Source organism: Pan paniscus, chromosome 21 (assembly GCF_029289425.2).
Source record: "Pan paniscus chromosome 21, NHGRI_mPanPan1-v2.0_pri, whole genome shotgun sequence".
In the NCBI taxonomy this organism is placed as follows: Eukaryota; Metazoa; Chordata; class Mammalia; order Primates; family Hominidae; genus Pan; species Pan paniscus.
This window is the reverse complement of record NC_073270.2, coordinates 22,977,293-23,049,381: the sequence shown is the minus strand read 5'-3', so window position 1 is coordinate 23,049,381 and position 72,089 is coordinate 22,977,293.

Sequence of the window (72,089 nt, the reverse complement as noted above, 5' to 3'; positions counted from 1 at the left end):
CTATGACAAGCAGTAATGTGTATATTCCAATCAAACTTCAACTTCATGCCCTCTGTGTATTGTCATTTAGAAGTCTATGTTATTTTTATATCAGACATAGTATTCCATTTTTCTTTTAATTACTGTAACAGTTAACAATATATTAAAATGCCATTACATGATTAGAAAAGACTGGGTGAAATGTCAGCCATAAAAAATAATACCATGAATGGAGAAAAATCATCTAAACCACTAAACAGTAGTTTAATGGTTGCAATTACTGATAACTTTTATCTTATCTATGTTTTTGCATTTGCTAATTTTACTCAAATTATCAGAATAAAGTAATGTTTATTAAGTTTATGATAAAGTGGCATTTCAGATCAGTGAGTGACAGAATTATTCAATAAATGGTACGGGAGAATTGAGTAGGAAAAAAATTTCTATCTACCCTATGTACATTAATACATTCTGAAATAACATCTATCTGTAAATAAGCAAACAAAATAAAACAAGTCTCAATGTAATTATGTTATAATAAAAAATAGAATTAAAACCACTTGGCAAGAAAGAATTTCTTAAGCCATGTAAAAAACATAGAAAATATTTTTCCCATAAACTTTTAAACAACTAAACGGTAAGAGTCAACAAAGTTTAAAGAAAAGTAATAGAATAGAAAAATATATATTAACAACATATGTCAATGTATGGAGTTACTATCCAGAATATATAAAGAATCTCTACAAATAATACAAAAATGGCCAAAGTAAATCCTGCTATAATTAGGGCAATGTAAATTAAAACTATTAACGATCTCTTTTGTATCCTTCATACTCATAACATTTCATATAAAGACAATAAATAATGTTGGTTGGAAGAAGTGATAGTTGACAGTCTTTTCTGACCAAAATTTAGCAACATCTATCAAAATTTAATATTGTACATGAGCTTTGGCTCATCATTTTACTTCTAGGTGTATCTGTTAGAGATACTGCAACATTTGCACAAAGAATATACAGGAATATTTGTTGTAATTTGTAATAATGAAAGACTGAAATCAGCCTAATGTCCATACACATGACAATGTCAAATAAATTAGGATAGTCCATGCTGTGAACTATTAGCTACTAATTAAAATTAATGAGTTACGGTTATATAGAAAGCCATGGAGAACTATCTAAGACATATCATTAAGTTAAAAAAAAAAGAATGTTGCAAAGTAGTCCATTTGGTATGGCCTTATTTTCAATATAGCAGAGTGCAGAGGTTAATAGAGTGTGCTCTGGATCCAGACTGCCTGGTATTCTGCGCTCAGTGCACCTCACCACCTTGAGCAGGTCATTTATTTTTCCTGGCCTTAACTTTCTCATTGGTAAGAGTGCCATAATAACAGCTCCTATCACATTATCAAACGAGCTAACCATGTTAAGTGCTTAGAAAAATCTCAGGAATATAACAAGTGTTAGCTACCAATTTAATTAAAAATAAAGCATTGTGAACCAAGATAAGATGATTCATTTATATATAAAACACGTTTTCATAAATACAAAGAAGAAAGTATGGGAGATTTTCATAAACTGTGAGATTTGGTAACTTCTGAGCAAGAAAGTGGGATGAGAAAGCTGGAAGTTGATTCTGACTTTGAATTGTTAGAAGTCCTGCCAGTGAGGCTCTTTCTATACATTATTTGTACAAATAAAAATGCAATTGATGTATAAATAAAAATAAAAAATTAAAGAATTGGTATTTACATATATAGTTATTACTTCTCTGAAATAATTTTATAACTGCATATGTCATGGATTTACTTTTACTTTATTTCATAATCTACTGAAACTGATTGATTTCTATCCTTACATAGCTGGCTTAAAGATCAATTTCTTTCCACACATTCAACTTTCAATTAACTTTTATTGAACTACTGCTATGTTCCAGACCCACAAGTAGGTAATGGCATTTAAAATGTTAATGTAATCAAGTCAGTTTCATAGTAAAGGAAACAGACATAGATAATCAACTGCTGGGCAGTGTTACTCGGTGTATGAGAAGATATGTACAAAGGGAACTTGAAGAATACCGAGAGAGGTTAATTCTGCCAAGGAGACAATACTCCAAGCAGGGTTCCTGGAGCTCTTGATCACCATCCCTTCCCTAGCACCAGACACTCTGTAAATGAAGAGACTGGGGAGGAAGTAGAGTCCTGTAGAAGAAGGAAAGTGCTGTGCAGGCAGGAACAGGTTGAGCACAGGATGACAGGGATGGATGAAGCCTCAACACATGGGCCAGTGGACACACCCTTGCATTTCCAGTGCTCAAGGAGTAAAGAAATAGCCCTATCCATACCATTGACATGAATGCATAAAGGAAATTCAGTCCAGCCCTTCCAAAAAATGTATAATAAAAGTAAGTCCCTGGTACTCACTTGATGTCAAACGACATTTGTAAATCAGGTTATTCTTAAATTGATTGTCTGCATGCTTAACAAAATTAAACATTTGAGCCAAGAGAAAGTCTTTGAGGTCAGATACAGGCTTTTTTCATCTAACTGGCTTTCACATGACTCTTGGTATCTTCTGATGAGACTACCTTCATTTGACCCAGCAATGAGATAGTGGCAGCTATGGTGGCAGCTATTATTGTCTAAAAGGGAAATGGCATCCCCAGCCTACAGCTTCTTTAGGAAGTGCTGTGTGAAAAAAATAACATGCACATGATTTCTTTCTGTAGCTAAAGAGAGGCTAATAGCTAAGAAGAACATAGTTTTAAGAAAACACATTTGGTTTGCTTGGTTTATTTATTTTTTCTAGATGTCAATTAAAATTAGTTATCAGCCACTTAAATTTTTCCCTTTCCAAGATAAATGTACAATGATTGAGTGTCAAAGGAGGCTAAATCCTCTGCGTTTAGCCTCTGCAGCAGCATATGAAGCTACAAATATCCTGCATTATAATTGCACCAATACAGACAGTTTCATGTCAGTTAAGGCTCAGAAATAGCCATTAGACTGGTTAAAATGTAATTTCAAATTATAATAAAATAAAACAATATTTTGACTTTGTAAAACACAGGTCTTCTGACTTTCATTGCCAAAATGCTGATTTGATCAAGAGTAAAACAGCCCTTAATTATATCTGAATTTTGTACTTTTAATTTAGGGAATAGCAATCTACAGTTCCAGTTTTCAAAATAAAATGAAACATAAGACAACTTCAGAGTTGTGAAGGTTTGAGAAATGAAACACAACTTTTATCTTCAGAATTAAAATTAATAGCATGTTTAGTTTTAATATTTAAATGTTATAAATCAAGTTAATATGGAAATAATGTTATGACAATTGAACTGATAATAACAAAATAGATACTTTCTTAACATGTTTTTTTCATGTGTTAAGTACTTGAATGAGTAGCAACTCAAGTAAAATTGACTATGGATTTACTTTGTTACTATAGGTCTAGATGTATTTCTTTCTTCAAAAAGAAATGGGATTTTTGTTATTTCCTCTTAGGTAAAGTCATTTAATAGTCAAAATGTATGAAACACTTTAGCATCAATTAAGTAATTTCAAATGATAACCCATTTATTTTCTTAAAAGGCAAAATGGTTATAAAGTAGAAACTCATTTATTTAAGCACAAACACATTTCTCACAAAAATACATGCCCGTTCCCAAGTCGAGGTATTTCCTTTGAAACTCCCCAGCTGCTGATTTTCAATCAATCATTCTATTTAAATAAATTTGTCAATTGAAATGAAAACAGCTACCAATGCCTTTATATGGCATTCCTTGTTTGGATAATAATGAACATATTACATACACCTTGGAAAAGTGCTTTCTAATTAAAAAAGAAAAGGAAAGTAGAATCCCACACATTCAGAAGGCACAGGGTGTCTCTTGAAATATTGAGACTTGGAAACATTTCCCAAATTTCACTTTCACTAACTTACTCAGGAGGGGAAAAAAAGAAGTGCACCGCTCTTTACAATGTCTGGCCGTCCCAAGGAAGACCTCACCCAGAGAGACTGGACGCATATGGACGCCATTTGTAACCAGTGGAGAAATGCGCAGGTCAGCCTAACCTTTGGTGTCTGCCTATCCATCTGTTTTCACATTAGTTGCAAATTATAGAATCCTCCAGACCCACATGACCATAAATCAGTACTATGAGCATGTACACTTTTCCCATCTGTCATAAAACAATGAATTAAATTCATGCCTGTCAAAATAGGCTGCAGCAAAATGGCCTTCTTCTGCAGCCGAAGGAATACAAAGCTTCACCTCATCGCTATAATTTATGGTCTCTGTGGGGCTTTGGGGTGATTAGGACTTGGCCCACCAACACGCAGAAAAACAGTAGGAACTCCAATAACTCCAAATGGAAATCTTGGGTCAAATTTATCAAACAAATCAGAGAGAAATCTATTTCTGTTTGGAAAAGGAGGAGATATATTGCATGTTTAGTGTTCGTGCACAGCTTTGGAACTTTTGGCTATTCGGTATTTGTGAGTTTTGGAATTTCTCGCTTAAATAGTATCACCAAAGGACATGTAATGTATTAGACATGAACCGTTTTTAGCCAAATAAAATATACAATGGCAGGCAAAGAGGTTTTTCAATGTTAACATCAACATATTTGTGCAAATGATGTAACTGAAAATTTTCTAGGTAGACCTAAAAAAAGCATAGCTTTAGTACTGGAAAAATACACTTGGAGAAAAGGAAATATGTTAGCAACAGGAACCAAAAAGGTAATAAAAAGGAGGGGGCAGCCAAAGCGATAAGGTGTATAGACTCTGACTAGTCCATGCCAAGGGGTTTGTATCAGTCCCACCACACAGTTAATGTTTCTTTAAAACTTCCCTTCCATAAAACTGCCTTAAAGTCAAATACAGCTTGGCATGTCAAAGCAAAGAGATGGAAAAAAAACAGAGAACAGAGCAAGGCAGGCAAAAATACTGATGTTCACTATACAAAAATTATTGGTCACAGTAAGATCTGATGAAAAATAAATTGAGATAATTTGGTTGTGGGGGAGGGGAAAGGGGTTGAAACTTATCTGGAGATTTTGGCACTTGTCCCTCCTTGTAATCCACAGTGTGCTTGAACTGGTGTTTATCACGGAGGCATGCAGGCATTCATTCAATCAGAAAGTCGTATTTCACCAAACACCCTTGCTGTATTAGAAATGTTCAGCAGGGTTAGAGCCAGTGAAATGAGAAGATGATGTGGCAACACTGTATGTCATAGATCTGGTTAATATCTAGCCGTGAATGATTGCGTCTTTAAGAAAAATTCCCTGGGTGTTCAATATCACTTCCAGGGGACTAGAACCCGCATCCAACATCATTCAGGTAGTCTGCAAAATATTTTTGATACCAGGAGTAATGTCGTTCAGCTTTCACTTCTGATACTCGGGCTGTGTCATCCCACGGGTTCCCAGCAACGTGAACTGTGCAAGAATGGGGTACGTCTGCAGCACCCAGCATTCAGCAGTAGTTGATGATTGAAATAACTGTGTTCTCATGCACTCCCTCTGCATTTTGGGGAGCTACAGAAGAATATTGTGTTGAATGCTGGCAGCAAGGTGCAGCAGAGGGATCGTGAGTTTTGGAAGCTGTGATTTACTTAACAAAAAAAGATCAGCAAAGTTAAAAATACTTATTTTATATAGATATTGTTAATAGTAGACTTAATGTGCTTGACAGAATTGCAAGATGGTAGGTTCCCAAAAAATAAAAATCTTCCTTCTTTTATCTTTCTTTTCTTTTCTGTTTATTTATTTTATTTTATTTATTTATTTTTTTGGAGTCTCACGTGAGACTCTATCGCCCAGGCTGGAGTGCAGTGTGGCACGATCTCGGCTCACTGCAAGCTCTGCCTCCTGGGTTCAAGTGATTCTCCCACCTCAGCCTCCCAAGCAGCTGGGACTACAGGTGTGCATGAAGACACCCAGCTAATTTTTGTATTTTAGTAGAGAGGGGGTTTCACCTTGTTGCCTAGGCTGATCTCGAACCCCTGACCTCAAGTGATCCACCCACCTCAGCCTCCCAAAGTGCTGGGATTACAGGCGTGAGCCACCACGTCTGGCCTCCTTCTTTTCTTTGCTACCTTCTTTGTCTTTTTCCTTCCTTTCTTTTGCTCTTTCCCCTTTTCTTTTCTCTATTTTCTTTCCTCTGTGTTATTCCCTTTATTTTTTTCTTTCTTCTATATATAGATGCCAACCATTCACTCCGGCATGCAGTGATTTAACTGCATAAACTGAGTAGTCCTTGCCCCTGAGTAGAACTTGGATGTGGAGCATGTACAGTTTTGGAAGACTGAGATACTGAGCAACACGTTACACACTTTAATAATTAATTGCAGTTGTGATCATTGCTGAGAGTGAAATTTTCCAGTTGCTATAAGAACACTGATTTGAAGGGTGGGGTCTGATCCCATATTGGTTTTCTGTGCCACTAAACCAAAAAGCCCCACCCCAAACCAAACAAAACAATCAAGGTTGTTTCTTCTAAGACACATCATAGACGTTATCATTATAACCACTGGTTTATTACTTCGTACCCAATAAAGTGACTCACTATATGCTTTATTGCAGTCTTGTATTATTTTTTTAATGGGAAAACTGTAGTAGCTCCTATTACATGAAACTGACCACCAATAACTACAGGCTTATTTTATTTGAGAGAGAATTTATTAAATAAGAACATGTGTTTGAAAGAGAAGAAAATGTGCCACTGAGTTTCTCCTCTCCTATTTACTTTCCAAACCAAAGGTTACAGAAGCCACTTGCAATTGATTAAACCTGTTCCCTGGTCATCTAACTCTATTGCCAACAGCACTCATCAAAATCAAGTGGTGACATTTAAAAAATAATTAAAACTTTTAAAGGTAAAGTTGCAGATGGAAATTGTTTCAGGAGAGTTACTGAAAAATGTTACTAAGTAGAGAAAAATTGTTTCATTCTATTTACTTTAACTTTGGTATACTATTTTACACATTTCTAAGAATGGATACGCACACATGTGAACATACCCCTGCCAAAAATTAGATCACGGCTATTCTATAAAAATATATCAACGGGTTCCAAGGATCTGAGGAAAATTTTCTAGTGTATGTAGACAAAATTTGTGTTTTATTCACAGTAAGTCTGTTTTCCTTTTTAATTGCCATCTTTGTGTATATGTATTGATAAAACATGTTTCTCGAATTAAAAAATACATTTTCATTTTTACATTCTTTTTGTTCTCTATATTCATGTGTGGATTACTTTAACATGACAATTGCAAATGTGGCTGAATTACTGGTAGATCCTTGAAACCTTGACAAGGAAGGAGGAGAACTGTATTTACGATGAAAGGCTTCGTGAAATGTGGAGTCCCGGCACTTCTGCTTCACCTTTGGCAAAAGGAACGACCCTGAAGGGTATTGTAGATTGTCAGCTTCAGATTTCTAAGCAGAATTCTCTCAGGAGGCCTCCTTCACCCAGAGACCCCAAAACAACATAGGAACTGCAAGCAGGAGAGACACATAGAGACCTTCCCAAAGCAAAACCACACTTCTCTTTAGGTTCCACTGCAAATACCCAAGATGACTTCAACACGTCTGCAGTTACAGACTGACAAGGCCACAAAGTCTTAGTGAGCCATGATTGGAAATTATTTACTTTCCCCCTTTCGTATCCATAATATTTTAAATATGAGGTTTGGCCATTAAATTGTGGCAAGTTAGAGAAAACACTATGCAGCAGCATGAAGCGGGAAAACCTGCAGGAAAGCTGTATAAATCCAGGCTGACGTGGGGAGAAATGAGAGCTGAGCGCCATGCCATCCCCTTGGGCGTGGTGAATTGAGGAGTTATCTTGGGCGCGTGACTTGGCAGGGCCTGCAGGGCAGAGACAGATCAGACCCAGAAAGCTTAATAAAAGGGAAAAGCAACCCCCTCAGTTAGTGCTAAGCTCTATACAAACAAAATATAATAAAACAAAATAATCCCAAGGCCTATATGTGCTGTTAATCTGTGAAGAACTCAACTACCCTCTGGACAAATATTTTCTTGCCTTTGCACGTTGCTTAAGGCTACAGTTAAGTGACTTTTGTTGTTGTTAGTATTTGTTCTCTTTAAGGCTGTTCTAAATCCTCAGGTCAATCTGTGAAAATGACCGTGACAATGCAGAGGTGGAGACACAGCCTTATCCCCTCCTGATCCCAACTCCTCAAGGGACTAAGCCGATTCAGATGTTTGTTTCTGGAATTAACTGAGTTGTAATAATAAAAATGTGTGGCCATTATAGGTGAACTTGAAACACCAGACATCTTCTACAGTCACATAAAAAGAAAAATAAACATAAACCTTCCCCCGTAATTTACAAAGAACTGCTCACATTTGATCCCCATAACAACTATGCAATAGATTCTCGTGAAGCTGGTTTTATAAATGATAAAACAGTCTTACCAAAGTGATTTGTCCAGGCCCCTACACACTTATCCTAAGTCACATGTTGTTATTTTCTGTACGGCAAAATAGGAAGGAAGTGAAGCTGTCGGAAAATAACGTTTCTGTTTCTCTAGCGGAGTGTGGCACTCTGTTATGAAGTTACTTATTTCTTTCACTCTGTTGCCGCTCCTTTGCTGTTTTCTCTACATCAGGGAGTACTTCTTAGAATTTTCATTTCAAAATTCTCTGACACTACCCGATTCTTTTGTAAGGCTACGATTTTTGACCTAGCCCTGTGCAATTACAAAGCGCCCTGTCTACCACAGCAGAGCTTCTTAATTTGTGTTGTATTTCTGTCCCCTCTGTTTGAGGTGTGGCTGGTTGAATGTGACCCTCAGGCAGCAATCCTTGGGACAAGCAGTTCAGGCACACAGGGAATTAACTTCCTGGCTGTCCCCGCATGACAAGTGGCCTCCTTCCTGGAGCCAAGCCTCATCCCACCCACCTGCCATCTCCTCCGGCAGGGCAAGGCTGTCCCAGCAAAGCAAGACTCAGGGGCAGCTGTGGTGGTGTTAGGGGCACCCCAAGAGGCCCTCAGAGCTAGGAGTACAGAGGCAGTAAGAACTCCTGTCGAGTGTCACTCCAGATGACAGCCCCAAAACGCCATCCTCCAGCACATCAGAAACGGATGTCTTTTTGGTTAAAGTGTCCTTTACATTCAAACTAGCTATGAGATGCTTGCTCTGACTAGGCATGTACACCCTGCAAAACAAAGCTTCATCATTCTTTCAAAGTCCTTGCTTGACACATGAAAATCTTAGAGTAGACTGGAAATCTATGCTTATTATCATAAGAAATTGCAGTAGCTCACTTGTCCATTAAGAAAAGAAAATGCTTTTGAGACTTTAATATTTCAACTCATGTACATATTTAGATGGGGAACAATGGCTACTTTTTATTATCTACTCGAGTGAATAAATGCCCTTATGTACAATGACTACAAAACAGTGGAATTATTGTGGCGCTAACCAAATTTAAGGTCTAAGATGCCTCTTTCAACAGCTGTGTGAGTGCTGGCAGAGTTGCTGGGAGTTGCATTCTAGGTTGGGAGAAGAAGCTGGATTTTAAACAGAAAGCTTTCTACATAAGCATTTTTGATAATAACCTAAAGATACTACAGAGGAAAGAGAACTATATCACCAAGCCTCCAGTAACTAACTATGACTTCTTTTCTCATTCTAAATAAATATTTGTATCTGATTTTATATTTGCAATCTTCTATTCTCTTACTTAAAGTCTCCCCTCTCCTCCAAATCAGGTAAGATTTAGACCCACGAAACCTGGGTCTGCCTTTTATACGGAATTCCGTGAAACCATAGCACACAAAAAACCTGACAGCTAGAGGTACAGGGGCAAGTTCAAGATTCTTATTAAAAAGGGAGAGCGCAAAAGAAAAAGACCTGAAACATATTTCACGTGGAAGATTTATATAAATCCTGTATTTAATATTTTTCTAAAAGGATCAAATTTTATTTTTCTTATCATAATTACATAATATAAAGAACTTGTCATGAACATCTCACCAAGTGTTATATAAATGTCCCTGAATGTCCTGGATGCTGTATTGTACATATGCAATCATTTTCAGTGTGCTATGATGTGGAAAAGGAGGAACGCTGCTTCCTGTTCTCTGGTGTGGCCCATGGATGCTTTTGCTCGGATTTCTCATTTCTAATTACAGCCATGTGCAGCCCCAGGATCCTGCGGGAGGAGCTCAGAAGCCCAGACAGAGCTGCCCCTGCCCCACGCTTGCGCAGTGCATCCTGGCTAAGTGTCAGGCACGTGGGCTGGACTCACTTGGCCAGATTGGTCAAACAACCAGCCTAAGCGTTTACATTAGACTGGCGGTTGACTTGCTAGTCAAAGCTGTCTGCACTGTCACAGACAGGGTAGTGTGGAAGTGTTTGTGGAAGTGCCAGTTACTTTTCTTAAGATTTAGTGAGGGCTTGATTTTCTGGGACTCCATCCAGTTGTTAAACCACTTGGTTAATCTTTATGATGTTAAATCACGGAGTTAATGATATTAATCATTACCATTAAGGATGCTAACATCTTAATGATGTTAAATCATGAAGTTAATCTTTATCCACATAAACAATTCAGACTCACAGAGTTGCCAGGTCTCTGTTTATTTGGAAGTTTCTCTATTTTGTTTTGGTTAAGGATGCTACTTGTTTGTTTTAATTCACCACCTTGACCCTTTTGAAGAGTACTCTCCAGTTATGTATCATCTGTCGCATGTCTCAGTCTGGGTTTGTCTAATGGTTCCTCATGAGTAGACGTGGTTTATGCATTTTGGGCAGGAACATCACAGAAGCCTTGTGATGTCCCTCATGGGACATCACATCAGAGTTCAAGGGGTCCATTTGTCCCAGGACTGGTGATAAGAACTTGGATAACTTTGTTGAAGTAGGAAAATTAGAAAACAAGCTGTAGATTAAATAATTGTATTGTGTTAACATTCATTTCCTCATTTTGATATTGTACCATGGTTATCTAAGGTAACACCCTTATTGTTAAATATATATACACTGGAGAGAGAGGGAGGAGGGAGAATAAGGAAGGAAATGAGTGAAAATCTTAACATTTGGAAGAATGAGAGGAAGATATGTGGACATTCTTTGTACTATTTTTGCAGCGTTCCTTTGCTCTGAAATTATTTCAACATAAAAAGTTAAGCAGAATGCAAAAACAATGCAGAAACAGTTGACTTGGCACAAACCTCACATCTGAAGGGCGGTTTCCATTTCTATTTGTTTTTGTTTAGGCATTGTTTTGTAATCCAGAGATTTTCTAACAGAGCCATATTTTTGACCCAGTTTTCAATGAGGCAGCCATCAGTCTAGAAGGATTTTTACAATGAAGTTTCTGTACAAAAACTGAGGAATGAAAAATTACAATAGCCTTCTCAGTCTATTTCTGAACATCTGGCTCTGAATCAACTTTCAACTTTGCAAAGATTGACTAAAATATGTCCAAAAACCATGTGCCAAAATACACAACAGAACAGGACTGCTTTAAAGAGCATAACATGGACACTATTAACTCTTCAATTCTCACTTCACTGTCATTATCCCATCCTCTGTCTGCTTTTGGGAGAAAGCTGCTTTCCAAATTTTGAAAGGAAATCTACAGCTAGGCTAGGATAAAATTCCAGAACATCCTGGTGGGATGTCAAAAACAGCAGTGATCCCTAAAGTAATTGACTTAGTTTGTTCACTTTAACATATTAAGAATGTGAAAGCCTTGTTCAAATGTTTGTTGTTTTTAACATTTGGCTCAGTTAAGTTGGCTGAGGGGACATTTTTCTGAGAATCCCAAAGACCGCAGTTTTATTATTATTATTATTATTATTATTATTATTTTAAATCACAGTCCATAACTTTGGACTTTGTAAGTCACAAATTTTCGGTAAATTAGAAAGCCAGACAATACATGCAATTGCTGAATAGAATGTTTAGATAATCCTGCGGTGACTGTTTTTTTCAAAAAATAAATGTACTATGATCGGTGTCATGCTGTGAATATAGCATATAAAGAATGATAGAAACCCAGCCTGCCGGCCTCTGGACATGGTCAGGGGAGCAGTTTGAGGTAGTTAAAGGAGTCAACCAGATTTGGATGTGCCAACCAGCTGTGTCATTTACTAACTCAGTGACTGGGTAAAAGCTCACAGCATGACAGCAATGTAAGGTTGAAGTACTGCAACAAAATCACTTGGCCAAGAAGGTGGGCCCACAAATCTCGCTCACATTCTGCTCACCTGGCTGTACGCTTGGCAAGGCTGTGCCTGCCCAAAGAAAGAAGAGGTCATTTTCTAATGGGTCGTGTGAGAGGAGGGGTGTCTTTGTGATCCCTCCACCCAGAGAACACTGCTTTGTAGTCTGCTCAGGGGACACAAACGTGCTGAGGGCAGCCTGAAGTCCCTTTACCTGCCCTCACTTTTGGAGTGAGGGCAATTAAGTTAGGAGCAGTTCAGAGACTCAGCCTGGAGGATGTTTGTGGCAATGGTGTTTGAGACAGGGAAAAGTTGGAGAACAGCCTAAATGGAGCCAATGAAGGGAAAATGCCTTCCTCTCATGTATGAGAGGAAGAGGACCATTAAGATTGTGTTTCCAAAGAATATTTAATGATATATGAAAATACTCACAATATAACAGTCAGTAGTATTAATAAGAGAAGTAGAAATATGTGTGTACAAAATCATAGGTGATTATACATGTCACAGCCTGACAATAATTGTCTTGAGGTTATAGGAATATGTATGATTTATATTTTATTCATTTCACAGTTTTTATATTTTCCAAATTTTTAAAAGACAATATATATTTTATAAGAATAAAGTTGCAATGAAAAAATTTAAATAAAAAATTAAATAAAAATGTTCATGTTCTTTGACCCAAGTCTTTAATTTCAAACACATTATGTTAAGAAATCAGAAATATTAAGCATATTTCCTGAGAGTGAAACACGACAATCTGAAAATATTGAAAGAAAAGCGGAACACAAACTAGAATATATTTTAATACCTCAGCTATGTAAAAACTGTAAATACATAGATACAGAGCCAGCATTTAGAGACAAAAACCGGAAGGAAAATACAAAATGGTTATTTCTGTAATAAAATCATGGGCAATATTAATTTTGTCCTTTATAACATTTTCTGTATTTTCAAATTGTTGTAAATTAATACATAATAGTTTAATTACTGGGGAGAAAAAGCATTCTGTTCAAAAACAAAATGCCACTTACGATGGTGTGTCTGACTTAGCAAATTATTTCAATCTTTCCCCAAAATGTCTCATTGGGTGCCAGTTTAGAGACATAAATTAGATTATACTTTGAGGACTGCATACTATCACTTTGAGCAAATAGGAAAACATCTGGAATGTTGTAAAACCAAACTAAAGATCATACTTACTCCATAACATTTTCCTTTCTCAAACTTTGTTCTCTCCCTCTCTTTGCATCTTAATTATCCCAAGCATTTTATATTTTTGTACTTTGAGAGGACATCAATGAAGAAGATCGTTGTAGGATTTTTTATTTGTTTGGTTGTTTGCCTGCTCTCTTTAGTCTGTAGGAGGGAGGATGACTTAAGAACTTGCTAGCGTTTTGTATTTATGTTGCTGCTATGGACTTACCTGAAAGGGCATAAGCTCCTGTCTCGCCTGCAAGTAATTGAAGGACTGTCCAGGGAAGAAGTGTGGAGGTAGACTGGGGGCTTTAATGGTCAAAGACTAGTGAGAACAACACCCTGGGATAATGACCCTGGAGAGAAGGGATGTTCCATGTATGCAGAAGATCAGATCTGACTCCATCCCTGTAGCCTGAGTGGTGAACCCCCATCCCCCTAGGGGCACATGGACAATGGAGGTGCAGCATCCTCAGCAGCATGGGTCACCACAGGCGAAAATAGAGGACCTGGCCACCCTCCAAGGAACTGTGGGGGTCTGAGCTAGGTGCTCTGGGACTGGGGGACAGGATGGAGGAGGAGGTCTCCACCAAATTTACAGATCCTGGGTTTCTTACCTAGGCTGGTGAGTGGGAGCTCAAGCTGTATTTAATTTGACATTTTTTGAAAAATAGCAAACTGTGGCATTTTTATACTCTGAGTGTCATGGAAAAATTTATGCCCGTCTTAATAAATAAAAAAGCATTAATAAAATAAAATGATTTCTAAGCCAAAATTAATAACCATATTTCAAAAAAACTCAGTTCCTGTAAACCTTGGTCAAAGGGCTAGGCTGAAGTATAAACCCAGGATCATGGAATCTGCAGATAGGCTTTCTCCTGCTAAGTCTAGATGCTGCCAAGGCTATATGCTGGGCATAACTCTGCCTTCTCCCCGGTCTGGGTTGTGCTATATAAAGTGATCTTAGGCAAAGTCTTCCTTCTCCCACCAATTTTTCCGTGCAGACTGAAGTTTTCACAGGGTAAGGGTTTTCTTGCTAAAAATTCCATTAAAACTTCAGAGAACGGTCATTATCTTCTTAAATCCACACTCATTTCCTTGTCACTTGAGGGGTACAGTTTCCAAATGCGCATCTCCAAACTCGTCCTGTCCACTGACCTTCAGACTTCCACAGAACCCCCCAGATCCTTAGCAAAATCCAGGGGCAGGGAAAAGGGCCGCAAATGTGTTTCACCGTGGGGATTTTAGTGAAGTCACCTGGTGTGTGTTATACCCTCAGTGGGGTCTGCGGTATCACCCCACAATCAAACACATCAAAAACTCTGCTGTGAACATATGGACATTCCCAGGGGGCTAAACTATGACTGTCAAGAGCCTCATATTGTTTCAGGTTATATTTTGCTGTCAAAAGAGGTATTTAAATAATTTTCACTTCTTGGACATTTATGGATTCTTGAATTGTGAATAAGGAATCATAGACCTGTATTTAATCTGCCTGCTTGAAACCTCAGCCTGGTTGTCCAAATGATTTTCAAAATGAACATATCTAAAAATAAATCTCCTGAACTTCCTCCATAAAATTCCTTTCCCATCTTACTCATGGTCTCTTTGCTGACCAGGTTGCTAAGGCCAAAACCCTTTATTCTCTCATCTCTAATGTTGACTTCACTGACCAGTCACGTTAGTTCAACATTCAAATCTTTCATTGTCTTCCCTCTCCATGGTCATCCCATAGCTAATGCTGCCATCCTTATTGGCTGGGTTACAGGAGCTTCCTAATTAAAATCTCACCCACTATTGCCCCATCTGACCCCCCAATCCACCTTGAATTGCAGATGGAAGAATCCTTAAACATCATAAATTCATGTCACTACTAGGCTTTCAATCTTTGGTGCTTCCTATTGTTCTGCAAGTCACATCGTAAATCCTAGGCCCCGTTTGATGCCACCCCTCCCACCTGCTCAGCTGCACCTTGTCACACTCTCTTTCTTGCATTACGCTCCAGCCACACTGGCCTCTTTCTCTTGCTCATACCTTCCATGCTCTGTCCCATCATGAAATAGCACTGGCTGTTCCCTCTGGGCAGCTCCTCCGTGTCCTTCCAGGCTCAGCTTCAAGGGCATTTCCTTTGAAAAGTCTTTCCTCTCATTTCAGTGTAACACAGACACCACCCCCTACCTCCACTTCTGTCTGTGACATGACAAAGCTCATTCTGCTGGGACACCAGCCTCACCGTGTGATCCCTGTGGATTTCCGCATGTGTCTGCTGCCGTCTCCTCACTGTGCCACAGCATCATTTCTGTGAGACTTGTTCACCACCACAAACTCGGCCAGGGTCTGGCTTGTAGTAGATGTGCAATAAAAACTCATTAAAAGAATGAATAAATGATTAATTGACTGAATTATGTGGAAATTAGAGCTAGTTCATGTTAAGTATCTCACATGGTTCCTAGGATATTGCAAACATTCTGTAATTGGAAGTTCATGTTATTCTCTTATGCAGTTATTATTATTGCCAGAAGGTAAGGAACCTTGGGTTTGTGGTCTATACAGAGGGCTCCAATAAGTGGGGGTGGGGGTGAGGTCTCCATATGTATGGTTACCCACTTTAAAATTCTAAGCAGGTACTGTTTAGAAGGTACTGGTCTTGCCTCTGCTTGCCTTCCAGTGCACAGCTTCCATCAAGGATTATGATCTATGGGTCTCAGGGCTTCTTTCAAGAACTCTAGGGACTTTTAAGTGGGTAATTAAATCTTGAGAGATTGGGCTTGGGCATTTCATTCAGTTCAAAAAATATTATATTCATTGATATTCACCATACGGACCTCAGAAAAGGAATTCATTGCTTAATGATTAAACTTCGCATATGTTACAGATTAAAGTCAATATATCCCATGACATATTTAGATAACACATTTCCCAATTCTTTCACTACTCAAGCCCACATTTCTTTTTTGAAATCAGATTAGTTATCATCTTGACTACTATATATTACCTATTCATCATTTTTTTCATTCCATCCAGTAGAAAAGAGCAGAAATATCCTGTGTGCTTGAAATCATAACTATTTATTTGTTTTATTTAAGGTAGAAGAGAATGACTTTGAATTTTAAAAGTTTTATCTGAAAGAGAATTAAATGGATCAGCTGTGCTTATATAAACAAACAAACAAACAAAAACTCTTGCATTGGATTAAGCAGGGAAACAATACATTTCTAGAGAAGAATGTTATTATATGTGGTAATTTAAAACACATATCAAAAGTTCTTTCCTCTAATGTAAAGAATATAGGCGTTTTAAAAATGAAAAGGACATGAAAGATATATTTCGCATGCCATTTGATGAAATGTTTGACAGAACATAAAACCCCTGAGATTATTTGGATTTGATGTTCTTGGAAGCCATTCACCATGATTTCTGCTTTTGTGGTTGTTTTAGTATGAAGTAAATTATGAGCATTCACCTACTGTGAAAAGTCATATCTGACCATCTGGCTCTATTTCAATGTGATCTTCAACATTTTTTCTCAGAATTAAAAAAAATCACTTACTAGTGGATTTATTAATGCACTTGAGATTTGTGCAGGGGGCTAACTGGATGGAGCTAACTGTGTTTACTTCAGAAATATCTGAGAAACATATCTTTAATCACAATTATATAGCAAAAGCAACAGTAAATACTTCAAATAAATTTATCCATCATCTTAAAGGTTCTCAAAGTAGCTCCTTCACTTATTAAATGAATCCCATGGATTCAGAATTTATGATAACCATTATGACTTGACCGGGTTAGAGTTTCTTGTACTTGCAGTTTAAAAAATTTTAATAAAAGCATATGGTAAATAAGGCTTCAAGTGATTTTTGAACTTTCATAATATATTTTTATAACTATAATGCTGGTGATAATGATGATATAATTATCACCACCATGATGTCTAGAATACCAGAGCCACCATTTTTATAGAAGAGTGAAGAGAGGTTTAGAGAGACTAATTAACTTGTCTAGGATCACACAGCTAGAAGGAGGCATAATTTTTACTTCAGAGCTTTTATTTTCATCTAGTTTTGAAAAAAAAACATTTTATCCACTAGTTTGTGGTATTACATGCAAATTTTAGAAATAAAACCACATTTTAACATCCACAACTGTTCATCAGTTCAAAATAACTTTCCCAACAATACACCTGGAACAAGTGAGGATTCATATGATCAAGGCCTTTGCAAATGTTGTACTTTTATAAATATTATATCATATACACCTAACTCTCTTTTTTTTTCTACCTATTTTAACAGACAGTGTGGTTTCCTGGATGCTAAAAAGACTACCAAGACACAGATCAACCCCTTTACAATAATCAACATTTGGATAACTACAGAGTCCAACACATCAGAAATCTTGTTCGTTGATTTGATGATCAACTCAACAAAACATGTAGATATATTGCCTTAGAATTTCCAGGGGTGGCTGTTTCATAATTCAAAGCAATGGGTGCTGATGCACTGTGTTCGATGTTGGGCTTTCTTAAACCCTGAGGTCTCATTTTTTCCTTCGAGAGAGCAGCTGCATGATGGAGCATAAGGACTAACCATGCATGCCCTTCCTTAGAGCCAGGCATGGTGGCTGCTAGGTTTCTCAGACATCAGATTTTGTCACTGAGTTCTAAAGATAGCAAAAATATATTCAAAAGTGATGCTTGACTAGGGTCTAAAAACCGCAACACATGATTAATAAATCCTTCCATGGTGAAACTCTTTTGTAATAGAATTTACGGTAAAAATATTTTCATGTGAGTTCCACTTGGAGCTTGGGCCATTTGACTTAGCAGTATTATTATTTGATAGTTTTTTAGTTATTCAACTATGGAAAGCCCAACAGATAATCCTCATAATACTTTAAACGCAAAATAAACTTTGGGCAACCTAGTAGCTTTCGAGATTAGGGAGTTAGAACGAATCAGCAAAGAGGTCTATTTGCTGACTCTCAGATACAGTAAACAATGGCTCGCCAGCTTTGCCAGTTGCTCTGCAGTTCTCCTGGCCTTTCAGCTGGTAGCTCTGTGATAGGAGATTAAGCACCAAGCCAGAGGTGGAAAAAACATTGCTTTACCTTATTCTGCCAGGCGCGGTGGCTCAAGCCTGTAATCCCAGCACTTTGGGAGGCCGAGGCGGGTGGATCACGAGGTCAGGAGATCGAGACCATCCTGGCTAACACGGCGAAACCCCGTCTCTACTAAAAAAAAAAAAAAAAAAATTAGCCAGGCATGGTGGCGGGCACCTGTAGTCCCAGCTACTCGGGAAGCTGAGGCAGGAGAATAGTGTGAACCTGGGAGGCGGAGCTTGCAGTGAGCCGAGATCGCGCTGCTGTACTCCAGCCTGGGTGACTGAGCAAGACTCCGCCTCAAAAAAAAAAAAAAAAAAAAAAAGCATGCTCTACCTTATTCAGTGTGGGTCAGATGGGTCCTTCATGCTTCATCCTTGACCAGGGGCCACCTGAAAAATGCGAGATTTCAGTGATTTGCTATGGAAGACCCCCAAAGCTCCACAGCTGGGGTCTGTCTGCTATCAGCACTCCTAACAGTGAGTTCCTTTCTGATGGGAGATCCAAGTGGCACACCTCCATGCCTGCCTGGGATGGTGAATCCTATGTGTCAACTTGACTGGGCTAAGGAATGCCAAGCTATCTGGTGAAACAGTGTGTCTGAGTATGTCTGTGAGGAGGTTTCTGGAAGTGATTAGCATTTGAATCATTGGACTGAGTAAAGAATATCTGCCCTCACAAGTGTGGGTGGACAGCATCCAATCCATCGAGGGCCTGAACAGAACAAAAAGATGGAGGAAGGTGAACTCTCTCTCTCTCTCTTCTTGAGCCGGGACATCTATCTTCTCCTGCCCTTGGAATCAGAGCTTCTGGTTCTCAGGTCTTCAGGCCTGGACTGAATTATACCACTGACTTTTCCAGTTCTCCAGCATGCTTCTTAGCCTCCATAATTGTGTAAGTCAATTCCCACAATAAATATCCTATTATACATCTATGCGTATCCTATCACTTCTATTTTTCTGGAGAAGGCTAATACACTGCCCTACAGTGTTTTAAATACAATTGTGTTATTATTTACAGAGTTGTGTAATATGATTAAATATGATTTAATGTGATTGTTGAAATATTTAAAGCACTAGAATTCAGTCCTAAGTTTTAATTCTGCCTCTAGTTACAAAGGCCTTGAAAATAAACTGAGTGAGTAGAACTATTCCCTTTACTAACAGAGATGTTGCCATTTAAAGGCCACAGTTATCATGAGTTTCACCCTCATATATCTCCTTGTAGCAGCAAGTAGTCAGGCCACATCCTCTCACTTCCACAGCACCATGACAATTTACTAGTCTTCCAGCTTCTTGATGCCAATCTTGACCCATAGAAACGTATTCCAGTGAAGCAAATCACAAATGGCCCCCAAACTCTTATTTTCTTGGTTCAAACAATCCTGTTTGGTATTCTGCAGCTGATCATTTGGTCTGGCCCCAACATATCTAAAAAATAGACAGTGTGGGGAGGTAACATAGTGGGCCTTTTGATCTTTTGCTCTCCTCCCATAGACTCTGTATGTATTCAATTCACTGAATTGACGGCAGTATCAGAAGGAAAAGATGACTCATCAAATATCTATAAGTCCCAGTCGCATCAGAAACCAGCTCCCCAGTGACACATGAGCACCTCTACAGCATGTGCCTGCTCAAAGCTCTGACAACAGAAAGATCATCAGCTCATCAGACCCCCAAATAGCTTCAAGCTGAAAAGCATTCTCTCCCCACCAAATGCATATCTTGCAATATTTTCCATGACTCCTTTTTTTAAGATGCAAATTGTGATCCCAAGAGTCATGCAAAACCATGAAAAACATTTTCAGAGCAGTCTCCAAAATAGCAGAAGAGACAAAATGGATTTTGTACCCTACCCCCCAGGGAGATAGAACCTAATAAAAAGCCAGAATGTGGGTACCGACTAGCCTAGTGCTGCTGAATGTGGAAAGCCAAATAATGTGAAATCTATATACAGTGTGACCAGCCCCATTGCTGAATCACAAATAATATCAGGAATTAAACCAAATAACATTCCTCAGTCTTATAACCATGGTATGTCCTCATTATCATGGGAAAGCTTTTGAAAAGAGTATATCTCAAAATCGGGCCTTGGCTCACTTATTAATGCAGTAAATAGCTCTCCTTTTTATTTCCCACTGCTAAGGACCACAATGGCTCATTTTTTAGGAAGATGGCATCAGTCTCCATCAGTCATTCAGCAAGTTTATAGAATCCATGGTGTCAGGACACAGGGGTCAGCTTCCAATCTGATATGCCTTGTGTTGAGAAGAAGAAGACTGAACATCGGGAGAACATGAGTTTCAAGGTTTTCTTCTTGTAGCTCTTTGGAGTTTTTGACATGCAGAGGTGAGACCAGGAGTTCTTACCTCTGCAGATGGTAAGAGTATTTCCTTGAGTGACAGATAATTTATTTAAGCCATTTATTTGATGCTTTTCTGTGGTACTGCCATAGCATCTGGTGGCTGGGACCTCCTCTAAGTTCTAATAGTGAGCAAAATCCTGAGTTTACAAGTGGGAAGGCACAGATACTAATGGGGGTGGAAGATGGATTTGTTTCTCACTAGTGCCCCAACCATCCAGCCGTGGCTGGATCATGTCATGTTAAGTAAGGACGCCAGTGTGCTGAACTACAGGTGGGAAGGGGTGGTAGTGGACACAGGTGTCCCTAAGTTTGGTTTTGCTGAAAATTGTTGTTGAACACAGAATATATGTCCCAGTAATTTCTTGCCCTGTAACAAACCACCTCAGAAGTTAGTGACTTCTGATAACCATTTATTTTTCTTATGGTTTTCTGGGTTGGGCGGTTTCTTTCTGATCCACCAGGGTGGCTGGGGCTAGAGGACCAACTTCCAGGGTAATTTCTTCACTCTCATGTCTGATACCCTTCCCTACATTTGGGCTTCTCACAGCGTGGTGGTCTGAGAATTGTTTACCTTTGTTCATAGTTGCCGGCTTGCCCCAGGGTGAACTTTCCAAGAAAGAGTTGCCAGCACCCAGAAGGAGGCTGCAAGACCTCTCAGGACCAGGAGCAGAGGTTGCAAAGCACCAAACCCATTGTCTTCTATTGGTCAAGCCCAGGTTCAAGGAGGGATGGGGAGTAAGACTCCACTCTTCAATGAATGGAGGAGCAAAGACTCTGTGGCCACCTCAAATCTAGCACAGTGTATGTATAAGACAGGGAATCCCACAGAATCTCACTCTGCATGGCAGGGAACCTGACTGCCTCACCCACTGGCATTTGGGTGTAAAGTTGGGAAAGTGGTGTAAACAGGTCTTTTTTCTCTATAGTCTAGAGTTTGGAGCCCAGTGCTGCTATCTTTCACGCATTTACACATCACTTATTTCACATCCTCCAGGTTCTTATTTATGGAATAGGAATAATGACACATAACATTGTAGTTTGTTACTAGAATACAGGAATACTGTGCCAAAAGAACTTTTTAAGCAGTTAAGAGGAAAACATGTAAGGGAAATATCTTGCCCTAGAGAATGCACTAGATAAATATGGGTGTTGGAATGACATGCGCCTGGATTCAAATCTCTTCAATGAGTGAGACCTGGGGCCAACCCTCTCCCAGCCTCAGATCATTCATAAAGATGAAGAAACTGACACCAAAACGTGGGTATAGGGACCAGATGCCACCTAATAAGTAAAGTGGTAGGTGCCAGACAGGGCTAGTTACATGTCAGTTCACGTTTTCTTTCCTGGCAGTCAGGGATTGGGCTTTTTCAAATACTTCAAAATGAATGAGAATCACAGGAAATGTCCATTGACAGTGATGATGGTTCAGTCCTTGGCTCTGCACCAAGAAGAGTGGTAGCACCGTCCAGGTAAGCCTGGCAGGATCTAAGTGAGCACAAGCACCTGTGCAGAAGGCAAACCCCTGACTCCTTGGGAACACCCCCTCCTGCCAATTCTGCTTCCTATGCCCTGTTGCATAGGTGAAAATAAGGGGAGGTTTAAGGAGAGCTCTGGATTACAAGCAATCTGTTGACAAGATAGGCTACTGAGTGGGAGATTATTACTTCTCACTGTGTTAGTACAATGTAAGTTAGCCTTGTTGGATCAGGAAATCACACTTAGTTTTCACTAACGGAGTCTCAGAATCATTTATTCTTACTTTAGAAATACTAATGTAAAGTAAGATTCTCTCAATTTTTTCCAGACACCAGGGTTATTTTCCAAATCTAAGAAGCTATGATAATATGCAGAGCCATTTTTCTTAAGGATCACACTTCCATTTTTCGTTCAGAATGACACTGACATATGTTTGAATCTCAATTGTCTGCTGGTGACAAGAAGTTCACAAACCTTTAAGGATAAGGAAAGAAGGCGCACAGGACAGAGCCAGCCAGGATTGCAAAGGATCCTCTAACTTGCTATTATCCACTTACTAGCCATTATTTTCCTTCTCTTTTTCTTCCTACTAAGGAAGCATGGGCAAAGCATATTGTAAAGAATTGCTTTTGGTTATAAAAATAATAAAAATGAGTTGTCTGTTAACAAAGCTGATGTTTGATTCACCATTGGTAAGGAATGCATCATACAGGATGTTATTTTTGAACCTATTTTTACTAGATATGTTAACATTTTTATACACATATTCTATGCTGTTGTTTGGCACTTCTCAAAAACAATAAATAATGTACAACTACAAGATGAAGGAGTCACATTAGTTGTACATTATTCTGTTCCTGGGATGGAAAAGTCACGATAGATTTACATGAACATTCAAACTGTATCTTCGCCTCACTACCACTACCCTCAACCTAAGCCAACAGACCACAGATAGCCATAGTTATTTCATTCATCATGGGAGGGTTGCTCTCACCAATTAAGAGGAGTAACAATATTTTCCTACACGAACATTCTGTTAGCAGTGGAGATGGCAGGTGGGAGGCCTGGGGGAGATGACATTTGTTCCTCCTGACTTATGTCTTCTTTGGAAAAATTGTGTTACCAATGGCAGTGGAGTCCTAATAGAAAATACAGTCCATCCCATCTACATAGCTTTGAACATTGATTCTGTACACACCCTTGGCTTTACTGCAAATCCCTGTGACTGCCTTCCTGCAGGCTTTCTCTGGATAGAGAAGGAGAATTTGCTCTCTCGGGCAAGTCTGAAGCATAGAGGCTTCCAGACATGGATACCCTCAGAGCAAACTTTAAGCAGTAACAGGATGTTAGGTAGAAGCAGTCCAGCTTCTTTGTCCCTTGGGTGAGAGCAAATCTGAAATGCTTTCTACAGTTTCCCAGGGTGTCCAGAAAGATCAAGCCCCAGTTGCCCACAAAAGAATTCTCTATGGACCTCCACTCCTGCCTTGTCTTTCCCCTCCGCTCCCTCACACCACTTCTTGGATCGCCTCTTGATAAGCTGCTTGTTGCAGGGTCTGTTTCTGGGGGGTTTCCAACCTGACAGAACTCAATTCATCCCTCTTGCTATTTGTTCCTCTTCTTTACTCAACCATCAGAATTTTCTTTTCTAGTTTTCTGGCTGGCATAATAAATCCAGATTCCATTCAATGAGATGGATCACCATATTCACGTGATTTTAGATGATTGTAATGTTGGGATGTAACTTCAGAGAAATCTACTGTCTATTCCAAGGATGCCAAGCAATTTGGGAGAGCATGTCTGTATTCCTTCCACATGTCCCGGCTCTGAGCCAGAGGCTGTGAAGTGCTATTGAGGAAGACACTTTTTCATTTTGTCATTGAGTTTTTATGGGGATTAAACGGATAAAATGTTTCATGTCTTTCACACTTTTATTTCTCGATTCATTGCCTTTAGTTATCACTTTGAGTCAACTTTGAACTCTTTCTAGAAATAATATTTCTTCACAATTTGAAAACTCACACAATAAATAAGAATGCATTCTGACCCCTTGGATTTACCCCCACAGAGTTTCTATCTCCAAACATTTTGAGAATGACTTTCATATTTCTTCCCTTTATAGCTAGCCATGACCAAAAGCACACTCGCAATTCTATGTAAGACACTTTTTCCTTTTTAAGCTTCAGTCATGCAACCCAGTCATACAAACAATCTCCAAGATTTACAATCAATTTGCCCTTTGTGCCCAGTTTCTAGCTGTGTTTTTGCTAACTTAGCCTCCATCAAAATGATGTCCTAATTAAGTCTGAAGAACGGGAATTTTCCTTTACTTTACCAATGACTTCATTCAGTATGGATATATATTGAATGTACTTACAACACACACACACACCCACACATGCATACACACACACACACACACACACAGAGTCTTTTGTAGGTTTTTTCCTTCAATGAGTCTGTATTCCTTTTTTAATTGTCATTTTTGGAACTTCATTTTGAAGATCCATTTGTTCATCATATTCTAAAAACACAACCTAATAGGATACTGCAATGGTCTTAAACCAATTTCTGGTTTGAAACATTCTTGATAATATGCTTGCTTTGACACTGAAGGGAGAAACTGGAGAAAAATAGTGCCAAGAAACCACATGATGAACCCAACCTTCTCCACGCCATCCCCTCACATGCTCAAAAGCTGTACGTTTCTGCTCATGCAAGTCTGTATTCCATGCCTCTCAAAGTTCCCTACCCCCAAATGAGGAACAGAGGCAGTTAAAATGTGGAAAATCAAGAAAATGCAGAACACATCATTAACTCATATACTCAGGAAGCTGTGGCAATCTTTACTTCTCCTCACATAAGACCCACTATAAATGAAATATATATTTTAATTATTTCCAGTTTAGATATTCCCAGTGTGCAATATACAACCTCAATTTCTTGCTGTAGAATAAAGGGGAACTGGGCAATGAGAAAGCAAAAGAAAAAAGTTGTAGTTAATGCAGAACAGTTGCACGTCATCGTCACATCGCCCTGAGCAAAACTCTTCCTTTTCTTTTGTTGAAAAAGCAACTGATTTCCCCACGAGCAGCCTCTGTTTTCAGATTGTGTTTACTCATGAGCTCTGACAGGTTTACCCCAAGCAACTTTGCAAACCAGCTGCTCCCCTCACAATCTCTGTGGTTATAATTCTTTTAAGTTGCAGGGATAACTTAAAATGTACACAGCTCTCCAGGATATGAGGCAGGCAGCAGGAACTGTTGACATATTTTATTTTTTGCATAGCATTTTCAATTACAGAAAATGGCATTGCTATGAACTTTCACTCAGTGGCCCCCTCGCTTGACATTAATCAGGCAACATAAAGCATGCTAAGTCACTTCAGCTCAGCTTCTCCCCAGAAAACCCTGCACACTGGCCGATAACGTCTTTCTTTCATTCCTGATGCAATGAAAACCAAGCCAGAGTTCTTTACATGCACTGAGTATATGGCCTTTCCAGTTATCCTCTGAGAGGGCTTATACCCAGAAGGGAATTTGGAAATTGCAATGGAGTGGGCAATATAGCTTTCACATTTTTTCAGCTTCTTGGCTACTTCTCTCCTTGAAAAAAATAAACGGCTAATTTCTTCAAAAGTTCATATAACCTGCTATTGTTTTTCAAGCTTAGTGACTCTCTACTCTAAAACTTTATCACAACCATTGCTTGTGCTGAAGAGTTTTGACATCTGCTTTAGGCAGTAGAGTTTCTGAAATGAGATTAAGACAGGTGTAGGGCCAGGCTCAGTGGCTGTCCTCTGTAATCTCAATGCTTTGGGAGTCCGAAGCAGGAGGATCACCTTAGCCCACAAGTTTGAGACAAGCCTGGGCAACATGACGAGAACTTGTCTCTACAAAAATACAAAAAAAAAAAATTGCTGGACACGTTGATGCTCACCTATAATCCCAACTACCCGGGGGCTGAGGTGGGAGGATCTCCTGAGCCTGGGAGGTCAAGGCTACAGTGAGCCATGATTGCGCCACTGGACTCCATACTGGATGATAGAGTGACACCTTGTCTCAAAAAAAGAAAAAAGAAAAAAAATGTCACAGGTTTAGTACTTTGAAGAATACAGGAAGGTTCTTCTTATTTTATAAAACTGTTTATAAGCACTGTTTTGGCCTGTAGCCAAAATATGATTGTTAAACTTATACTGATATTATATCTAAAAATGCATGGTAGTGAAAATATAAATGAAACTCTCAGGGGATACAGAAGAGTGGTTACAAAGTATCATAACCTGCTCAGACAGGAATGGCTGTTAGAATGAACTGAGATTGAGAATAGCTCCTGCTCCTTCACGAACTGTACTTGCTGGCTGCATGAGTCCTTGCCTATTCCCCAAATTCCGGATGCCAAGGGTTTTCATTGTCTCTTCCTGACCAGAGAACTCATCTTCTAAGTCCTGGATCAAAGACCACTGTCTGCACAGCCTCCTTGGGCTCTTTCTGGAGGAAGCAGCCCCTTCCACCTGCCATACAGCAGAAGCTTCATGCGAGGTGCCTAATTATGGCTCTGAGCCTCTGCCCATGAACTCTTCTCCCATGCAGCCACATCATGAAAGGAATGCTCTTCTCTGAGACCTACTCTCCATACTGTTACAAAATCTCTGCAAGATTCCAGCTTAGGAAACATTTGTTAAATGAATAAAAGTAAAGTAATGGCAGAAATATGTACATATATACATATATATGTATGTGTGTATATATATATAATATTTACATACTGTTTTTATTATATGAAAAATTTCAAACTTGCTATAAAAGAGACCCTTTCAGCCCACAGCTCTTAATTCACTATGAGTGGCAACTCACTTTTTTATTTTTCTGTACAGAAGACCAATGCTTTTCAGAAAAAATATTGCTTCTGAAATAATCATTCCAGTATCAAAATTATTGTTAAAGTGCGTGTATGCTCTTATCATATTTCAGGCTCCATTTGATTGTTGCTGATATCTTTGCTACTTGGCTTGTTGCCTCTCTGTTAAAAAAAAAAGTCTACTTAAATGTGTGTGTGTTTGAAAAATCATTAGCACTTCCCAAATAACCTATTCCAGTAAAACATAGGTCAGATTTCCTAGAATTACTAAAAAACAAAATGTGGAAACTAATGCTCAGGTATGAGGAGAAGGAAGAGGAGGAGAAAGAAAAGGAAAAGTGAAGGAGGAGAGGGAGGAAGGGAGAGAAGAAGAGGAGGAGAACAAATAGAAAGAGAGAGAAAAAATAGAAAGAGGGAGAAAAAATAGAGGAAGAACACAAAGATGAAGAAAGAAAGAAACAGGAGATGGAAAAGAAGGAGAAGGAAAAGGAGAAGAGGATGGGGAAGGAGAAGAAAGGAAGAGAAAGACTTACAAGCCTTCTTTGAACCCACACATAACTAGTACTAGCAGCTAACATTCATCAAGCTTTGCAAGATAGACATTGCTTTAAGCACTTTGCATGTATTATCTCTTACAATCCTCACCATCACTCCCTGAGCAGGTCCTAGGTTGTCATGTTATTACTCATGAGACAATCGAGTCTCAGAGGCTGATCTGCCCAAGGTCTCCCAGCTAACATATGGCAGCATCAGAATTTAAACTTGGATTGTCTGGCTCCAGAGGCCATGCCACCTCTTCCTCTCTGGGAAGAGGCCTCCATACTTGCTATTCCAACTTTCTTATTTCCCAGTCACACCCCACCATCTCCAAACTGTCCTCTGATCCCATTATTTCAATGAAATAGCCCCTGGGGGTCAGCCATAACCTCCCCATCACAAGGGTTATTATTCAGACCTTCGTGGACTTGAGCTCTTGGTCACATCTGATACAGCTGACCTCTATGGCCCTTTACTCTGGCTCACAGCTCTTTCCTGTTTTCCTCCTACTTCTCTGCTGGCTCTTTCTGCCTCCTAACTTGAGTAATTCCTAAGCCATCCATTAAAAGTTGAGATTCTCAAGGTGTAGTCCCAGAGATGACTCCTTTTTTTCTTCTTATTTATTGATCTCACCTTAGAATCTAAGAATCAGAGCATCTCATCTTTGCCCCAAGCTTCAATTGTCACCTACACACAAATGACACATACATGTATAGCTGCAACTCAGAATTCACACCCACATTCTGAGGTCCAGACCAAATATGTCCAAAGGCCTATCTGATAGTTCCTCTTGGATGTTGTGAAGATACATCAAATTCAATCATCAAATTATGTATTACTGAATCCCCAGAGCCTGCAACAATGCCTGACACACAGAAGACAATCAGTACATTCTTGTGGAATGACTTGATAAATAAATGTATGCAATGCAATGTGTCCAAAACCAAATACATATTCTCCTATCCCAAAAAACTGGTCCTCTTCCAGCATTCTATCGTTAAGTGGTACCACTTTTGTGAACCCTGTTTTCCTCTGTCATTTCAACACTGATGTCTCTTAATTTCATTTCCTAATTATGTTTCAAATCACTCCCCACTCTCTATTGCCACAGCCATTTGTCTATGTTATCTCTCTTTCTTCCTGGGCTACTGTACAGGTATTATTATACTAACAGGTAACCCGCATTTACCACAGCATTTCCAATTTCTTTTCCACAAGACTGTCAGAGTGTTCCCTTCAGAAGATAAATCTGATAATTTGTCAACAGAATTAGAACTCTTCAGGAGTTTTTGATTGTTCATGTAACTAAGACTCAGATCTCCTTAGCATGACCAATAAGACTCTGAGCTGCCTGTGTCTCCAGACCAACTTGTTCTGGCAAACTTTTTAATTCCCTGTAGAAGCCAAGTTCTCTCCTGCTTGGGAACTTATTAAGTTGCTGCAGCCTAAAGCCCTCAGCATCCTCCATCATCGCACATCAGTGAGTTGATTCCCATTCATTCTTTTCTGATTTTCCAGAGTTGTTTCATCCTCTTATTAAAGCTCTAAGTTGTCATATGACATTTATTTGTGTAATAGTTTAATGAATATCTTTCTTCTTCACTTGGCTGTAAACTCCATTAAGGTAGGGAGTGTCTTTTTTGCTTAATTTTATCTTTATTTCCTATCAATATGCCTGCTCAACACACAATTACTTGTATTATAATTATTACAGGAATGTATTAATAAGCAATTCATTTTTTAAAAGATCTACACCAAGACATAGGTTGAAAAGTTACTTTAGACAAGAGGCAGGGGCTCACACCTGTAATCCTAACACTTTGGGAGGGCAAGGTGGGAGGATCACTTTAGTACAAGAGTTTGAGACCAGACTGGGAAATGTAGTGAGACCTCATCTCTACCAATCAAAACAAACAAATTAGCCAGGCTTGGTGGCATGCACTTGTAGTCTCAGCTACTCAGGAGGCTGAGGTAGGAGGATTGCTTGAGCCCAGGAGGTCAAGGCTGCAGTGAACTGAGATCACACCACTGTATTCCAGCCTGGGTGACAGAGAAAAAAAATAAAAGATAACAAAGCTACTTTAATTTGAGAAATATAGAAAGGATATAGCAATCCTAGAAATAAAAAGGTTGTCTGTAAAGGTTAAAGCTTCCAGACTGGATTCCTTAATCTCCAAAAATAGTTTACACTAGAAGACATTAAAATAATATGTTATGCTTTGAGGGAAAAAAAGTTCACCCAAAGAAATCTAGTAAAGCTATTGTTCAATACAAAGGAAAAAAATTCACCCAAAGAAATCTAGTAAAGCTACTGTTCAATACAAAGGAAAAAAATTCACCCAAAGAAATATAGTAAAGCTATTGTTCAATACAGAGGCAATAGACAGCTTTCTTAAATATATGTGAGCAGAATCATAATGTCCACATCATTCATTTCTTATGGCTTATTACATGCCTGCAGCATCCAAAAGCTGGAAAAAGGCAGAATAATCAGAGAAGCAAAAAAACACAAAAAAAGTAAAACGAAGTAATATACATGAAAGTTCACATGCCTTTCATCCTAGTAAATTTAAAAAAATAAATTAATTGAAACGAAAAATAACTCTCAAGATAAAACCAAACCAAACCCCAACACACTTGAAACTAAATGATTAGAAAAGATTGCAAGAGAAAATATAAGAGATCAAAGACCTAAATGTATCATCTAAAACTATAAAACTCACAAGAAAAAAATGAGAAAATCTTTAAAACATTGGATGTGGCAATGCATTCTTTTGAAAACAAAAAAAAATAGATAATAGGACTACATCAAAATTTAAAACTTCTGGGCATCAAAGGATGCAACCAACAGAGCAAAAAGCCAACCCATGGAATGGGAGAAAATATCTATAAGTAGATATAAAATAAGTGGAGAATATTCATACTATAAAGGATGCCTAAAACGCGACATTAAAAACAAACAACCTGATTCAAAAATGGACAATGAACTTGAAAGGACATTTCTCCAGAGAGGATACACAAATGTCCAATAAGCATATGAAAAGATGCTCAACATTACTAATTACTAGGGAAATGCAAATCAAAAGTATGATGAGATACCACCTCACACCCTTAAGGATGGAAACTGTAAAAAAATGGAAAATAACAAGTATTTGCAGAGATGTAGAGAAGTTGGAATTCTTGTGCATTGTTGGTGAGAATGCAAAATGGTACAGTGCTTGTGGAAAACAGTATGGCATATTCTTAACAAATCAAAAATAGAATTACCATAGGATCCAGCATTTCTATTTCTGGGTATATACCCAAAAGAATTGAAAGAAGAGACTTTAAGAGATCTTCATACACATATGTTCTTAGCAGCAGCATTTAAATAGTCAAGAAGTGGAAGCAACTCAACTGTTCATTGACAGATGAGTAAATCATCAAAATGTGGCATACAAATAATGGAAAATTACTCGGCCTTTTAAAGGAAGGAAATTCTGACACGTGATACAACATGAAAGAACCTTGAGAACATTATGCTATGTGAATTAAGCCAGTCACAAAAGGACAAATACTATATGATTCCACATAAGTGGAATCTTATATAAGATACCACTTATATAATATAGATGATATTATATAAGATATAAGGTACCTTATATAAGGTATCTTATATAAGATACCTAGAATAGTCAAATTCATACAGACAGAAAATAGAATGGTGGTTTGACGTGGCATAAATGGAGGGGGGAATGAGGTATAGAGTTTCAGTTTTGCAAGATGAAGAGAGTTCTGGAGATCAGTGGCAGTGATGGACATGAATGTACTTAACACCAGTAAACTGTACACTTAAAAATGATATGATGGTAAGCTTTATGCATAATTTACTGTGAAGTTTTTTTAAAGAAGGGAAAAGATATATTTTGTAAATTGGAAGTAAAAACAAAGCTAGGGCCAAAGAATGAACGTCAGGCAAATTTTTAAAAAATATTTAAATTGGACAGAAAAGGCTGCTTTATCATCATTATGCATCATTATGCTGATAGTCCTCTACTGTGAAGAGGAAACTATAGGAATTTCTATGCACCAAGTAATTTGGCATCAAAATATAGAAGTAAAAGCTGCAGAAATCACAAGGAGAAATGGAAAGAAACAGACCTTTAATTCCCAATCATGAGATTCTCAATGATGAGAATCTTAACACACCCTTTTGGTTAACAAATCAAGTCAATAAACATAATAAAAGATATATAAGATCCATTTTTCAATTAAACTGAGGTGTAGTTTACATATGATAAAATGCATAATGAATTTTTACTTATGTATATACTCATGTAATCTGCAACCATGTCAAGAAACATTCAAAAGGTTTCCTTGGGTTCCTTAACCAGCCAGTCTTCAAGGTATCTATATTCTGACCTCTACCACCACGGATTAGCTTTAACTGCGTTTCACTCTGGTCTGTATGGTTTTCTCTGTCTCACTTTTTCTCATAATATTTTTGAGATTCATTCATGTTTTATACATAATCAGTTTCTTTCTTCCTCCCTCCTTCCCTCCTTCTCTCCTTCTCTCTCTCTCTCTCTTTCTTTCTTTGATGGAGTTTCACTCTTGTTGCCCAGGCTGGAGTGCAATGGCGCAATCTCAGCTCACCACAACCTCTGCCTCCTGGATTCAAGTGATTCTCCTGTCTCAGTCTTCCATTTAGCTGGGATTATAGGCATGTTCCACCAAGCTTGGCTAATTTTATATTTTTAGTAGAGACAGTGTTTCTCCATGTTGGTCAGGGTGGTCTCAGTTTGTTCATTTTTATAGTTGTCTTCTATCAATTGTATAAAGATAACACGGATTGTTTTATGTACTCCTTTGATATAGTTTGGCTGTGTCACCACCCAAATCTCATGTCCTCACATTCCAAAACCAATTATGCCTTCCCAATAGTCCCCCACAGTCTTAACTCATTTCAGCATTAACTCAAAAGCCCACAGTTCAACATCTCATCTGAAACAAGGCAAGTCCCTTCTGCCCAGATTTTAAAGGATGTATGGAAATGCCTGGATGTCCTGGCAGAAGTTTGCTGCAGAGGCAGGGTTCTTATGGAGAACCTCTGGTAGGGCAGTGCAGAAGGGAAATGTGGATGGAGCCTCCACACAGAGTCCTTACTGGGACACCACCTAGTGGAGCTATGAGAAGAGGGCCACTGTCCTCCAGACCCCAGAATGTTATATCCACTGACAGCTTGCACCATGTGCCTGGAAATGCCACAGGTATTCAACACCAGCCTGTGAAAGCAGCTTGGAGGGAGGCTGCATCCTGCAAACCCAGAGGGGCTGAGCTGCCCAAGATAATGGGAACCCACCTCTTGCATAAGCCTGACCTGGATGTGAGACATGGAGTCAAAGGATATCATTTTGGAGCTTTAAGATTTGACTGCCCTGCTGGATTTTGGACTTGCATGGGGCTTGTAACCCCTTTGTTTTGAGCAATTTCTCCCATTGGGAATGGCTGTATTTACCTAATGTCTGTAGGAAGTAACTAACTTGCTTTTGATTTTAAAGGCTTATAGGTGGAAGGGACTTGCCTTGTCTTAGATGAGACTTTGGACTGTGGACTTTTGAGTTAATGCTGAATTAAGATTTTGGGGGACTGTTGGTAAGGCATGATTGATTTTGAAATGTGAGGACATGAGATTTGGGAGGGGTCTGGGGTGGAATGATATGGTTTCACTGTGTCCCCACTGAAATCTCATCTTGAAGTGTAACTCCCACAATTCCCATGTATGACGGGAAGAACCTGGTGGGAGGTGATTGAATTATGGGGTTGGGTTTTTCCTGCACTGTTCCCCTCATAGTTAACGGGTCTCATGAGATCTGATGGCTTTAAAAATGGGAGTTTCCTTGCACAGCTCTCTCTTTGACTGCCACCATCAATGGAAAACATGACTTGCTCCTCCTTGCCTTCTGCCATGATTGTGAGACCTCCCTAGCCATGTGGAACTATAAGTCCCTTAAATAGCTTTCTTTTGTAAATTTCCCAGTCTTGGGTATGTCTTTGTCAGCAGTGTGAAAACATACTAATACTGTCTTTTTGCGGATATATTTTTGTTTCATTTCTCTGGAGTAATACATAAAAGTCAAATGGCTAGCTTTCCTTGGAATATAGGGTACATATATATTTTTCTTTGTTAGAAACTGCAATACAGGTTTTCAAAGCATTGTTTCCATTTTAAACTCCCAACAAGCAACCCATGATATTTCCAGTTGCTCCACATTTTTGCAAACAAGTAGTATTATCTCTTTTTCAGCTGCTCCTCGATATGTTTTAATTTGCATTTTCCTGATAAGTAAAATATTTGAATACCTTTTCATAGGCTTATTAGTCATTTAGATATTTTCTTGTTAAATATTTGTTCCAGTCTTTTTCTTTTTCTTAAAAATTAGGCTGTATGTCTTTCCTTATTGATTTATATTTCTTTAGCTATTCTTGAAATTTTTTTTGTCTAATATAAATACGGAAAATATTTTGTCCAGTCTGTGGTTTACTTTTCACCTTTTAAAAGTGTATTTTAATTACCAGGAATTTTTAAATGTGATGAAGCCAAATTTACCAATTTGTGATCTTTTTTGGTTAGTGCATTTGCATCCTTTTCAAGAAGTCACTGCACAACCAAGCTGTGGAAGGCATTTTTCAAAATTTTCCGCCTGAAGTTTTATGGGTTTAGTCTTTATGTTTAGAAATATGATTCATTAATGTTTTACTTATTATAAGCAGTTGAGCCAAGAGGTGTAAACATGAAACTTCTACTTGAAAGAAAGGGAAATGAAAGTTTTATATAGCAATATAAAAAATATAAAATAATAAAATATAAAAATATATAAAAAATAAAATATAAAATGTTACTCTAAAGTACAGAAAGCTACCTGAGTTTTCTTTGAAATTAGAGTGCCACCTGACACTGTTTTGGATCATGTGATAAAGTTAGAGCCTGCTGAGCCTTCCCCTGCCTGCTTTAAAAAAAAAAAAAAAAAAACTTTTTTTCAGCTTTATTGAGGTGTGATTGATGAATAAAAATTTCATATATTTAGGGTGCACAATGTGATGCTACGATATATGTCTACATTGTGAAATGATTATTATAATCAGGGAAATTAGCATATTCACTACCTAACATAATTACCTTTCTGTGGTGAGAAAATGTGATATCTACTCTCCTAACAAATTTTAAGTATACAACACATTATTAACTATAGTCACCATGCTGTATATTAGCTATCTAGTACTTATTCATCTTATAGCTGAAGATTTACACCCATTAAACAATATCTCAACTTTTCTGCCCAACCCCTGGTAACCACCATTCTACTCATTTTATTCTTTGTTGCTATGAGTTCTTTTTTCTTTTAGATTCCACACATAAAAATATTATGCACTATTTGGCTTACTTCACTTAGGATAATGTCCATAATATCCCCAAAGTTCATCCTTATGGTTGCAAATGGCAAGACTTTCTTTTTCTAAAGGCTGAATAATATTTCACTATATATATATGTATATACACACACACACACACACATATATCTCACATATATATATGAGATCTCATATATATACCATCTCATATATATACTACATTTTCTTTTTTTATTTCATTTTATTATTATTATACTTTAAGTTTTAGGGTACATGTGCACAATGTGCAGGTTTATTACATATGTATACATGTGCCATGTTGCTGTGTTGCACCCATTAACTCTCATTTAGCATTAGGTATATCTCCTAATGCTATCCCTCCCCCCTCCCTCCACCCCACAACAGTCCCCAGTGTGTGATGGTCCCTTTCCTGTGTCCATGTGTTCTCACTGGTCAATTCCTACCTATGAGTGAGAACATGCGATGTTTGATTTTTTGTCTTTGTGGTACTTTGCTGAGAATAATCGTTTCCAGCTTCATCCATGTCCCAACAAAGGACATGAACTCATCATTTTTTATGGCTGCATAGTATTCCATAGTGTATATGTGCCACTTTTTCTTAATCCAGTCTATCATTATTGGACATTTGGGTTGGTTCCAAGTCTTTGCTATTGGGAATAGTGCCGCAGTAAACATATGTGTGCATGTGTCTTTATAGCAACATGACTTAAAATCCTTTGGGTATATACCCCATAATGGGATGGCTGGGTCAAATGGTATTTCTAGTTCTAGATCCCTGAGGAATTGCCACACTGACTTCCACAATGGTTGAACTAGTTTACAGTCCCACCAACAGTGTAAAAGTGTTCCTATTACTCCACATCCTCTCCGGCACCTGTTGTTTCCTGACTTTTGAATGATCGCCATTGTAACTGGTGTGAGATGGTATCTCATTGTGGTTTTGATTTGTATTTCTCTGATGGCCAGTGACGGTGAGCATTTTTTCATGTGTTTTTTGGCTGCATAAATGTCTTCTTTTGAGAAGTGTCTGTTCATATCCTTCGCCCATATGTTGATGGGGTTGTTTGTTTTTTTCTTGTAAATTTATTGGAGTTCATTGTAGATTCTGGATATTAGCCCTTTGTCAGATGAGTAGATTGCAAAAATTTTCTCCCATTCTGTAGGTTGCCTGTTCACTCTGATGGTAGTTTCTTTTGCTGTGCAGAAGCTCTTTAGTTTAATTAGATCCCATTTATCAACTTTGGCTTTTGTTGCCATTGCTTTTGGTGTTTTAGACATGAAGTCCTTGCACATGCCCATGTCCTGAATGGTATTGCCTAGGTTTTCTTCTAGGGTTTTTATGATTTTAGGTCTAACATTTAAGTCTTTAATCCATCTTGAATTAATTTTTGTATAAGGTGTAAGGAAGGGATCCAGTTTCAGCTTTCTACATATGGCTAGCCAGTTTTCCCAGCACCATTTATTAAATAAGGAATCCTTTTCCCATTGCTTGCTTTTCTCAGGTTTGTCAAAGATCAGATAGTTGTAGATATGTGGCATTCTTTCTGAGGCCTCTGTTCTGTTCCATTGATCTATATCTCTGTTTTGGTACCAGCACCATGCTGTTTTGGTTACTGTAGCCTTGTAGTATAGTTTGAAGTCAGGTAGCGTGATGCCTCCAGCTTTGTTCTCTTGGCTTAGGATTGACTTGGCAATGTGGGCTCCTTTTTGGTTCCATATGAACTTTAAAGTAGTTTTTTCCAATTCTGTGAAGAAAGTCATTGGTAGCTTGATGGGGATGGCATTGAATCTATAAATTACCTTGGTCAGTATGGCCATTTTCACGATATTGATTCTTCCTACCCGTGAGCATGGAATGTTCTTCCATTTCTTTGTATCCTCTTTTATTTCATTGAGCAGTGGTTTGTAGTTCTCCTTGAAGAGGTCCTTCGCATCCCTTGTAAGTTGGATTCCTAGGTATTTTATTCTCTTTGAAGCAATTGTGAATGGGAGTTCACTCATGATTTGGCTCTCTGTTTGTCTGTTATTGCTATATAAGAATGCTTGTGATTTTTGCACATTGATTTTGTATCCTGAGACTTTGCTGAAGTTGCTTATCAGCGTAAGGAGATTTTGGGCTGAGACGATGGGGTTTTCTAGATATACACTCATGTCATCTGCAAACAAGGACAATTTGACTTCCTCTTTTCCTAATTGAATGCCCTTTATTTCCTTCTCCTACCTGATTGCCCTGGCCAGAACTTCCAACACTATGTTGATTAGGAGTGGTGAGAGAGGACATCCCTGTCTTGTGCCAGTTTTCAAAGGGAATTCTTCCGGTTTTTGTCCATTCAGTATGATATTGGCCATGGGTTTGTCATAGATAGCTCTTATTATTTTGAGATATCTCCCATCAATACCTAATTTATTGAGAGTTTTTAGCATGAAGGGTTGTTGAATTTTGTCAAAGGCCTTTTCTGCATCTATTGAGATAATCATGTGGTTTTTGTCTTTGGTTCTGTTTATATGGTGGATTACATTTCTTGATTTGCGTATGTTGAACCAGCCTTGCATCACAGGGATGAAGCCCACTTGATCATGGTGGATAAGCTTTTTGATGTGCTGCTAGATGGGGTTTGCCAGTATTTTACTGAGGATTTTTGCATCAATGTTCATCAAGGATATTGGCCTAAAATTCTCTTTTTTGGTTGTGTCTCTGCCAGGCTTTGGTATCAGGATGATGCTGGCCTCATAAAATGAGTTAGGGAGGATTCCCTCTTTTTCTATTGATTAGAATAGTTTCAGAAGGAATGGTACCAGCTCCTCCTTGTACCTCTGGTAGAATTCGGCTGTGAATCCATCTGGTCCTGGACTTTTTTGGTTGGTAAGCTATTAATTATTGCCTTAATTTCAGAGCCTGTTATTGGTCTATTCAGAGATTCAACTTCTCCCTGGTTTAGTCTTGGGAGGGTGTATGTGTCAAGAAATTTTATCCATTTCTTCTAGATTTTCTAGTTTATTTGCATAGAGGTGTTTATAGTATTCTCTGATGGTAGTTTGTATTTCTGTGGGATCAGTGGTGATATCCCCTTTATCATTTTTTATTGCACCTGTTTGATTCTTCTCTCTTTTCTTCTTTATTAGTCTTGCCAGTGGTCTATCAATTTTGTCAATCTTTTCAAAAAACCAGTTCCTGGATTCATTGATTTTTTGAAGGGTTTTTTTGTGTCTCTATTTCCTTTAGTTGTGCTCTGATCTTAGTTATTTCTTGCCTTCTGCTAGCTTTTGAATGTGTTTGCTCTTGCTTTTCTAGTTCTTTTAATTGTGATGTTAGGGTGTCAATTTTAGATCTTTCCTGCTTTCTCTTGCGGGCATTTAGTGCTATAAATTTCCCTCTACATACTGCTTTGAATGTGTCCCAGAGATTTTGGTATGTTGTGTCTTTGTTCTCATTGGTTTCAAAGAACATCTTTATTTCTGCCTTCATTTTGTTATGTACCCAGTACTTATTCAGGAGCAGGTTGCTCAGTTTCCATGTAGTTGAGCGGTTTTGAGTGTGCTTCTTAATCCTGAGTTCTAGTTTGATTGCACTGTGGTCTGAGAGACAGTTTGTTATAATTTCTGTTCTTTTACATTTGCTGAGGAGTGCGTTACTTCCAACTATGTGGTCAATTTTGGAATAGTTGTGGTGTGGTACTGAAAAGAATGTATATTTTGTTGATTTGGGGTGGAGAGTTCTGTAGATGTCTATTAGGTCCACTCGGGGCAGAGCTGAGTTCAATTCCTGGATACCCTTGTTAACTTTCTGTCTCGTTAATCTGACCACATTTTCTTGATCTGTTGTCAATGGAAACTTGTTTCCATATATCGGCTATGATGAATAATGTTGCATGCCATGGGAGTGCAGATATCTCTTCAAAATAATGATTATTTCTTTTCGACATATGTATATTTATTTCTGGATTCTCTATTCTGTTCCGTTGGTCTATGTGTCTGTATTTTTGCCAGTACTATATTGTTTTGATTATTATAGCTTGGTAATATAATTTGAAATCAGGAAATGTGATGCCTCCAGCTTTTTCTTGATCAAGATTGCTTTAGCTGTGCAGGGTCTTTTGTGGTTCCATACAAACTACAAGATTTTTTTTCCATTTATATGAAAGGGTCATTGGAATTTTGATAGGGATTGCAATGAATTTGTAGATCACATTACACAGTATGGACATTTTAATAATATTAATTTTTCCAAATCATGAATATAGAATATCTTTCCATCAATTTGTGTCTTCTAAAATTTTCTTTACTGATATTATATAATTTTTAGTATACAGATTTTTAACTTCTTTGGGTAAATGTATTCCTAAGTATTTTATTTCTTATTGACACTATTGTATATGAGATTATTTCTTGAATTCTTTTTTGGAATACAATATTCATTATTAGTGTAGAGCAATGCAACTGGTTTTTGTATGTGGATTTTGTATCCTGTAACTTTATTGAATTTATTTATTTCTTCTAAGATTTTTGGTGGACACTTTCAGGTTTTCTATACACAATATCATGTCATCTGCAAACTGTGACAATATAACTTCTTCATTTTCAATTTGAATGACTCATTTCTTTTTTTTGCTCATTCGTTCTTGCTAGGACATCTAGCACTATGCTGAACAGAAGTGATAAGATGGACATTCTTGCCTTGTTATTTATCTTAGATGAAAAGATTCAACTTTTCACCAGAGTGTGATGTTATCTGTGGGCTTGTCATATCTGATCATTATTGTGTTGGGGTCCATTCCTTCCACACCTTATTTGTTGTGAGTTTTTTTTTTATCATGAAAGAATGCTGAATTTGGCAAAATGTTTATACCGTATCTATTGTAATTATCATACAGATTTTGTCCTTCATTCTACTAATGTCTTATATCACATTCATTGATTTGCATATGTTGAAACATCCTTGCATGCCTGAGATTAATCCCATTCTATAATGGTTCATAAATCTTTGTTATTGTGCTGTTAAATTTAGTTTGTATCATTTTCTTGAGGATTTTTGTATCTATGTTCATCAGGGTTATTGGCCTGTAGTTTTCTTTTTGTATAGTGTTTGTGTCTTCCTTTGGTATCAGGGTAGTAATAGCCTAGTAAAATGAGTTTGGAAGTATTCCCTCTTGTTCAATTTTTGTAAGAGTTTAAATAGGATTGATTTTAGCTCTTTACATGTTCAGTAGAATTCAACCATGAGGCCATAATGTCTGGAAATTTTCTTTTTGGGAGATTTTTAATTACTAATTCAATCTTCTTACCCATTATGGGTCTGTTAAGATTTTCTATTTCTTAATGATTCAGTCTTGGTAGGTTGTATGTTTCTAGGAAGCTACCCATATCTTCTAGGTTATCCAATTTGTTGGTATATGATTGTTCATATTACTCTCTTATAATCCTTTGCACTTTTTGTGTGCCAGTTGTAATATCTCCTCTTTTATTTCTAATTTGATTATTTGAGTCTTGTCACTTTTTTTGTAACATGTCTAACTAAATTTTTGTATTTTTGGGATTTTTTTTGTCTTTTTAATAAACTAGCTCTTAGTTTTATTGAACTTTTCTATGGTTTCTTAAGTCTCCATTTTTTGCTCTGATCTTTATTATTTTCTTCCTTCCACTAACATTGGGCTTAATCTGTTCTTCTTTTTCTAGTTCCTTGAAGTGTAATGTTAAGCTGTTTATTTGAGATCTTCTTTTTAAATGTAGGTGTTTACTCCTATAAACTTTCCTCTTAAAACTTCTTTGATTGCATTCTATAAGTTTGGATATGTTGTGTTTTCATTTTTAGTTACCTCAACATATTTTTAAATTTTTAAAATTTCTTGTTTGACCCATTGGTTTTTCAGGGACATGTTGTTTAATTTGGACATGTTTGTGAATTCTCAGTTTTTTTCCTGTTATTGATTTCCAGTTTCATACCATTATGGTAAGAGAAGATACTCAATATGATTTCAATCTTTTAAAATTTGTTAATACTGAATATGATTTCACTCTTTATATGGTTGTTAAGACGTTTTTTGTGACCTTATATTATAATCTATCCAGGAAAACATTCTGTGTGTACTTTAAAAGAATGTGTAATCTGCTGCTGCTGCTGATAGGTAGAATGTTATGTATATGTCACTCAAGTCCATTTGGTCTAAATTATAGTTAAAGTTCAATGTCTCCTTATTGGTTTTCTGTCTGGATGATCTGTCCGTTGATGAGTTTTGAAGTCCCCTACTATTATTTTATTATAGTCTATCTCTCCCTTCATATCTATTACTATTTTCTTTATATATTCAGTTGCTTTGATGTTGGGCCCATTTACAATTGTTATATCCTCTTGATGAATTGAACATTTTTCATTGTATAGTGACCTTATTTGTCTTGTTTTATGGTTTTTACCTTGAAGTTTATTTTACCTGATATAACTATAGCTATTCCTGCTGTTTTTTGGCTTCTTTTATTTGCCTGGGATATCTTTTTTTATCCCTTTGCTTTTAGTCTCTATGTGTTCTTAAAGATGAAGTGAGTGTCTTGTAGGCAGCACATAGTTGGGTTTTGTTTTGTTTTGTTACTGATTTGACTGCTCTGTCTTTTGATTGGAGGTTTTAGTTCATTTACATGTAACATAATTACTGATTGGTAAGGGTTTACTATTGCCAATTTGTAAATTGTTTTCAGGTTGTTTTATAGAACCTTATTCCTCTCTTACTCTCTTGCTGTCTTCTTTTGTGATTTGAAATTTTTCTGTAGTGGTATGCTTTGATTCCCTTCTCTTTATTTTTTGTGTATATATTCTAAGTTTTTTCCTTTGTGGTTACTCACTTTCTTACATACAAAAGCCCTGCACTTTTACTTCACATTCTCCTGACATTTTATGTTTTTGATATCATAGTTTACATCTTTATATACTGTGTATTTGTTAATAAGTTATTGCAGCTGTAGTCATTTTTAATACTTTTAACTTTTAACGTTTATACTGGATTATAAGTGATCACAGTTACAGTAGTACAGTATTCTGAATTTGACTATATATTTTTTAGCAACAAGTTTTATACTTTCGTATGTATTCATATTACTAAATAGCAGCTTTTTATTTCAGCTTTAATAATTCCCTTTAGCATTTCTTGTGATGTAAGTCTAGTAGTGATAAACGCCTTCAGCTTTTGTTTATCTGGGAAAGTCTTTATCTCTAACTCATTTATGAACTTTGCCAGGTAAAATATTTTTGTTCAGCAGGTTTTTTTTTTTTTTCTTTTTCTTTTAGCACCTTGAATATGTCATCTCACCCTTTCTTGGCCTAAAAGTTTCAGCAACAAAATCTGCTGAAAGCCTTAATAGAATTCCAATGTGTGTAATAAGCTTGTTTTCTCTTGCTGCCTTCAAAATTCTCTTTATCTTTGATTTTTAACAGTTTGATTATAATATGTTTTGATGAACTCTTTTGGGTTGAATCTGATTGGTAACCTTTGAAGTTCATGTACCTGAATGTTCATATCTTCTTTCCACATAAATGGAAAGTTTTCAGCCATTGATTCTTTAAATAAGCTTTCTGTTACTTTCCCTTTCTCTTCTCCTGAAAATTCTATAGTATGAAGATTAGTTCTCTTGATACTGTCTCATAGATCCTGTAGGACTTCATTCCTTTTCATTCCTTTTCCTTTCTTCTCCTCTGACTAGATGATTTCAAATGATCTATCTTCAAATTTCTATATTTTTTTTTGTGTTATCTAGTCTGCTGTTAAAACTCTCTATTGTATTTTGTAGTGCAGTCATTATATTCTTCAGCTCCAAAATTTTCTTTTGGTTCCATTTTATGAATTTGATCTCTTTGTTGAACCTCTTTTTTGTTGTTGTATTGTTGCTGATTTTGTTAAATTGAGGGTCTGTGTTCTTTCATAGCTCAATTAGCTTCTAAAGAATAATTTTTGAATTTTTTTTGTCAGGTAGTTTATGGGTCTGCAATGTGTTGGGGTTGGTTACTGGAAGTTTTCTGTGTCCTTTGATTATGTCATGTTTTCTCAATTCTTTGTCATTCTTGTAGCTTTGTATAGGGGTCTACACATTTAAACAGGCAGTCATCTCTTACAGACTTTATGGATTGGCTTCAATAAGGAAAAACCTTCAACTGTGGGCCGTAGGACATACTGGAATATGCTCTGGCACTGGATCTAGTGACACAGGGCATCAACTGCAGGAGGTACAGTGATTCCAGGTCTAGGGAGGTGCAGTGTCTCATCAGCTCAGGTAGCTAGGGTTTGCAATTGCATGGTTTATGGTTGCCAGAACTGCAGAAGGTTTGTAGTGGCTGCAAGGGCTGTTGAGGGTCCTCAACAGTGCCTATGGCTATAGTGACAAGAGATCAGAGAAGGCAGGTAGCAGTGAGGGCCAGAGCTGGTGGTGTGCACATTCTTGACTGTGGGAGCTAGCTTCTGGCATGTGCATGGTGGTGGAGCATGGCGACATGGATCTGGAAACTACATGCATGTGCACAGCTGCAGGGACAAAACTGGCAGCATGCATGCACATAGCGGTAGGGACCAGCTGTAGGTATAAACATGGTGGTGTGGGTCAGTGACAAGAGTCAGATACAGCTGCTTGTGCATAGCATCCGCAGGGGTCATGACTGCCAGCATTCATGAGCTCAGCTGCAGGGGTCAGCTGTGGGAGCATGCAGAGAGTGCTCTTGCCCTCTCTCTCTCTCTTCTTGCCTTGAACAAGGGCATAATGGCCAGCTTATTGCCATATTGAAAACATCATAAAAATCTCAGAGAATTTATTTCTTACAGAAATAAGCTAAAGAAAGAGCATCAGCAACCATTTATGTTTTGACTTCTTGTTTTGTGAGGGAAAGAAAATGGCATTGTAGTCATCTGAAAGGATTCATAATTGATAAGTGTGTGTAATGATCAGAACAGATGGTCCTATCCATAGAATAGAGTGAATAAATAGATGCAGGTACAAATGGGAACTTTTATGATAAGGTTGTTTCAAATCAGTGGTAATAAATTAAAACAAGTTCATAGCCAGTTGAAGGAAGGAAAATAATAAGATTTACCTTGCTTTTTTTTTTTTTTTTTGAGACAGAGTCTCACTCTTGTTGCCCAGGCTGGAGTGCAGTGGTGCAATCTCAGCTCACTGCAAACTCCGCCTCCCGGGTTCAAGCAATTCTCCTGCCTCAGCCTCCTGAGTAGCTGGGATTACAGGCATGCACAACCACGCCTGGCTAATTTTTGTACTTTTAGTAGAGACGGCATTTTGCCATGTTGGCCAGGCTGGTCTCGAACTCCTGACCTCAGGTGATCCACCCACCTTGGTGTCTCAATGTGCTTACTAAGCAAAAATGAGGAAATGTTTATTTCTTCTTCAATGCTCCTCTAACATGTAGAAAGAAATCTTTGCCTTAATGTTCACTTTTTAAATAGTTATAACTGCAGGCCAAGTGTTGAAGAAGTAAATTGGGAATATTATATTGGCTTATTGTGCTTTTAAAATTATAGTCCCCTTTATTAACCTTTATTAACCACAAATTGAATTTGTATTACCCACAAAGATGAATCAGCATTTCCCTGAAGTGAAACCAACAATGAAATAATTTTTGTTGTATTTATAGTTTTGAAACAAAAAATGCATCTTTGTGTTTTCCTTTTCTAGTTTTCCTAACAGTATTATTCAATCCTTATAAAATGACTTGCGTGGCTTCACTTTTTTTCAGTTAAGCTATAATGAGACATATATGTTTATTGAATTGGTGCTGAAAGTTACTGGAAAAACCATGTGGGTCTGATGCCTTTGGGAATAAGATACTGATTACCATTTCAATTTGTATTAATACTTGTTTTATGGTTGTGAAGACTAATCATGGCATTTACACTTTCCTAGAAAATTGTCCATTGCATGGGCTTTTAACCTACTGGCATACAGTTGTTCATATCAACTCATAGTTTCTAAAATACTTCATTATATGTTTGTGCTCCGTTATTTTTTCCTGATAGTGTTTGTTTATATTATTTCTCACTCACTTTCTCTCTCTCACTCTCACTCTCTTTCACCATCAAAACATTTGTCTGTTATATTGGTCTTTAAAAATAGTGTTTAGTCTTAACGATCCACTCTACTTTTTATTTGCCACTTAATTACTTTTGTCTTTTATTTTTATTTCCTTCTTTCTATTTGGTTTAGATTTTGTATTGTTCCTTTTTTTCACCTTTTGGATTTGAATATTAGTTAATTAATCATAAATTTGTCCCTTAATTACAGCTTAAGGGTGCATACTATTGGTTCTAATATACAGCAGTCTGTTTTAAATATTTTATAACATTTCCTTAGATTTACTCTTTAATGATTTTTGAAGAAATGAGTCTTATAATTTCTCAAGGGTGTTTTGACTATTATATTTGTGTTCTAATTTTATGTATTTTGTGGTGAATATTCTCTCCGCAAAGCCCATCTAAACATGAGAAAAATATCAGAGAAACCCAAATAGTAGGATATACGATATTCTGACCAGTATACATGAGAACTGACAAGGTCATTAAAAACAATGAAAATCTGAGAAACCATCAAAGTTCAGAGGAGACTAAGAACACATGAAAACTCAATGCAATGTGGTATCTTGGATGGAATACTGGAACATAAAAAGGACATGGGAAAAACTAGTAACATTTGAATTAATTGTGGAGTTTATTTAGTAATAATACACTGATGTTGCTTCATTACTTTTGACAAATTTATCATTGTAACATAAAATGTTAACAACAAAAGAAACTGGGTGAACATTATATGGGAACTCTCTACGGTAGATTTGCAACACTGCTATAAATCTAAGACTATTCTAAAAATTGCTTACAGTTTAAGATAGCTAAACAAAGCAGAACAAAAACGCTCCTGGGGCTTTTTCCCCCACTCAGCATACAATATGCCCATGTCCCTATCATGTCTCTCTGTCCCTGTTATCTTGACCTTTTTGCACAATACTTTCTCCTTTGCTCATTTTACTCTACCCCACCCTCATGGACCTTTTTCTTGTTCCTCCAGCATGCCAACTATGATGACTCTGCAGGACATGTTCACATGCTGTCTCCAGAATCCATGCATCTTACCCCCTCAAACGCTTTATACTTTTATGCAAATGTCCATTTTGAAGTGATGTATGTCTGACCACTTTATTTTAAAGTACAACTTACCTAAGTCTTCTCCTTATCCTTGTATCCCATTTCTTTTATTTCTCCTTCATAACATTTATGACTTCCATCTAACCGCCCCCCCACCACAAACACACACAATTTTCTTTATTGTCTGTCTGCACTAATTAAACATAAATTTCATTAGGGTAGCAATCTTGTTATGTTTTATTCACTGATGTATCATTAAGTCCTATAAAACATCCGACACCTAGTAAGAACTCAGAGAGTATTGATAGATTAAAAAGAATTAGGTAGGACACTTCAGCAGTAGCCCAAGAGAAGTGCCGGTGAATTAGACTTGGTTTATGGCAGTGAAGTTGGAGTGAAGTGGTCAGCTTTAGTATGTATTTGGGATGTTGAGCAAATAGGACTTATGGATAAATTAGATGTAGATGTTTTGGGAAGGAGAAGAGTGAAGAATTGCTCTTAGGTGTGTGTTTAAGGTGGGACCATTTAACAACATGGGAAAGATTTTAGAGGAGCATATGGGGTGGAGAACTCAGAGTAATGTTTGAGATGTTGGATTTGAGATGCCTTTCAGATATCCAAAAGGAGATATTCAGTATGAGTTTACCATTTGAGGAGAATGGAGCCAGAAATACTGACTTGGGAGTCATCAACAGATGGTCTTTAAAGCCACGGTACTAAATAAGATCATGTAGGAATAGAAAATAAAACAGTAGAGGATCAAGTACACCCCATAAATATAATCATGTGACCAGAGGAGACATAGACTGAAAAAAAAAGCAGGAGGTAAGATAGCAAGAGTGGAGTAAAAAACAAGACAGAAGTAGCATCATAGGGGCTTTGAAAATATTTTTAAAGAAGAAATGTCAACAATATCAAATGCAGTTAAGTAGTCATGAAGATGAGGACCAAAACTTATCCCTTGGCTTGGGCAAGATGCAGCCCACTGATGTCTATAATATAGTTTTTTTTATTTTTCACTGAAGCATTGAATAAGAAACCCTAATTGGCATGGATCAGGAAGAAAATGGGAGGTCTGGAAGTACAGACAGTGACTATAGCCAGGGAAGGAGGGCTAGGAAATACAGCACATCTGGGATCTCTCTATTTTTGTGTTTAAGAGGCTAGCAGAGGCGTCCAAGAGAGAGGATATGGTCATGGGTTCTCAGTTTCGGTTTCTGGTTGGGCCAGTACAGCCTCTTCCTCATCCCTCTTTTCCACTTACCACAATAGACAGAAACTAAAAACTATGGCTTCCAGCTGCTACAAGCCCAAAATAAAATGAAACAGAACAACTATTACAACAAAATTAGACAGGTCAGACAAGCTTGAGTTAGAGTATGGCGTATCCCTCATCGTGCAATTGTCAAGTAGATTCGATGGTGGAAAGCTAAGAGATTATATTCTGTATAGCAAGAGAAAAAACGGAGAAACAGAAAACAGAGGATTCATTTTAAAAATTGTGAGGGATTACAAACTAAATTATAGAGACCAAGCTATTAATTTGTACAATAGGATGAAATGGGTTAAATAGCCTTATTATTATAAAAGTTTCTGTTTGGATTTGAAAACTGCTCTACTCAATTTTTCTGTGTATAAAAGCATTACCATATACAAAATAATAAAGAACTGTTAAAACCAAAGCAATGAATAAAGATTAATTATACAAATGTAAATGAACAGAAAGCTTAAATCTCAACAATGTTCTCCTAATAATTTTACCTCCGGGTTGGAGTTTGAGACAAAGGATAACCAAAGAAAAAGTACTAATTTTGTTGGACACTCCCCGCTGCAAATGACCCACCAGTGGCTACATGAGCTGGGGATGCCGAGGCATGGAAGGAAGAAAAGCATACCCAGCTTTAGCTCTTGACAATGCTAGTCACCATCCTACTTGGTTTGGAGCCCTAGAGAATCCCAAACCGTGGACGCACAGGATACTTCCTGCTCTGACTACAATGATAGCTATTAGGTTGGTGCCAAAGTAATTTCAGCCTTTGCAAAGATCTAACAGTTCTAGGTACATAATGGAAAATAGTCAGAGTTAGGAAGTGTCTGAGAGGAAAAAATTTTAGGAATTGTGGATGTATTGGATATACAGTCAGCACTCCATATCCACAAGTAGATTCAACCAATCACAGATCAAAAATATAATATTCCAGTAATGCAGACCTCTTGAATACAGAGGGCTGACTTTTCAAATCTGCAGGTCATATAGGACCAATGGCAGAACTTGATCATCCATTGGTTGTGGTATGCACGGGAGATGCTAGAACCAATCCTCCACAGACACAGAGAGATGACTCTATATTGGTACTGTCAAACTCAGTAAAACCTCTTTTTTTCCATGTCCATGGAACATTTGTGAAATTATAAAATTACAAAATTTCCATAAAGACTCCACAAATTCCCAAAGGTGCAAATTTTATAAACATACTTATAAATATAAACATTAACAAGAACAACAACAGCACAACTCTAATCCCTTAGAAATTGAAAAATAAAATTTCTGAATGAATGCAAGGGTCAAAAAAGAAATTAAAAATTCAATTATAATCTTTTAGAAATAATAATGGTTGGAAAACAATAAATCCCAATCTATGCCATGTGACAAATACTGTACTCAGAATAACATTTATAAACTTAAATATTTTTATTAAAAAACAATAAAGAAGAAAGTTAAATGACATGAAAAACTAACTCAAGAAGGTAGGTGGGGTAGGTAAATAGCCAGCAAAAGCAAAAGGAAGGCACTAATAAAGATATATGCTAAATGTAGTGAATTAAAGAACAATAAAATTCAAAAATAACTTCATGTGCAAGTTCTTTGAGATTTCTGGGAAAATAGAAAAATGACTGGCATCAACCTAAAGGGCACATGGGAGTGGTATGGCAGTGGGAATCAGGGCACCCCACTGAGAAACTTGATAAGGTGAGTTATATCTCTGCAAAGCTCAGCATGGCCCAAAGACAGTCCTGGGTGTGACACCCCTTCATGAGCCGCAATCCGAGGAAATAATGTGCCTAACCTCTTTGAGGCTTAGGTACAACTCCAAAGAGTAAGAAAAATGGCTGAGTCCTGAATAGAGAGACTTTTGGATAAGAATGGACCCAGTTTACATTACCAAATTGTATCAAGATATTTTGGGATTGAACTAATTTCTTTTTTCTTCAAATTTTCATTTTAAGTTCAGGGGTGCATGTGCAGGATGTGGAGTTTTGTTACATAGGTCAATGTATGCCATGGTAGTTTGCTGCGCAGATCATCCCATCATCCATGTATTAAGCCCAGAATTCATTAGCTATTCTTTTTATATATATATATATACTATAAGTTTTAGGGTACATGTGCACAACATGCAGGTTTGTTACATATGTATACATGTGCCATCTTGGCTTGCTGCACCCATTAACTCGTCATTTAACATTAGTTATATCTCCTAATGCTATCCCTCGCCCCTGCCCCCACCCCACAACAGGGCCTGGTGTGTGATGCTCCCTTCCAGTGTCCCTGTGTTCTCATTGTCCAATTCCCTCCTACGAGTGAGAACATACGGTGTTTGCTTTTTTTGTGCTTGCGAGAATGATGGTTTCCAGCTTCATCCATGTCCCTACAAAGGACATGAACTCATCATTTGTTAGGGTTGCATAGTATTCCATGGTGTATACGTGCCACATTTTCTTAATCCAGTCTATCATTGTTGGACATTTGGGTTGGTTCCAAGTCTTTGCTATTGGGAATAGTGCCACAATAAACATATATGTGCATGTGTCTTTATAGCAGCATGATTTATAATCCTTTGGGTATATACCCAGTAATGGGATGGCTGGGTCAAATGGTATTTCTAGTTCTAGATCCCTGAGGAATCGCCACACTGACTTCCACAATAATTGAACTAGTTTACAGTCCCACAACAGTGTAAAAGTGTTCCTATTTCTCCACATCCTCTCCAGCACCTGTTGTTTCCTGACTTTTAATGATCACCATTGTAACTGGTGTGAGATGGTATCTCATTGTGGTTTTGATTTGCATTTATCTGATGGCCAGTGATGAGGAGCATTTTTTCATGTGTCTTTTGGCTGCATAAATGTCTTCTTTTGAGAAGTGTCCGTTCATATCCTTTGCCCACTTGTTGATGGGTTTGCTTTTTTCTTGTAAATTTGTTTGAGTTCATTGTAGATTCTGGATATTAGCCCTTTGTCAGATGAGTAGATTGCAAAAATTTTCTCCCATTCTGTAGGTTGCCTGTTCACTCTGATGGTAGTTTCTTTTGCTGTGCAGAAGCTCTTTAGTTTAATTAGATCCCATTTATCAATTTTGGCTTTTGTTGCCATTGCTTTTGGTGTTTTAGACATGAAGTCCTTGCACATGTCCATGTCCTGAATGGTATTGCCTAGGTTTTCTTCTAGGGTTTTTATGATTTAAGGTCTAACATTTAAGTCTTTAATCCATCTTGAATTAATTTTTTTATAAGGTGTAAAGAAGGGATCCGGTTTCAGCTTTCTACATATGGCTAGCCAGTTTTCTCAGCACCACTTATTAAATAGGGAATCCTTTCCCCATTGCTTGTTTTTCTCAGGTTTGTCAAAAATCAGATAGTTGTAGATATGCGGCATTATTTCTGAGGGCTCTGTTCTGTTCCATTGGTCTATATCTCTGTTTTGGTACCAGTACCATGCTGTTTTGGTTACTGTAGCCTTGTAGTATAGTTTGAAGTCAGGTAGCGTGATGCCTCCAGCTTTGTTCTGTTGGCTTAGGATTGACTTGGCAATGCAGGCTCTTTTTTGGTTCCATATGAACTTTAAAGTAGTTTTTTCCAATTCTGTGAAGAAAGTCATTGGTAGCTTGATGGGGATGGCATTGAATCTATAAATTACCTTGGGCAGTATGGCCATTTTCACGATATTGATTCTTCCTACCCGTGAGCATGGAATGTTCTTCCATTTGTTTTTATCCTCTTGTATTTCGTTGAGCAGTGGTTTGTAGTTCTCCTTGAAGAGGTCCTTCGCATCCCTTGTAAGTTGGATTCCTAGGTATTTTATTCTCTTTGAAGCAATTGTGAATGGGAGTTCACTCATGATTTGGCTCTCTGTTTGTCTGTTATTGCTATATAAGAATGCTTGTGATTTTTGCACATTGATTTTGTATCCTGAGACTTTGCTGAAGTTGCTTATCAGCTTAAGGAGATTTTGGGCTGAGACGATGGGGTTTTCTAGATATACAATCATGTCATCTGCAAACGGGGACAATTTGACTTCCTCTTTTCCTAATTGAATACCTTTTATTTCCTTCTCCTGCCTGATTGCCCGGGCCAGAACTTCCAACACTATGTTGAATAGGAGTGGTGGGAGAGGGCATCCCTGTCTTGTGCCAGTTTTCAAAGGGAATGCTTCCAGTTTTTGTCCATTCAATATGATATTGACCATTGGTTTGTCATAGATAACTCTTATTATTTTGAGATACGTCCCATCAATACCTAATTTATTGAGAGTTTTTAGCATGAAGGGTTGTTGAATTTTGTCAAAGGCTTTTTCTGCATCTATTGAGATAATCATGTGGTTTTTGTCATTGGTTCTGTTTATATGGTGGATTACATTTCTTGATTTGCGTATGTTGAACCAGCCTTGCATCCCAGGGATGAAGCACTTTTGATCATGGTGGATAAGCTGTTTGATGTGCTGCTAGATTTGGTTTGCCAGTATTTAATTGAGGATCTTTGCATCGATATTCATCAGGGATATTGGTCTAAAATTCTCTTTTTTGGTTGTGTCTCTGCCAGGCTTTTGTATCAGGATGATGCTGGCCTCATAAAATGAGTTAGGGAGGATTCCCTCTTTTTCTATTGATTGGAATAGTTTCAGAAGGAACGGTACCAGCTCCTCCTTGTACCTCTAGTAGAATTCGGCTGTGTAACCATCTGGTCCTGGACTTTTTTTGGTTGGTAAGCTATTAATTATTGCCTCAATTTCAGAGCCTCTTATTGGTCTAGTCAGCAATTCAACTTCTTCCTGGTTTGGTCTTGGGAGGGTGTATGTGTCAAGGAATTTATCCATTTCTTCTAGATTTTCTAGTTTATTTGTGTTGAGGTGTTTATAGTATTCTCTGATAGTAGTTTGTATTTCTGTGGGATTGGTGGTGATAGCCCCTTCATCATTTTTTATTGCACCTATTTGATTCTTCTCTCTTTTCTTCTTTATTAGTCTTGCCAGTGGTCTATCAATTTTGTTGGTCTTTTCAAAAAACCAGCTCCTGGATTCATTGATTTTTTGAAGGGTTTTTTGTGTCTCTATCTTCTTCAGTTCTGCTCTGGTCTTAGTTATTTCTTGCCTTCTGCTAGCTTTTGAATGTGTTTGCTCTTGCTTTTCTAGTTCTTTTAATTGTGATGTTAGGGTGTCAATTTTAGATCTTTCCTGCTTTCTCTTGCGGGCATTTAGTGCTATAAATTTCCCTCTACACACTGCTTTGAATGTGACCCAGAGATTCTGGTATGTTGTGTCTTTGTTCTCATTGGTTTCAAAGAACATCTTTATTTCTGCCTTCATTTCCTTATGTACCCAGTAGTCATTCAGGAGCAGGTTGTTCAGTTTCCATGTAGTTGAGTGGTTTTGAGTGAGTTTCTCAGTCCTGAGTTCTAGTTTGATTGCATTGTAGTCTGAGAGACAGTTTGTTATAATTTCTGGTCTTTTACATTTGCTGAGGAGAGCTTTACTTCCAACTATGTGGTCAATTTTGGAATAGTTGTGGTGTGGTACTGAAAAGAAGGTATATTCTGTTGATTTGGGGTGGAGAGTTCTGTAGGTATCTATTAGGTCCACTTGGTGCAGAGCTGAGTTCAATTCCTGGATATCCTTGTTAACTTTCTGTCTCGTTGATCTGTCTAATGTTGACAGTGGGATGTTAAAGTCTCCCATTATTATTGTGTGGGAGTCTAGGCCTCTTTCTAGGTCTCTAAGGACTTGCTTTATGAATCTGGGTGCTCCTGTATTGTGTGCATATATATTTAGGATAGTTAGTTCTTCTTGTTGAATTGATCCCTTTACCATTATGTAATGGCCTTCTTTGTCTCTTTTGATCTTTGTTGATTTAAAGTCTGTTTTATCAGAGACTGGGATTGCAATCTCTGCCTTTTTTTGTTTTCCATTTGCTTGGTAGATCTTCCTCCGTCCCTTTATTTTGAGCCTATGTGTGTCTCTGCACGTGAGATGGGTTTCCTGAATACAGCACACTGATGGGTCTTGACTCTTTATCCAATTTGCCAGTCTGCATCTTTTAATTGGAGAACTTAGCCCATTTACATTTAAAGTTAATATTGTTATGTGTGAATTTGATCCTGTCATTATGATGTTAGCTGGTTATTTTGCTCATTAGTTGATGCAGTTTCTTCCTAGCCTTGACGGTCTTTACAATTTGGCATGTTTTTGCAGTGGCTGGTACCGGTTGTTCCTTTCCATGTTTAGTGCTTCCTTCAGGAGCTCTTTTAGGGCAGTCCTGGTGGTAACAAACTCTCTCAGCATTTGCTTGTCTGTAAAGTATTTTATTTGTCCTTCACTTATGAAGCTTAGTTTGGCTGGATATGAAATTCTGGGTTGAAAATTCTTTTCTTTAAGAATGTTGAATATTGGCCCCCACTCTCTTCTGGCTTGTAGAGTTTCTGCTGAGAGATCCGCTGTTAGTCTGATGGGCTTCCTTTTGTGGGTAACCCGACCTTTCTCTCTGGCTGCCCTTAACATTTTTTCCTTCATTTCAACTTTGGTGAATCTGATAATTATGTGTCTTGGAGTTGCTCTTCTTGAGGAGTATCTTTGTGGCATTCTCTGTATTTCCTGAATCTGAATGTTGGCCTGCCTTGCTAGATTGGGGAAGTTCTCCTGAATAATATCCTGCAGTGTGTTTTCCAACTTGTTTCCATTCTCCCTGTCACTTTCAGGTACACCAATCAGACATAGATTTGTCTTTTCACATAGTCCCATATTTCTTGGAGGCTTTGTTCATTTCTTTTTATTCATTTTTCTCTAAACTTCTCTTCTCACTTCATTTCATTCATTTGATCTTCCATCACTGATACCCTTTCTTCCAGTTGATTGAATCAGCTACTGAGGCTTCTGCATTCATCACATAGTTCTCGTGCCATGGTTTTCAGCTCCATCATGTCCTTTAAGGACTTCTCTGCATTGGTTATTCTAGTTAGCCATTCATCTAATCTTTTTTCAAGGTTTTTAACTTCTTTGCCATGGGTTCGAACTTCCTCCTTTAGCTAGGAGTAGTTTGATTGTCTTAAGCCTTCTTCTCTCAACTCATCAAAGTCATTCTTCGTCCAGCTTTGTTCCATTGCTGGTGAGGAGCTGCATTCCTTTGGAGGAGGAGAAGTGCTCTGATTTTTAGAATTTTCAGTTTTCTGCTCTGTTTTTCCCCCATCTTTGTGGTTTTATCTACCTTTGGTCTTTGATGATGGTGACTTACAGATGGGGTTTTGGTGTGGATGTCCTTTCTGTTAGTTTTCCTTCTAACATCAGGACCCTCAGCTGCAGGTCTGTTGGAGTTTGCTGGAGGTCCACTCCCGACCCTGTTTGCCTGGGTATCAGCAGCGGAGGCTGCAGAACAGCAGGTATTGGTGAACAGCAAATGTTGATGCCTGATTGTTCCTCTGGAAGTTTTGTCTCAGAGGATTACCCAGCCGTGTGAGGTGTCTGTCTGCCCCTACTGGGGGGTGGCTCCCAGTTAGGCTACTTGGGAGTCAGGGACCCACTTGAGGAGGCAGTCTGTCCATTCTCAGATCTCAAGCTGCGTGCTGGGAGAACCACTATTCTCTTCAAAGCTGTCAGACAGGGACATTTAAGTCTGCAGAGGTTTCTGCTGCCTTTTGTTTGGCTATGCCCTGCCCCCAGAGGTGGAGTCTACAGAGGCAGACAGGCTTCCTTGAGCTGTGGTGGGCTCCACCCGGTTCAAGCTTCCTGGCCGCTTTGTTTACCAACTCAAGCCTCAGCAATGGCAGATGCCCCTCCCCCAGCCTCGCCGCTGCCTTGCAGTTTGATCTCAGACTGCTGGGCTAGCAATGAGCGAGGCTCTGTGGGCATAGGACCCTGCGGGCCAGGCATGGGATACAATCTTCTGGTTTGCTGTTTACTAAGACCATTGGAAAAGTGCAGTATTAGGGTGGGAGTGACCTGATTTTCCAGGTGCCATCTGTCACCCCTTTCCTTGGCTAGGAAAGGGAATTCCCTGACCCCTTGCACTTCCTGGGTGAGTTGATGCCTCACCCTGCTTCAGCTCACACTCAGTGCACCACACCCACTGTCCTGCACCCACTGTCCAACAATCCCCAGTAAGATGAACCTGGTACCTCAGTTGGAAATGTAGAAATCATTCGTCTTCTGCATCGCTCATGCTGGGAGCTGTAGACTGGAGCTGTTCCTATTCGGCCATCTTGGCTCCAGGACTTTTCTCAAGTTTTGATCATTAGCTAATCTTTGTGATACTCTCCTTCCCTCCAGCCCCCAACCAAGCGGTCCCAGTGGGTACTGTTTCCCACTATGTGTTCATGTGTTCTCAGCATTCAGCTCCCACTTATAAATGAGAGCATGTAGCATTTTGCTTTCTGTTCCTGTGTTAGTTTGCTAAGGATAATGGCTTCCAACTCCATCCGTGTCCCTTTATGGCTGCACAGTATTCCATGGTGTATACTTACCACATTTTCTTTATCCAGTCTATCATTGATGGGCATTTAGGTTGATTCCACGTCTTTGCTATTGTGAATAGTGCTGCAATTAACATATGTGTCATGTATCTTTATAATAGAAAGATTTATTTTTTTTCAGGTAAATACCAAGAAATGGGATTTCTGGATCGCATGGTATTTCTGCCTCTAGGTCTTTGAGGAATTGCCACACTGTCTTCCACAATGGTTGAACTAATTTACATTCCCACCAATAGTAAATTTTTTTTTATCCACAACCTTATCAGCATCTGTTGTGTTTTGGCTTTTTAATAATTGCCATTCTGACTGATGTGAGATGGTATCTCATTGTGATTTTGGTTTACATTTCTTTAATGATTAGTGATGTTGAGCATTTTTCTTATGTTTTTTGGCCACATGTATTTCTCTTTTTGAGAAGCGTCTGTTCACGTCCTTTGCCCACTTTTTAATAGGGTTTTTTTTTTCTTGTAAATTTGTTTAAGTTCCTAGTAAACTCTGGATATTAGACCTTCATCAGATGGATAGATTGTAGAAATTTCCCCATTCTGCAGGTTGTCTGTTCACTGTGATGATAGTTTCTTTTGCTGTGCAGAAGCTCTTTAGTTTAATCAGACCCCATTTGTCAATTTTTGCTTTTGTTGCAATTGCTTTTGGCATTTTTATCATGAAATCCTTGCCTGTGCCTGCGTCCTGAATGGTATTGCCTAGATTTTCTTTTAGGGTTTTTTTTTTTTATAGTTCGGGGTTTTACATTTAAGTCTTTAATCCATCTTGGGTTAACTTTTGTACATGGTGTAAGGAAGGAGTCCAGTTTCAATTGTCTTCATGTGGCCAGCCAGTTCTCCCAACAACATTTATTAAATAGGAAATCCTTTCCCCATTGCTTGTTTTTGTCAGGTTTATTGAAGATCAGATGGTTGTAAGCAAGTGGTCTTGTTTCTAGAGTTCTCTAGTCTGTTACATTGGTTTATGTGTCTGTTCTTGTACCAGTACTATGTTGTTTTGGTTATCATAGCCTTGTAGTATAGTTTGAAGTTGGGTAGTGTGATACCTCCAGCTTTGTTCTTTTTGCTTAGGATTGTCTTGGCTATTTCGGCTCTGTTTTCAGAGTCTGAATTCCATATAAAATTTAAAATAGTTTTTTTCTAATTCTGTGAATAATGTCACTGGTAGTTTAATGGGAATAGCATTGAATCTATAAATTACTTTGGGCAGTATGGCCATTTTCATGATATTGATTCTTCTTATTTATGTACATTGAATATTTTACCTTTTCCTTGTGTCCTCTCTGATTTCTTTGAGCAGGGGTCTGTAGTTCTCCTTGAAGAAGGCCTTCACTTCCCCTGTTAGCTGTATTTCCAAGTATTTTATTCTTTCTGTAGCAATTGTGAATGGGAGTTCATTCATGATTTGGCTCCTTGCTTGCCTCTTCTTAGTATATAGAAATGTTAGTGGGTTTTGCAAGTTGATTTTGTATCCTCAGACTGCTGAAGTTGCTTATCAGCTTAAGAAGCTTTGGGGCTGAGAGAATGGGGTTTTCCAGACATAGAAACATGTCATCTTCAAACAAAGATGGTTTGACTTCCTCACTTCCTATTCAAATACCCTTTATTTCTTTCTCTTGCCCGATTGTCCTGACCAGAATTTCCAGTAATACGTAGAATAGGAGTGGTGAGAGAGGGCATCCTTGTCTTGTACTAGTTTTCAAGGGGAATGTTTCCACTTTTGCCTATTAAGTATGATGTTGGCTGTGGGTTTGCCAAACATCATACCTGAAATCATTACAGTCTCTCAGACCACAGCACAATCAAATTAGAACTCAAGATTAATGTATAAAACAATGATTATAAATATATGCTAATGTGCACATACTGTATAAAGATGTAACTTGTGACAATAATAACATAAAGGGGGAGGACAGAGTTATATATTATTTATATACTGTATGTATATTTTGCATACTATTAAAGCTAAGTTGCCATTAAAAAAAAAAAAAAAGAAATTCACTCAAAACCACACAACTACATGGAAATTGAATAATCTGCTCCTGAATTACTCTTAGGTAAATAATAAAATTAAGGCAGAAATCTAGAAGTTCTTTGAAACCAATGAGAACAAAGAGACAACATACCAGAATCTCTGGGATGCAGCTGAAGCAATGTCAAGAGATAAATTTATAGCACTAAATGCCCACCTCAAGAAGCTAGAAAGATCTCAAGTTAACAATCTAACATCTCAACTAAAAGAACTACAGAACCGAGAGAAAACAAACCCCAAAGCCAACAGAAGACAAGAAAAAAACAAAGATCAGAGCTAAACTGAAAGAGATCGAGACATAAAAAACCCTTAAAAAATCCACAAATCCAGGAGATTTTTTTGAAAAAATTAATAAAATAGATAGACTGCTAGCTAGACTAATAAGGAAGAAAAGAGAGAAGAATCAAATAAACATAATCAAAAATGATAAAAGGGATATCATTACTGACCCCACAGAAATACAAACAACCATCAGACAATACTATAAACACCTCTATGTAAATATACAAGAAAATCTAGAAGAAATGGGTAAATTCCTGGACATGTGTCCCAGGATTGAACTACACCCTCCAAAGACTGAACCAGGAAGAAATTGAATCCCTGAATGGACCAATAATAAGTTCTGAAATTGAGGCAGTGATATGGTTTGGCTCTGTGTCCCCACCCAAATCTCATCTCAAATTGTAATCCCCATAATATCCACATGCTGAGAGCGGGACCTGGTGGGAGGTGATTGGATCATTGGGGAGGTTTCCCTTATCCTGTTCTCATGATAGTGAGTGAGTTCTCATGAGATCTGATGGGCATATAAGTGTTTGACAGTTCCTCCTAAACATTCACTCTTTCTCCTGCCACCTTGTGAAGAAGGTGCCTGGTTTCCCTTCTGCCATGACGTAAGTGTGAGTGGAACTGTGAGTCAGTTAAACCTCTTTCCTTTACAAATTACTCAGTCTTAGGTATTTTTTATAGCAGTGTGAGAACGGATTAACACAGGCGGTAATAAGTAGCCTACCAAACAAAAAAGCCCAGGACCAGACAATTCACAGCAGAATTTTACTAACAGTGTTACAAAGAAGAGTCAGTACTATTTCTACTGAAACTACTCCAAAAAATTGAAAAGGATAGACTCCTCCCTAACTCATTCTATGAGGCCAGCATCATCCAGATACCAAACCTGGCAGAGATACAACACAAATAAGAAAACTTCAGGCCAATATCTTTCATGAATATCGACGCAAAAATCCTTAATAAAATACTGGCAATCTGAATCCAGCAGCAAATCAAAAAGCTTATCCACCACGGTCAAGTTGGTTTCATCCCTGGGATGCAAAGCTGCTTCAACATATGCAAATCAATATATGGGATTTATCACATAAACAGAACTAAAGACAAAAACCACGTGATTATCTCAATAGATGCAGAAAAGGCCTTCGATAAAATTCGACATCCCTTCATGTTAAAAACTTTCAATAAACTAGGTATTAAAGGGACTAATTTTTAAACTTGGAAAGAAATAGATCAACTCTCTAATTGGGCAATATAGGGACTACAGAAGTAAATTAAGTTCAGATATATAAAATAAAGTTGGCTTTCACACCTGGGTTAAAAGGTGTATGAGCATCATACAAACTACAGATATGAGACAAAATGTTCCACTTCTGTAGTAATAAAAGAAATACAATGTACAATTTATGAAGGTGACAACAGTTTGGTCAATGTCTGTCTTCCCCCACTCAGTATGAGCTCCGTGAGAACAGGGGCCAAACCTGTTTTTGGTCAACAGTACATGTGGTGCACGGAAGGCAGTGGTGCTTTATAAGAATGAGTTGAAAGAAGAATAGGTAGGAAAGAGGAAGAGGAGGAGGGAGAGGGAGAGGGGTAGGAAAGAGGAAGAGGAGGAGGGAGAGAAGGAAGAAGATTTAGAAGGAGGGTGGGGGAGTGAGAGGCAGGGGAAAGAGCAGGCAAGGGGGTTGGGTTTTTCTGTGGAATACAATATGGAAAACGTAGGCTGTGCTTTCTAAGGTCTTTGCCCTATAAATATTTATGTTGGAATGCTCACATGTGTTTAACACCCAAATGAATTTGGAGTGGGTATACAGAACTAGATTTCAGAGTATTGGAATTCTTACTTAAGCATCTTGAGTAGTGGTAGGAGTTAAAGCTTTAAATCTTGACAACTGCAAATTACCCCAGATGACATTTACAGTGGTGGGAGGTGGCAAGCCATATCTGATACTCCTGTCCTGCATCTTCTTATCACCTTTCATAAATCTGCTTCTCCCCTTTTAAGCTTATTCATATTCATTTCTGAAAAAACCTCTTTAAATCATAACCACATGTCATCACTTTATGTGCCTTCCTCATCCCTTCCCTCTGTCCTGTGTTCCTTGCTCCTCTTATCATTCTGCCTCTGTCCTTTCTTTCCCTGAACAAATATGTATAACAAATCAATTCCATGGCCTTTCCCATTTTGTTCCTCTTCATCTGAAATTCTTTACTTTGTCCCTGTCCTTTCTAAATGTGGAGACCAGAAGAAAGGCACTACTCTAGATGTAGCCTTACAATGCAACAGTCATATTTCTGAACCCAAATATCAGGTTTTTATTAATCCACGTTAAAAGTACACTTGGTTTGGAGCAGCCCATAACGCTTTTGGCTCAGGGTGTGCTCACAACCCACTGAGCCTTCTTGGGTGCTTGGTCAGGCCAAATCATGTCCAGGCTGGACAGGTAGCATCAATAGCTGTCACGATCCTGTTCAAATGACCTGGTTATTCCTGTTATTGTACACCTTGCTGTTTTCAGGCTGTCTAAAATAAATAAAACCCTCTGCAATCTTGCAGTTTGTTTGCAAAACAACAGAATGATATGAGAATTAATTTTTGTGACCTGATAAAACCAGGACTTACGCAGCTTGAATACTTTACCAGTTTCATTCCATTGTGGATTCTTTTCATTTCATAATGAATTTACATAACTTCTGGGCTTTTTAAAGGTGAAGCAGAAGTTGGGCTTCACCTTCATTTCGACAAGACCGGCCCTGATATCATCTCTTTCGTATTTCTGCATTCCTCATGAAAGAGTGTAGAAAAGACAATGGAGTACACTATTTTTAAAACATGTGAAAACCGGCGACTTTTACAAAGCATTCCCTCCTGTTGACATCTGAATGTCAAAGTCATCCTACCCATTATCCTTTCCATATAGGCAGGAAAAAAGGTCTTTCTTCTTTTCACTGAGGTAAAGCTCTTGATTCTCCAGCTCAGCCACATGCCCTCCAACCTCTCCTGCATCTCCAATTTTTTCTTTTTTTTGAGACGAGTTCTTGCTATGTTGCCCAGGCTGGCCTCAAACTCCTTGGCTCAAAGGATCTTCCTGTCTTGGCTTCCCAAGTAGTTGGAATTACAGGTACATGCCACGTCACCCAGCTTGCAATTTATTTCTCTCAGTGAACATCTTCCCCTTAATCTACAAACAGAATAGCCCATGCTAACCTGGCACCAGCCCAGGCTGCCTTCACTTCACCATCCCTTGCTTACTGGTTTTTGAGTTGTGTTTGCCACCACCCTGTGTGTCCTCATCAAAGCCATCTTATCTATTTCCCAGTGTTCATTATCCTGAAATCTTCACAGCATTTCTTAAAATCCAACCATTAGCCCCACTCGCCTACCACTAGAATCTCCCTTGAAACCTCTCCTCTCCCACAACATAAAAACCCATTGTAATGGCCCATATTTCAATGCCGTCAAAGTTACTTCAGTTTGAGAGTTTAGGATTATTCATGCAGCCTAACCCAGCAAAAATTGTGATTTTTGTCCTCCATCTATATTAGCTTTAACCATATAAAACTACTCTTTTATAGATCAAAAATGTTCCATAGTTTTGCAATGTTACCATTGGAGGAAACTGGGTAAATGGTGCATAAATTCTTTATGTATTATTTCTCACAACTGCTTGTCAACCTATAATTTTTCAATAAATATTTTAATTTAAAATGGTCAAATAAAAATTTGACATGAGTCAACCTAATAGCATTCAAAAATGTTCAGAAACAAATGAGTTTTTTTCTCTTTGTGGATTTTTCCAAATGTTATGAAATGGTAATACAGAGAGCCCAACTTTATAAACTAAATAACTAATGAAGACATGGAGTATTTCCACGTCTTCCTCCATGTCATAAATATTTCTGGAAATATTCCTTGATTATTTCCAGGAATAATTATATTTGTTCACATAGTGATTAAGCTTAAATATTTAGTAGATGTAACATTTACTTAATGCCAAATTCTTTTAACAAAGAGTTGACCTTAAAAAACTCTCATTTTTTTTTACAAATATATATTTCCCATGTGTTACATAATTTTTGCGACTAATAAATCCAATGTCAATTACATAAGTTTAGGCTTGGATTTGGGTGGGAGAATCTAACCAACTTGGCTTTATTTGCTTATCTTTTAAAATGTTATAGATTAAAAAGTTGACTATGGATTGGGTCAAGCCATGGATTAAATACTAAAGGCATCTTTAAATCATAGAATCTCAAGATATATGGGACATTAAGGTCATATAATTTGGTCACACATACCTTTCCTACAACTTCCCTCTCCAGATCATCCTAAACCATCCTTGGATACTTCCAATTGTTAGATTTTGTTGTATTCCTCATCATAAGGTGGCATGTATTTCTCTGCAACTTCAGTTCACTAGTAGCAATTCTTTCTTGGGTCAAAAGAAGTAAAGTGTGGAACTTATTAGATTCGTAAATAGTTGCACTTAGCTATTCTGTCCTCCTTTGTCTTAAATGTTGTTTCCCAAGTCCAGTGTTTCCCCAGTTCCCAATTCTTCATCATGTGGCCTGACATTTGGTTTCTTTTTCATCTTGCTTGCTCTCCTTTGATGGGTTCCTCTTTGTGTTAGTCCACAGTTAAGTGCCATCTCTGCAATCTCGGCTGTGGTCTGAGCAGTCGATTGTTCCCTCCACTCATCCACCTAGATACCAGATCTAAATAATAAAGACTGAGATGATCTCATCAGATATTCTTGTATTTGGCATTCAGATTGTGCTATTAACTCTTCCATCTCTTAACTACAGAACCAAAATCATCTTTCATGTTTTCCCACTTCTCCTTCAATTCCAGATCAATTTTTTGGCTCTTGATGGTCAAGAATGGCCAATAACAGGACAAAAATAACTTGTCCCAAATTCAAATATCATCAACAGATCTTATATCCTTCCATACCTCAAGAAATGGTGTTTACGCAGAAATGAGTGATTAAACAAAACATGTGAGACCAAAATTGTCCATTTATCTTCTCTGAGTTTCAGGCTCAAACTTCCAATTAGATAAAAAACCTCTCTGGTGAAAACAGGTTAGTCAGTGATTACCATGATTGGAAGATGATACAGATCATTGCAGAATGTTTTCCATGATGGGAAGGGAATGGTAGCCTGTTTCTCAAATTATAAAGCAAAACAAACAACTTGTTATTTCCAGATAGGCAACAAGGCAAATGCTGAAACAAGTTTAAATTTATAAGAAGCCACATTACAAAAATGAGAGGAAAAAAAAGTGGTGAGGTGTTGGCCTGGGTAGTTCTAGCAAACCCAGAGAGTGCTCAGTGCTGGAAGCATCGCCAACCCCTATCTGCCTGGTGGACTATCAGGTATTACCTGAGAAGGTGAAGCCCACCCACAGGTCTGGGTCCTTCTGTTTCTGAATTAGGAATGGGAGCCTCTCATGATGAGTGGTGCCTTCCTGAGGTGCTCTGAGAGGTTAAACCCCCAGGAGGCACTAGAACCTGTTTAACCCTGTTCTTCATACAATTACCTTCTGCTCTACATTTTCCTTTTCAACTGCCTTAAACTCTTGACCAAGCTTTGCTATCTAACCAATCCCACCTCTGGAAAGTTTAGATTTTATCTTAAGTTATATAATATTTGGAAGCCATCAAAATATAAGCTGTATCTGGGGACTTAAATTCTAAGACAGTCATTTCTTTTTTTCAGCAGGTGGCACTGTTGCAATGAGGCTGTTTCTTCTAGTGAAGTCAGCGTCAGGAAGAATCAGCAAATTTCAACCTTACAGTATATTTAATTCAAGGATCAGATTTTTTTAAATTACCTTAACAAGTGATGAAATTATTTTCACCTGTAATAGGACAAACCAATTTCAGGTGTTGCACTGAGGACCTGCCACCTTATGTGGTATTTTTGCCAAAAATGCATGACCTGAATCTAACCCTGAAGAAACATCAGACAAATGTAAAGTGAAGGACATTCTACTAAATAATTGACCAGTACTCTTCAAAAATATGAAATTTAGGAAGACAGAGAACGGTTAAGGAATCATTCCAGATTAAATAACAGAAAAGAGACATAATAACTAAATGTTATACATAATCCATGATTGGATCCTAAACCAAGAATTTTTACCCTGGACAGGACATTATTGAAACAATTTACAAAATTTAAATGCGCATTATAGATTAGGTAGTAGTATTGTATCAGTATCTGCTTTCCTGATTTTATGCTGTGGTTATGTAAGAGAATGCCCTGGATCTTAGGAAATGCAACTGGAACTACCTAGAGATAAAGGATATGATGAAATCATGTCTTCAAAGTATTCTCATATGTTTAAGAAAAAAATATGCTTTGCATATATTGTATATTTTGTATATACTGAAATTATGTCAAAATAAAAATAAAAACCCCCAATGTTATATTTTCCCAGCGCCTTACGCAACTTCTCCTTCCAGCTAATAAAATATGCATGCTGATACCCAACTTGATTGAGAACATCCTCCCATCAGTCTTTCAAAAGTTCATAAATTGTTTTAAGTTACTTCCTGTTTCTCTTTGAGCTCTCAAGTCTTCAATACCTTTAGGGACAGCCTCTGAGATATGGTTTGGTCTAATGTCATCTACTTTCAGATCATCTACCCTTCAAATATGTTTTGTAGATTCATTTCCAATAAGCAGTGTATGTTCATTTACTTAAATATGAGAACATGTTTAGAAAACATGATCAGAGGCCGGGTGCAGTGGTTCATGCCTGTAATCCCAGCACTTTGGGAGGCCGAGGCAGGTAGATCATGAGGTCAGGGGATAGAAACCCTCCTAGCCAACATGGTGAAACCCCATCTCTACTAAAAATACAAAAAATTACCGGGGTGTGGTGGTGCATGCCTGTAGTCCCAGCTATTTGGGAGGCTAACGCAGGAGAATCTCTTGAACTCGAGAGGCAGAGGTTGCAGTGAGCCAAGATCGTGCCACTGCACTCCAGCCTGGATGAAAAGAGCGAGAATCCATCTCCAAAAAAAAAAAAAAAAGAAAACATCATCAGAATACCTAAAATCACAGGATACATCTTAGAATGTAAGAGCCAAAGGAATTTTAGAAGTCATCGTGCAAATATTGTCCCATCCCACCCTCCACCTCACCTTCTGGGAGAAGAAACAGAAGACAATAGAGCTGCCATGACTTACCCAAGTGTACATGGTCACTTAGGTGCAGAACCAGGTAAAATGCCCCTAATTCCTGTCCTGCCTCCAGTACTCCATCCCTCACTTTGCTTCTCACTGGAGAAATTAGACGATAAGGTCAGATGCTAAAGACATGAAGCCACAAAATAACACAATGTGGCTCCTGTGTCGTGACAAGAAATTTAAAATATCCTATAAAACTAAAATAAAAACATATGCAAAATTTACTTAAATTTTCAAACTTAAAAACAGCAGACTTAAAAAACAATTGACACTTGTCACGGTTGCTTTGGACTGTACCCTCAGGCACTCTAGGAGTAGAAGGCCATTTTTTCTACTCCATAGTAAAATTTCTTATTTAGAAACAGCAGAGAGGCCCTGGGACAACTTAACCAACCAACAGGAAAGCAAGTTCAGCTGACAACTCAATCTGCACAGCTCTTCTGCACAAGAGAATTTGGTTAATTCGCTGAATTTCCTCTATACCAGCAAAGTGTAGGTCACCCTGCAGACCAAAACACAGTTGTCAGCTATGAGAGATACTAAATGCCTGGCATCCTCAGGTGCTGTGTGACCAGGGGGAGAAGCAAGGGCCCTTCCAGAACAGCTGGCTGCGTGTGGGAAATGCCCACAACCAACCCCTAGAACAGTGTCCCCCAGCCCCAGCCCCCCGCCACCAAACCCACACACACTCACAGGCCAGAGCTATATTTCCCTAACTCTAGCCTGAGGCGGTTAAAAGCCTGGAGCTCGTCAGGTCCAGCACATTGGAAATCAGAAGGGGCCTCCCCTGCTAATCTTTAGGCAAATATTTTCTCAGCTCTGCGGACTTAGTGGTGAGTTACCAGCCTTGCACCTCTACAGTAAATTGAAGCAAGCCCACTTGGGTGGCAAGAGCACCAGTGCAAGGGGCCTGCCCTGGCCACTTGCCTCATCACCACCGTCCCAGGTGGAGATGCTAATGTTCTCTTCCTCTTTTCAAGGTGAGCCAAGAAAGGACCAAAAGGAAGAGGACAGGCAGCCCTATAGGGCAGATGACCAGATTGAAACTAAGCATAGTAAGAGAAAAATAAAGCTACCTTTATTTTTCTGGGTTTGGGGACTGATGAATTCATTCCTACTATACCTAGTCCTCTCTTTAGCCCTCAATTTATGATACCAAGTTCATTTGAGCTTTTTGAGTTTGGATTTGGTTGGCGATTAGGTTGGATTTCTCCACTAGTGGACCCTGAAACAAGGATTCACACGCAAGTACTTATTTTGGCGGTGATCCCGGGAACCACCCCTAAGAGAATAGGGAAATGAGACAAGAAAGAGAAGGCAGCAAAAAAAAATTAAAAGGTGTGGATCAAGCATGTTCCCATTGCGGGCATTAAGCAACCCTGCTGAGAACCTCCAGGGACAGTGCATCGGAGTTGCCCCATGGCAATTCTTCCTTGTTTCCAGGGGCAAGGAAGCTGCAACATTTATCCACCAATTCTCATCAGCATTCACGTGAGGGCTGCTCCTTGCAGATGGACATGAACTCCCCAGCATTAATGGGCTACCCTGTGCCTGGGCTGAGGACACCTTGCTAGGACATAAAAAGCTCTCAAGCATAGTTCTGGGTGCCTGAGATAGAAAGCCAACAATGATGCAAAAAGAGCAGGTGCCAAAGGGGTGGGGATGGGGCACTGGCAGCATCTACCCCAGGAAGCCCAAAGCTAGAATCAAAGAGTCCCTGAATGTCAGACCAGTAGTTTACTCCAGGTTTGGTTTTCTTCCCATCTTTAGATTCAATGTGGCAAAATGAACTAAAAGAAATCTCCAGCAGGATAGCAAACCCCAGTCCACTTTGCATGGTCTTATCAAGCCATTTTATACCACCAGTGGACTGTGTAGACAGAAGGGAGGGTGGCACAATAAAATATGGTACTTGGAACCTGATTCCAGTAACATGAAAAGGCCATTTTTGCATTAAAAAGGAGTGGAGTTTGAAGATTTACAAGGTTAATAATCCCCCACTCAGGGCTTCTCTTGACCTGGCAGGATCCTATCTTCAACAGGCAGATTGTCATCACAATCCAAACAAGACCCTCTCCCATGAGTAACTGGAAGATCCTAGAAGCCATACTCTCTGAACTGGCTCAGGGCAATATCTCCTGGCACCCTGTCCTGATCATTTCTGCTGTGTGCTTACAACACAGCATGCAGCCTCCACAAACTTTGTGTGTCACAAGGCTGCTTGTCACCAAGCCTCAAGCCCAGCCCTCTTAAGACTGCTCCACACTTTTTATCTTGCTGACTTTTCTGCAGAAAATGAAACTGGCCCTCTTTTTTAGAACCTTTTTTCCTTGCATTAAAAGTCATTATTCTCTGGTGGCCTTCCTCTCTCGATGACTACTCAGTGATTTTGAGTTTCTCTGCTGTCTTAACCTCACCTTACTACCCTCTAGGACTTTGTCCTAAGCCATAATCTCTTTTTACTTGATATTTCTCTGTTTGGTCAGCTTTCCTCCATTATACCCCAAATATATAACCATAACCCACAGACTGATGACGCCCACTTTATCCTTAACCCAGAATTATGCTCCCAGTTGCCTACTTAACCCCAATACCAGTACACACCCATTTTATTGCCTCACCCTTTACATCTGCCCCTTCCCTCTGTGTGCCTAGCCTGATGCATACCCCTATTCTTCATTCAGTCAACAAAGGCAGAGAGTAGGTCATCGTCCTACATGCCTCCATCTCTACACCAACCATCCCAGTTCTGATTCCCATGCCTTCATCACCATAAACTTTTTAATACATCCCCCCAACCAACTCAACTCTCTTTGATTACTACAGTGACTTCTTTAAACATACAATGTCTCTGGCTTCAGCTTTGCTCCAATTCATCTTCCACATACGTCCAGGCTCTTTCTAAAATGTAATGTTAACATGTGTCTCCTCTGCTCAAAAATGTTGGTAGCTTTGGCTTTCCAAAGCCATCAGGATTAATTCAAATTCCTCAGCCTGACACAGGGCCACCTCCAGTTCATCATCTTCTCTCTCGCTCTCTCTTTCCATTCTCTCTCTGTCTCTGTCTTTATCTTGGTCTTTGTCTCTGTCTCTCTCCCTCTTTTCTCTCTCTCTCTCTCACACACACACACACACATGCACACTTTGTCTCTCTCTGCCTCTGTCTCTCTCCTCTCTCTGACTCTCTCTCTTACACACACACATTCTGTTTCTCCCTGCCTCTCTCTCTCAGTCTCTCTTTGTCTCTCTGTCTCTCTCTGTCTCCTCTCTTGCTATCCTGTTACACACACCCACACACAAACACAGACACACAGACATCTCCACATCATTACCCCTGATGCTTACACAAATATGTTCTTCCTCTCTCAGGCTATTCGTCTCTATACAGACCTCAAGGTAATCTAAGCTGTCACCTCCTTGGTAACAGACTCTTGCTCTCTCAGTCTTTAATTCATTAGACGACTTTTTTGGATGTTCTCATGGGATCCTCTACATTCCTTTGAAGAATCTTTGTGGCACTACCTTGTGATTGCTTAACTGTGTTCTCACTGAGAACAGGGACCATGTGTTTCCATCTTGATTTTCCCAACTTGGAGCACAGCATTTGGCTCAGAGTTGAAGTCCCCTAAATGTTTGATGAATACATGAAAATGAATAAATAAATGACACTGATAGTGCATGGCATGGAAACATATAGTTTGACAATGGTCGACATTCATGTTTTTCACCCTTTCTTCCGGTTACCCATTTCCATTACAACCTGCTTAGGGCAGCCAAGGCTGTGGCTGACCCAGGTCTCTCCGGGCCTCCTAAGCCAGCTCTGAGACTAAGAATGGAGAGGAATGCTAACTTTGCCTCGACTATGTAAGACTTTACAAGTTCCAGAAAATTGATTTTTCCAGGCCTGCATGGCTTGGCATAAAAGTCAGACAATTTTTATTGAATCTCATCCTGGTTGGTTAGATTTTTGACCTTAGCAATGTGGCCAATAGATTCGACCATGAATACTTTTTTTCTAATTTTTGCCACATGGGCTCATGTTTCCCAGGTCAGCCAGTAGTTTCAGTCACCATTGGCTTCCCTCGGGATCTGTTTTCCCTGTTCCTGTGGCATCCGTAATTGTGAATAAGCTTGTGGGTGCATTTTTGAGGAGTGGTGCGATGGCAATGGCATGCACTACAGGAGATGTGTGCCAACTGGTACTTGATGGCTGTTTACGTTTGTCAGTGGTCCCTGTAATTGGAAGGCTGTATTGCCTTGCAATTATACAAAGGATAATAAAAAGAAAATTGGGGAAAACATATAACATCAGACATAAACCAGTGTTATTTTGTAATTTTACACAAATACAGTACAGATTTTTTCCCCAAAATCTACTCAACTGTAGTGAGTACTGAACAAAGAAAGCTCAGAAAACTCCACTTTAAAACCCAAGCACAAACGAATAGCTAATCTTTGGGTCTTTGAACTGATACAGTCCACTATAACCACACACACTCTCTGTCAGAATTCAATGAAGACAGGAATCCAAGGTTGTTGTTTTTCCAATGAAAAGCATTAATTAAGAGGTGTAGGAATGCAGCATGCTGTAAAGAAAATGGATACCTTGTATGGTTGCACGGATTCTACCACATCTTTTTAAGATTGCCACTGCAGTAAACCTTGTCAATGCAGACTTCACTAGCTCCAACATTACTCTATAGTTAAAAAAAAAAAAGAAAAAAAATCATTCTTCTTCTGAGAATATGCAAATTTCGACTTTTTTAAAAGAGGAAAATCTGAACATTCATCTTAAAATAAAACTAACAATTAATGTTTCTATCAACAACTTGCTCTATTAGATTCAGGAAAATAATATTATTTAAGGGGTTATTTATTGTTAAAAATGAATCTATATAATCTGGTATGCCTTAAGGTAGGCATATTGTGAAACTTCTGAAAACTTTGAGTGCTTGTTGATACAATTACACTATGATATGAAAAATCTTTGGGAAAACAGAAATACCCATCACTGCCCTTTCAGTTCAGGCTTTGGTTAGACAGCATCTTACTGCCTACTTGCACATTCCCAGACTTTTCCACATTCACACACTGTCTCAGTCTATTTTGTGTTGCTACAACAGAATACCTTAAGCTGGGTAATATATAAAGAAAAGAGGTATATTTGGCTCATGGTTCTGGTGGCTGAAAAGTCCAAGATTAGGCAGCTGCATCTGGTAATGGCCTCATGCTGTTTTCACTAATGACGGAAAGTTTAAGTGGGGGTGAGCATGTGCAAAGAGATCACATGCTGTGGGAGGAAGCAAGAGAGAGAAACAAATGAAGCCAGAATCTTTGTCTTTGGTCACTCGCCCCTGAGTGAGGGCATTAATGTCTTCATGAGTGACCACATCCATGACTGAAACTTCTCTCACCTGGCCCCAGCTCCCAATGCCACCACACTGGGGATTAAGTTTCAACATGAGCTTTGGTGGGAACAAACAAACAATATCCAAACCATAGCACACATCTACAGCATGTTTCAGTTCCTTTTCTTTCTTGCTGCATGATCATAGGACTTGCAGTACAGTTGCATAACTAAAATATAATAAAAACAAAAAAATGTATTATGGTACTTTCTCAACCATACTGGCCAACTTTTAAATATCTAATTCATGTATTATACTAATGGACTCAAGAAGTGCCTCTGTTATTATTCATACATATGTTTATATTTTAAAAATTTCATTTACTAAAATAGCAAACATGATTTGCACTGATTTATAGCTTCAGCAGCTTTTTCTCCTCATGGCACTGTCTTCAAGGGCAGCATGCAGAACTCTGAAAAGCCTCTGTGAAGCAGGATGGTGAGCTGTTTCCTCGGACTGTAATCCTGTTCCTTCTGGAGGAGGCCTCTGGAGCCCATCGACCCTCACTCATATCATTTCCAGAGTATGCATGTGTGAAGCAGAAACATGAGAAAAGATCACTCTCCCTGGGCCTACGTTTAGCTTTTGATCTCTACAGGTAAGTGTGTTGCCTACTCATGGAACCAACTGGAAAGCCATGAGCTTCCTCAAGGAAATGGCCTAGATGAAGTATGACCCTAACTGTTTTTTGGCAGCATACAGGGTTTCTGAGCTTCTTTAGACTTAACGTTCTTAGCATCTGGACTGGCTTAACTTTCCCTCAGCAATGTTTTGGATATTTTAATGGATAGGAAGTGCTTTCTCATTTTCTCTCCTTTGGGGAACCAAGACTTATGTACAGCTTTTCCTCTCAGATTTGAGTGAGAGGTCTTAAGTCAAAACCAGGATTTTTTTTCCTCCCCTGAAAAATGCCACATGCCCAATGTCCAGGAACATCCCTCTGGTGGAGAGGAAGAGCAGCACAGGGGTTTCATGTGTTCAGAGCATCAAGGAAATGAGCAGACTCCTTCCCACAAAGTCTTTCATAGAGAGGATGGGGAAGATGGGCATAGAAAGCCAAGCTTCCTGCTTCATTATAATTATTTTTAAATTTATGACTCTTGTCTCTTTCAGTTTTGAAGGGGCGTTTTTAAAAGTATTTTTCTTGGCTACCAGCTAAGGTTTGTTGAAAACTAAAG